Raw genomic sequence first — 72089 nt, 5'->3', positions numbered from 1 at the left:
TTTTGTGATTCGAATTGCCACCAAACAAGAAGGGAATGCTATGACAGTGTATTGGTCTAAAGAGAACTGCAATACCCTAACAACATCAAGTCCTAAAGTCACAAATTAGGAAATAAAACTTACCATAAATAGGTCAGTTAGGGTTCTTGGAGAAATCATAGCAAATTCATGGAGGGGAAACTAAAGAATGATAGATTACTAATCTAATAGAGAAATCATGGAAAGCATGTACAGAACTTCTAGAAAAAACAGATCTGAGATTGAAGAACTTTGAATCAAAATAAGAAAGAAGATGAAGACATGGTTTCCTTCAAAAGCAAGTGATGATCTTGATTAAGGTCATCCATCAAGCATTAAATCCTTAGGAAAAAGTAGAGAAATGAGTGGAGTGATGGTTGCAACAGAAATGCAACATCAACCCCATTGTTCTCAGTCAGAAAAGAAAAGAAAAATTAAAGAAAACTAAAGATGGAGAAGAGAGGAGGATGACCACATACCTTGTGATGCAAAAGCAAGAGAAATGATAAAGATCCAACAAGAAAACCACCAAGGTGCAATGGAGATGACTTGTGGAGAGCTCTGGTTCGTTCCAGAAGGTTTGGAGGCACAAAAGACAAATTAGACTCGAAGTTGGGCTTAAATAGAGCAGCCAAGACCTAATTCAGCAAAACAGATCTCATTGGTCGATTGATTGGTCTACTGGCCCAGTCGACCAATCAAGACAGCAAGGCCAAAATAGGGAATTGAAGGTCCAGATCAAATCCAAACTTAAAGGGCTTTTGCACACACACCAAGTGGCTTACCTAGTATGTAGAAATGCCTTCGAACCAAGTCAGATAATACTCCAAGTCCATCAACTAATCCCATCTTCATCAGGGTGCAGTTTCCTTTTTAGTCTTGAACAAGTTTCCATAAATGGAACACTGTCATCAACTTCCATGGATTCCAAACCAAACACCAAGTCTTCCACTGAGATGACCCATAGTTGACTTCTTCCTTTACTTCGGGTTATCGGACCTACAAACAACAGAGTTTTCGGGTCAAGGTTAGGGCTAGATTTCACAGATTAGGTATGATTTGGGAATGGAAAATGTCCTTTTGACATTTCTATCCTTGGACATTAGTGGGAATGGTATGGGACATTTCCTATGGTGCCCTTTGACGCTTTCTTGGATTATTGGTTGTCATACATAAGGCTTGTCTAGTGGTGTTTGGCTAGGATATCCCTGTTATATCAGACCCGATTCGGAAGGATATTGAGACCAAGTAACCCGTGGTAGGAATGTAGTTTGTGGGCACTCAAGACCTGTAACCAACCCGTGAGAGGACATGGATCACATTGTGGGGGCCATTCATTGGTAGGGTCGCAATTAGTAGACTTGGGCATGGGAGCTCAAGACTGGTGAGTTATATCCATGAGAGGACATGAGAGCTTCCCATCTATTAATTGTAGATGACCAATAGGGTTGATGAGTCCGTAGTCCAAGTTGGTTGTAGCCATAGGATACGATGACTCTAGGGGGAAAGGTACCAGAAATGATCGCCCGGGGCGAGGAATGGAAGTATCCAACCCTAAGTTGATATAACCAAGTAGATGACTTGCATTTGGCTAGGCTTGACCTTGACATGTGCCAATACTTGGACCAATGGTGATATGAGAGAGCGGTGACCTAAACCCCAGTCAAGGAATGTCTAGAGGGATGTAGGACCCATTACCAACCGGAGAACCCAAGATACCGGAATGGTTAAGTGAGAGTGATTTGAGACCTACCCAAAGAAGTATGGTGCTATGACTTAAAGCATGTCTACCAATAGAGACCAGCATACATATAGTTAAATTCATATATGCATTGTTTGTCTCATTTCATTTTGCATCGTGTTATGTTGTGTTATCATGTTTTCCTAAGTTGCTATGAAATAACTTGCCTTGCTGAGTTCTTTTGAACTCACTCCTTTTTGTGCAAATATCTTTGTTAGATACCTTGCAGGTACTGACAAGTACGACGGCCAGTACTACAAAGCACAAGCCGATGATGCATACTACTCTCAAGGTGCTAGCTGTTACGAAGATTACGGTGAAGATTCCTTGTGTGATCATGCTATGTACGAGGATTAGCCCTACCTTGGAGTGGATGTGGCCGTGTTTGATTTCTAAAGTCTATGTTTATGAAGAACTTCTTTATAAGTTAGAAGAGACCTTAGTTTAGTTGATAAAACAACCTTCCTCTTTCTTTTAGCTTTTGTTTCCAAATGTAATAGCTTAGTTTTGACTATCGATCTACCTTTCCGTTGTATTATGTGGAGTGATTTTCCGCACACTCTACATTTTGATTATTATATTGGTATCATTCTTTCCGCACTCTGATTATATTGTCATTCTCTTCTTCTTATCTTGATCTGTTTGTTTATTTAATATTACATCGATTATATCTTGTTCATGATTATGTTATTGTATATGTGGGAGGATGATTTCCTCGATACTTGATCTTCGGGGCTATGGATCACACACTCGAGTATGTCAGGTAGGGTACTAGCTGGGTGGATGTGACAGATGGTCTAGTGATAAATTTTTATGGAGAACAAGCAATACAAGAAAATTTATTAAATTAAAGAATCATTGATTCTTCAATAGATGACTATATGAATTTTCTATAATTCTTTACATCATATTTGATTGATTCAAGATGATCTAATTAGTTATGCGAAATAATAAAGCTATTGGAATCAATATTCTTTTGATTTACCAATGCAATTTATAATCTGTATATAATTGAAGATTGAGGTTTATGCGTAATCTTCATTTAAATGAAACAAAATACATCAAAATATATCTAGAAAATCAATGTAAAAAAAATAAAATTATATTTAAGAGAATCAAACTAATTGAAAACATAACATCAATTTTATTTTTATTTGAATCCCAATAACATAATCAATTAATTTGTTATCTTCAAACAAGTTTACAACATCTAGAAATGTAATATCTGTGAGGTCACCAAAATCATCCTCTTTTATGTGCAAAATTTATTTCAGTTCCATTATTTTATCAAACTCGTCTCCATATATTTCCCTTTCTTTTGATTGAAACTTGATAAAGCTTAACAAGATGTTGTGGAGTATGACTATCATATGCCCAATGACCTTGCATAACACATCGAAACTTACAATAGCTTTACTCCTTGAAGAGTTACATTGAGAATTCTTATTTTTTTTATTTATTTCCATTATAATAATAGTAATTATTTCGTCATTTGTCTTATCTGTGCCATAGTTATGGCCATAATTATAATTTTGCATTCTTTTATGCTTATTATGAATTGTTATATTCAATTTAGGGATGGAGAAAATCAGTATAATGAACTTCATGATTTTTTTTATTAATAATTCATTATTTTTCTCAGTCACAAGGATGCATGATATCATTTAGGATATTTCTTAAAATTCTTTTTATAATGTTGTTGTAAAAGCACATTTGAAACATGAAAAGTTGAAAAAAAAAATTTCTAATAAGTCCTCATTAATAATATTTTCTCCATATAATTTCAATTGAAAACTAATTTTAAGAACCGCAAAACTAACTATTTTATGGTTTTGAAATCTTGCAACTTCAGCTACATTCATTTATAGTGAGCTTTAAATAAGATAACCATCTTTTGATGATCATACCCTCTCTTTTTTTATATTTTATTATTATTATTATTATTATTATTATTATTATTATTATTATTATTATTATTATTATTATTATTATTATTATTATTTTAACAACTCAATTGGATATTTCACAGTTAAATATTTAACTCTAAACCCTTCATAGAGATGATGACAAAGAAAATCATGGCCTTATCTTGATTGAATGCATCATTTTTTTTTTCTTTCTTTTTTTTGATAATTATATTCTTAAAACATTTAGCATCAATTTAGATTTCAACATCAAGGACCCATGACTAGTAATTCTTGTTTGTTATATTGAGGGCGTAAATTCGAATTTCATAAGATATTAGCATGATGCAAATTAAAATAAAAGGAGAAATAGAAATTAAAATAAATTTTATTTAACACTAAGTAATATGTGCAGGTTTTATAAATAATGTATAGTCACGATATACTCTAATAATATTTAAAGTGAAATACTCTACTAGCCAACACTTTGGGTTGCTTGACCAACCTCACATGATGATTTTATTTTGGTTAAAATAAATAATGGTTTTATTTGATTTCTTAAAGAAAAAAAAAATTATGGCTTATGAGTAAATAACAGAACACAACTGTTAAGCAACCCAAAGTGTTGCATGACCATATACGCTATTATGAGTAATACAACATTATAATTTTATATAATTATGCTTATAAGTAATATAGATTACAAATCCATAAAATACTGAATTATTGTACTAGTACAATCTAATAGGAGAAAATCAACATATGATAAAACAAAGCATGAAATATAAATAATATGCCAAAACACACGCATACACAACTAATAATCTTCTTCTTTTTTTTTTTGAAGTGGAATTTCTTTAAAGTGTGATACGGAGAAATTATGATCAAACCGGGTTCATACCTGGTTCGACCCTCGACCCCGGTCAAGACAGAGGGAACCGACTCGCTCCCGAGCGAACCGGATCCAGAAGATGGCTTGCTGAGGAAGAAAACTTATTCAGCTACAAGCACGCCCTAATCCTACTTATGGGTTAGGGTAATTACCCTAATGATGGCAGACTCGAATTGACGGCTGCGGCTAATCATTATCGAAGGGATAATCATCGCATAACCTAAAGGGTTATCTTAGGAGTCCTCTACTAGTCCAAACTAGTAGAAGTCTATTGCTGAACGGATCTAACTGTTAAGATCCAACGACTACCCGAAGAAGGCTCAAGTGCATCCAACGAAGGAGATTCGAAGGTACACTCTATATAAACCTCACTACCATACGAGGTGAGGAGATCAAAAACACACAATCTGAGACTCAGTTTCAGATACACACTGATAGACTTAAACTATCAGCGGCTTACGATCTAGTTCACCTTTCCCAGTTCTTCATTCCTTAGCTCTGTGCTTCTAGCAGAGCCGTTTGTGATTAAGTTCATCAACTGACTTAGCCTTCGGAGGTGGACTCCTGACCCCCGCGGTCGGGCCACATCTAACGCTTTCGTTTTGCAGGTCATCACGAGGAGATCTAAGGGCTGAGCAGATTTTGGACGCATCATTTGGCGCCGTCTGTGAGAAATGACTTGAAAAGCCATGGTGACTAGATCAGCAGCCGCTGCACAGCGCATTTCCGGTGTTCAGATCCCTAGAGCGAATAATCCAGATATTCCCCAGGGAAGCCAAAATCCTATCGAGGTAGATGGTGGTCAGAGAGGACCTGATCCTCCTAATACATTCCAATATCAATTGGATCAGGTAAAGATTCAACTTTTGGAGGTGAGCCAAGCACTCCGCCTGCTCACCAGACCAGTGGTTTTACCACAAGAACCTGATCAACGCAATTCAGGGAGACGTGCGTTACCACGTGATCAAAGATTGGCTAAAGACCGGAATATCGGTCAGAATTTTCGTGAAGGAGACCGAGGACCTAGGAGGATTGACGATCAACCTAGGCGAGACGATCGGTTCGACAGACCGCAAGAGAGTACAACTGATTCAAATACAAGGTTGGATACAGGGGTAAGAACTCACTCACCAACTGTCAGAAGAACCGTTCGCGATGATCTAGCAGTTCGCGACGATCTAGCAGTTCGCGACGAGCGGAATGTTTGGGAAGGACAGGTTGTTCATGATGATCGGATAGCATGTGATGACCGTGTTAATCGAGGTCGTGATCATATTGTTGAAGATCACCCGACCCAGATTGGTCAGGAATTGGCCAACATCAATGAGAAATTAGGGCAATTGGCTAAGGGCAGGATAGCTGAGGATATTTACTCAGTCATTCAGAAGACCCCCTTTGCCGAGCCAATTGTGGGATATCAATTTCCCCATAACTTTCGTTTGCCTACCTTTTCTACATTCGATGGCTCCGGAGATCCAACAGCTCACATAAGCTATTACCAACAGACCATGGTAGTTTCTGGTAATTCTGATGAAATATTATGCAGGGTTTTTGGTTCATCTCTAACTGGAGCAGCACAAAAGTGGTTTTCGAACCTCCCCTCTGGAAGGATCGTAAACTTTGATGAATTGGCGCGCAAATTCATAGCGCGATTCCAAAGTGGAATACAGGTCAAGAAAACGGAAGAAACCTTGTTTACTGTCAGACAAGGAAAGAACGAATCAATCAGAGAGTTTCTGAAAAGATTCAACAAAGTAACGATGGAGATAGAAAATTTGGATGAGCAAGTAGCCAAAACTGCTCCATTCACGGGACTCACTAATCGGAAACTCCTGGAGTTATTACTACAGGATATGCCTGCAACTTATGCTGAGTTGGTACAGAGATGCCAGAAGCAGGCTGAAGTCATGGAGATTCTAGACGTGCACCAAGGAGATAATAAAGTCTCCAGTAAGGAATAGAAGGCTCCTGAGCAGAAGCAAAAGCCAAAGAAAAATGTCTGTGATCGGGTTGGAAAATCTCAGGCTTGGCGCCAAAGGTCTCCCGGTAAAAGTGAGTACACTCCATTGATTGTTCCTCGGGCTGATATTTTAAATATCATCAAAAGAAAAAATATCTTGAAGTGGCCGCCTAAAATTCTTTTGAAACCCGGAGAGCAGCAGGATCGAGAAAAGTATTGTCGATTCCACAAGGACTATGGTCATTATACAAATGACTGTCGTCATCTGAAAGCAGATATTGAGAGATTAATATCTCAGAGACATTTGTCCAGTTTTGTTAGCAGAAGGAGGGAGGAGCCACGTGAGCCACGCGCGGTTGCTCCTAAAAGGGATCGTTCGTTTAGTTCAGAACGATCAAGGGAGGCCCCGAAGTCTAAAAAGGGCAAGGAGGTGATTGAAGCTACTCGGTCACCGATCCTTACCATCTTCGGGGGACCAGAGCCCGAATCACTCCGGAGTTTGAAAACAAAATCCAAATTTGTCGGAACCGGAGAGACGCAAAAGCGAAAAAAGCTGAATGGTGAAGATTCTATCACCTTTAGCGAGGAGGATGAAAGAGACGTTTGTTTACCTCATGATGATGCCATAGTCATCAAGGTAGAGATTGCACGTCGGGAAGTGCATAGAGTTTTGGTTGATACAGGGTCTACAGCTGACCTAATTTCTTACGAAATGTATCAAAAATTGAAGGTGGATCAGGACTTGATGAAACCTTCATCCACACATCTATATGGTTTTGCAGGGTCATCTGCGGTGGCAGAAGGATCGGTCCAGTTGGACTTATCTATTGGAAGTTTTCCTAAGGAAACAACCATCCGAATCAATTTTTTGGTTCGGGAACTGCCAGCTTACAATATTATCCTCGGGCGACCATCTTTATCCAAGATAGGGGCTATTGTTTCGACAAAACACCTGAAGATAAAATTCCTGACTGATATGGGAATTGCTCAAGTCTCCTCTGACCAGAGGATCTCTCGGCAATGTTACGTTGCCTATTTAAAAGACAAGGAGGGTCCGAGGAAGGTAACTGCCCTACCTATAGAAGTTCAAGACTATCGGGAAGAAGTAGAGATGCAAAGACCCGAACCAGTGGAGAAGCTGGAACAAATCCAATTGTGTACCGAGGATGAGAAAAAGATTACTTATATCGGGTCTGAACAGCTGGAGGAATTTAAAGATGAGTTGAAGTTATTTCTTCAACAGAATAAAGAAGTATTTGCATGGTCTGCTGAAGACATGCCAGGAATCGATCGGGCTGTCGCAGAGCATAAACTCTGGATAGATCCTAAGGTGAAACCAGTGATACAGAAAAGGAGAAATTTCTCCATTGAAAAGTATGAAGCCGTTCGTAGCGAAGTTGGAAAACTCAAGAATTCTGGTTTCATAGAACCAATTGAATGCCCAACTTGGTTGGCCAACGTGGTAATGGTAAAAAAGGCGAATGGGAAGTGGAGGATGTGTACAGACTACACAGATCTTAACAAGGCTTGCCCTAAAGATTGCTATCCGTTGCCTCGGATTGACCTCTTGATAGATGCGACTGCAGGATATGAAACTCTAAGTTTCATGGATGCCTACTCAGGGTATAATTAGATCCTTATGAATAAGGAGGTTAATCTTTACAAAAAAAAAAGAAAAAGAGATAACTCCCTAAGCCTCTTCTTCATTGTTGCCTGAGGGACCCTGGTCGGGAGGACTTTTCTAAGGATCTTGAGAAGAACCTTCCTCAAGAATGACATTAACTGAGTCCTCTATAGCAGCAACTTGAGACTCGGCTTATGATTTCTCCTCTGGAAGCGCCGGCTCGTCAACCAGGTATGCCGCATATTGAGGGTTAGCTGGAAAAGGATCATTTTCTTCCCGAGCCCAGTCTGGGAGATCCATGCCAACTTTCCCGAAGACCTCTTTATGGCACACCTCACGAAAGGGAGCAGTATCGAAGGAAGGGATTGATGCGAGAATTCGCTCCCAAACGTCATTCTACCCCAAGCGATAAGGTTGAATGTTGTAGGCACCTAGCAGCTCGGAGAAAGGTACGCTATTCAGGTATTTCCAAACACACTCCTTCCGAAGCTCTGGCTTGATATGCTCGGGCTTGCTAGGGATCGCCAACTTCAGATATTCTTCGTTCTCCCTACATCGGAATTCAAACCTGTCACCGAACAACGTGGCAGCTTCCTTTTGCTTCCTGGCCTCACGCTCGGCAGCAGCGGCACAAGCCTTCGAAGCATTGAGGGCCTCCTTGAGGGAGATCACTTCTTCCTCATGCTTTTTCTGCAGCTCCTCAGCAGCTGCAGTCAGCCGGTCTATCTCAGAAATGGCCTTGGCCAAATTCTCTTCACAGGTTTGCAGCAAGGAGCTGTTGCGGCCAACCCGGCTCAATGCTTCCATGTGTTGATAGAATCTCAACACGGCATTCCTAGGAAGGCGGAAAATATCAGAAGAAGTCATAAGAAATTATGAAAAAATAAGTAAGCAAGAAGATCGGTACCTTGTGGATTGACTAACAAGGGCAACGTCATCCAGGTTTTCAAATTCCTGGCGATCAGAAGGAACAAGACTGAGGGAGCTCCACTCTGCAGCTTTCTCAGGGTCCCGAGTCACCCTGTCAGTCAACTTCAGGGTTCAATGGGGGGTGAAGACCTCCTCACAATCCGTTGAAGCTTTGGATTTTTTATGGGAGGAAGCATCAATTGTATCATGCCTCCTTTTGGTTAGGGCGGAGGAGGAGACATTGGACCTCTCCACCATTGGCTTCTTCCCTTTACCCGAAGCATCAGCCACGGGCCTGATATTCCTAATACCCCTATAAGAGGGGTCGGGAGAGGGAACAGAAGCTTCTTGATCTACGGTCAAGGCTCTAGGTGATCGTTGCTCGGCTATCGCAACGGCCCTAGCGGCCTTCACTCGCAGGTTCTCGGGGTTCATTCTTGGAGGCACTGCAAAGAAGAACAAGAGTCAGAATTAAAGACATATCACTTCAATAAAATTAAAGGATGATGGTTAGAAGCTCACAATGAGCCAAGCCCCAGTACTGAAGAATGGAGTTATACTCCACCTCAAGTCCATGTATCTCTTGATACCATGGAATGGATTTGATCTTCCTGACGGCCGCCTTGTCTTCTTTGGATAAGGGGAGGCCTCAGTTATTCTCGGAAGAAGAAGTACACCGCCTCTAGGCGGTTGGGAAGTTAAGATCCGATGGAGGCGCTCGACAGAAAAAGTATCGTTCGCGCCATCTTTTGTGGTTAGAAGGGAAAGTTCCTTTGGCAAGGATGCTGCCCCTCCAATCAGGTTCAGCCTTGTTACGTTTGGACAGAAAAACCCATCCAGGAGGATGGGAGATAGAAAGAACATGAAAATGTACAAAGAGAGAAAGAGATGGCGTAATGCCAAGTTCAAAACACAAACCCAAGAAGCCGACGATGAGACGCCATCTATTGGGAAGGAGCATTCCGGGAAAAATGTCCCAATGATTCAGAACTGCGGAGAACAAAGGATTAAGAAAGGGAAAGCGAACCCCGCTTTCCAGTGCATTTATGTACAGAGAAAATTCACCCGAAAGGGTTGAATCAACCCTCTCATCAGAAAGGGGAGCCCTAACCTGATAAGAGGAAGGAAAATCAAAATCTTGGATGGCTAAAAGAAGGGTTTCCTCATTATAAATGGAGGGAATAGAGCCAGGTCCACCATCGGACCTAGAAGCTTGAGGCTGCCTAGAAGACTCGACAATCTTGGAAGATCCAGACTCGAGGAGGGCGGAAGGAGTTTCGGTTTTTCTCTCTAAACCTTTTTAAGAAACTTCAGCAAACTCGCGCTAGAGGACAGTTAGGGTTTTGTTATCACTATCCGACTGTTCGGAAGGAGGAGAAGCAAAAGCTTCACTACTATTACCAACACTGGGTACCCGAGAAGCCCTATTATCCGCCATTACTTGTTTCAGTAAACTACAAAAAGAAAAAGACCAGTAAACTAACTGATTCAGTGAGGCAAAAGCTTGAGAGCAAGAAGGCGCGAAGCAGACAACAAAGGTTCAAATTCCAGACAGGAAAAATGAAACCTACGAAGACAACGAACCGCTTTTAAAACACCCGCACGAGTGTTCGGGAATCTGAACGATCGAGATTGATTCAAAATCGACGATCGAGATTGAAAGACGTTTTGAAAGTTTGAACTCACAAATCCAAAACAGGCGTTCGGAAACCGTCGCTTGGATTACGTGAGCCACGACAGATCTACGGCAAGGAGACACGTGGCCTTACCCTCACAACGCTTGAGGAAAAGTGACCACCGCATTAAATGTGATATGACATTTAATGGAGCACGCAGAGTCTATCGCCTGACGAAGAACCCAGTTAAAAACCAAGCCCTCGGGATCGACCGAACGCTTGGTCTCGGGGGCTCGTGATACGGAGAAATTATGATCAAACCGGGTTCATACCTGGTTCGACCCTCGACCTCGGTCGAGACAAAGGGAACCGACTCGCTCCCGAGCGAACCGGATCCAGAAGATGGCTTGCTGAGGAAGAAAACTTATTCAGCTATAAGCACGCCCTAATCCTACTTATGGATTAGGGTAATTACCCTAATGATGGCAGACTCGAATTGACGGCTGCGGCTAATCATTATCGAAGGGATAATCATCGCATAACCTAAAGGGTTATCTCAGGAGTCCTCTACTAGTCCAAACTAGTAGAAGTCTATTGCTCAACGGATCTGACTGTTAAGATCCAACGACTACCCGAAGAAGGCTCAAGTGCATCCAACGAAGGAGATTCGAAGGTACACTCTATATAAACCTCACTACCATACGAGGTGAGGAGATCAAAAATACACAATCTGAGACTCAGGTTCAGATACATACTGATAGACTTAAACTATCAGCGGCTTACGATCTAGATCACCTTTCCCAGTTCTTCATTCCTTAGCTCTGTGCTTCTAGCAGAGCCGTTTGTGATTAATTTCATCAACTGACTTAGCCTTCGGAGGTGGACTCCCGACCCCCGTGGTCGGGCCACATCTAACGCTTTCGTTTTGCAGGTCATCACGAGGAGATCTAAGGGCTGAGCAGATTTTGGACACATCAAAGTGAAACTACGATGATTCAGAGGAGTTGGTCCAATGACAAGGGTTTCCTGGTTCTTGGCGGTCCTCTGAGTTGAGGGTTTTGGGCAAGGCGGTGCTCTGAGTAAATCTCCGTGAAGGCGGTGCTCCGGATTTGAGCAAGCTTCGAGGGTTTTCCTTTTCCCCTGTGTTTCGAGGGATTTCTATAGTTTTTCTGCGGTAAACACAGCTTTGCTCTGTTTTCAATAGAAATGGTGATTGCCTTTTAGAGGCTTATCTTTATCTCTTGTCCTTTTAGACAAGGAGATTTTCTCTTTCCCGTGAGGGCCCCCTCCCCATCTCTATCCCTGCAACTCTCTCTATCCTTGTTAGTAGTTGAGAGAATTTTTTTGTTTATTTTATCCATCTACCTGCAGAAACTTCTTCTTCTTTTTTTTTTTTTCTATTATACCATGTATATTTTATCTTCTCTCTCTTATTGATAACAATATTCAAGGAAATGGCGTCTTCAAGCTCGGGACCACCAAAGTCTTTCTCCTTTGATCTAACTACTCCAAATACTTTACTAGAAGCTCATTTTAAGGAGAGAACCAAAGAACTTGACTGGGATACAGTGCTTGTCGGGAAGTTATTCTCCACCAAGCGTTTCACTGCTTCTCTAATCAGTAGCTTACTCACCAAGGCATGGAATCTGAACAGGCAACTAGCTGTTCATCAAATGGGTAGCCAACATTTCATTCTACAACTTGCAAACTCGGGAGAAGTTGTAACTGCATTAAGCTACGGCCCTTGGCTTATAAAAGAACATTTGCTAGCTCTTCAAATTTTAGATCCTGAAATTGATGCTGCTGAAACTGCTTTTGAGAATTTTGAAATAGGGGTTCACATTCTTAATGTCACACCGAATTTACAAACGGAAGAAATGGCACAATCTGTTGATGGAATGCTCGGGAATGTGAAAAGTGCCAAGTTCTTGAAATCCTTAAGGGATTTGGGACGCCCATTTTCTGTGAAAATTAAACCAGGTATGAGATTTTCTAGATTAGAAAAGAGTCCGATCTGGATTGAGTTGCCTTCAATCTGCTTCTTCTATGGTGTTATTGGCCATGAGAATATGCCATTTTAGAGCCCAGTTAAAACACAATGGAAACCCCAGATACAACCATCTCTCAGAAATCGAAGTTGAACAAATTAGTAATAGTCATTTTGGGGACTGGCTTAAGTTGGGAAACAGGGATCCTCGACCTTCAGTAAAGGAGCAAAAGCTGTTACTTGCAAAAGTTCTATTGATTGAAAATGGTGTTTTCAATCCTGTCAACCATCCAAAAGAATTTACAACTGCGCTTGAAGGACTCTTACTCTACATAGTTGACCTTCTCAAAATGGAGACTAATTCAATGGAAATCTCACGCTATGGTGGCGGCGGTGTTGCTCGTAGCTCGCAAAGATTGTAAGCCCTAAAAGATGACCGAGTCAACTCGGCAGTGTTTGGCTAGGATTACCCTATTATATCAGACCCGATTCGGGAGGGAATTGGGACCGAGTGTCTGGTGGCAGCAATGGGGATTTGTGGGAGCTCAAGACTGGTAACCAACCCTTGAGAGGACATGGATCACATTGTAGGAGTCATTCATTGGTAGGGTTGTAGTAGTAGACTTGGGTTCATGGGCGCTCAAGACTGGTAACCAACCCGTGAGAGGACATAAGAGCTTCCCGTTTACTATTTGTGGATAACCAATAGGGCTAATGAATCCGTAGTCCGTGTTGGTTGTAGCCATAGGATACAATGATTCTAGTGGGTTGGATACCGGAAATGATTGCGAGAGGCGAGGAATGGAAATATCTAACCCTGACTGCATTGGGCTAAGATTAACCCTGACATGCGCCAATACTCAGACCAATGGTGATGTGAGAGAGCGGTGACCTAAACCCTAGCCATGGAATGTCTAAGAGGGATGCATGTCCCACGTACTATCAGAGAACCCAAGATACCGAAATGGTTAAGGGAGAGTGATTTGAGACATACCCAGAGGAGTTTGATGCTATGACTTAAAGCATTTTTGCCATTAGAGACCAACATACATAGAGTTAGAAGCACATTTGCATGACTGTCTCATCTCATATCGCATCTTGTATATTTTGCTATCATGTTATATGTGTTATTGTGGAATAAATTGCCTTGTTGAGTTCTTTTGAACTCATCATATTTGGAACAACATTGTTAGATATTCCTACAGGTACTTAAGACTATGAAGGACAACTATATGAGATTACCCCAGATGACTCGTACGATTTCTAAGGTGCTAGTTGTTATGACTACGACAGTGAAGATTACCAAGGTAATTGTAGAGCATATCAGGAATAATCATATTCTGGAGCTAAAGCAGCGGTATTGGGATATTGAGACTTATACATTTAGACGTATTTTATTTAAGTTAGAAGAAACATTAGTTTAGACTAAGTTTACTTCTTTTTCTTACTTTTTGAAATCGGTTGTAATTTTCTTTTTAGGTTTTGAGCTACTTTCTGTTGCTATTGTAGAGTGATTTTCCGCTACACTCTATACCTGATTTATTCTTTTGGTATCATTTTCTATACTTTGATTGAATTGTAATCACTTTTGAGTCTTTACTTGATTATTCATTTATAATACTTAAACATTGATTTAGTCCTGTTCTTGATTGTATTATTGTGAATGTGAGAGGTTGATTTCCTCGAACTAATCTTTGGGACTGTGGATCACACACTTGAATATGTCAGATAGGATACCGGTTGGGTGGATGTGACAGCACCTAAGCCATGCATTTTTATTCACAGCCGTTAGATTAGTATATTTCTACCAAAAAAAAAAAAAGTTAGATTAGTATTCGCACACGTGACATGGTCGCAGCGACTAACTGCTGGGGCAGCAGCTGGATTTGGAAAAGGGTGCTACGTAACAGGCACGTTACACTTATGCCATGGGGACGGCCACTAGTGATGTTTAAAATGATCACTAGAGCTGGTGTACATTAATTTTACTGTCGTCGAAAAATATTCTTATTTTTGTTTCTCTCTCCACTCTCATTTTTTCGTTAATCGTTGCAGAGAAAACCCGACCGCTGACTAGAATTCTTTTCTCTGCAGCTTTGTAGAAAATCTTATAGGAACACGTTATTAGTTTTTCTCTTCTTTTTGTTCTATCAATTCTCTTTTATTTTTCTATTTTGATTAATTAGTTGTTTATTTTCAATCGACCATCTCTTCCTATGAGGTCTTCTCCGATGAGATTGGAAGTTTGAATAATTTCAGTGGGGTAAATGAGATGAGGTCAGAGATGTCAGGGGAAGAATTCAGCGATCACAGAATTCTGTTACATTCGATTTCGTCGGCGTCCGACTCCGATTTGGAAACACAGGGCACGAAGAGGAAAGGAATTAGAGATCTGTTAAAGCATCTGGATCGAGGTTTATCTGGGCGACGCCTGAATCGCAGGCATTTAGACAGGGATGTATCATCTTTATCTGTAGATCAGTCCCACGATGTTCTTGGCGATGGCGCTCCACCAGAATGGGCGTTGCTGTTAGTTGGTTGTTTTCTTGGCCTTGCTACCGGCCTCTGTGTCGTAGCCTTCAATCACGGGGTAAGTTATTCCATGACTCATGCTTTTCAATTGTTTTTATTAAATTATTACTATTATCAATCTCGCAAATTGAATTGCTTAATTTTTGTTGGCGCTTTTTTTTTTTTTTTTTTTTTTTTTGGGGTGGTGTGTTTATAGATTTTTTTTGGGTGGAAATGTTTTATAGCTAAGATTTTTCAGATGCCTATATGCATTTAACATCTACAGTTTGACTTAGCTTATGAGGGTCTCCTTAGCAGTAAGAATTTAGGAATGTAGCAGTAGGCTTCAAACAAGAGAAAAGGGAAGGATATATGGATTTAATTCTCAACAGCAAGTTCTTTCAGCCCTAGGATTTGGCGGTCAACAGTATCCCTAGACCTTAGGTGCTTAGCTTTTGCAACAAGGCTCTAGCCTTTCTTATCTCTCAAATTGGACAAGAGGTTACATACTCAAAGCAAAGATCCATTATTCAATAATTCATTGGCTTGGGTGGCTGAGTACAGCATCACATATTTATGAAGCAAATGTCTTTGGATGAATAAACAATTATATTAAAGAGAAAGAAGGAATACAAGGTCTTTAAGTAGAAGACTGGAAAGAAGAACCAAGACTCCAGTAGACAACAACAAGCCTGTTCCTTGGGGTATCATCAACAGGGGGATGTGGAATAGCCACCAATCTAGAGGAAATGTCAAAATAGATGGTATTCCAAATCTGATTTATAGAGCGAGATTTGGATGTCCATCTCCGGAGATTGCGCTCCCACCAAAGATGATGGACTAAGGCAGAGAACACTAGCTTACCAAACTGATCACAAATGGAGGAACTCGAAAAGTTTCTCAAAATCTAGGACCAATCTTGACCAAATCCAAAGAAACACCTCGAACAGGGCCATATGGAGGAGAGGGCTTTTCCCCAGATAGATCTGGAAAAAGGGCAGGAAAAGAAGAGGTGCTCAAGGTTTTCCAAAGTGGACCAGCAGAGGATGCAGTTGGGGTTAACAGGGATGTGGCGGTCAGAGAGGAATGCTTGGGTGGGGAGAGCATGGTTGAGGGCTCTCTAGACGGTAAGGGAGTGGTGGGGTATGAAGTCTTTGAACCAGACCAAAAGGGGCCAGGGAGGTTTAGGGTTATGGGGTCTAAGGAAGTTCTAGGCTGAAGAGGTGGTAAAGGATTTGGTGGGGATAGTAGCCAAATGGTGAGGTTGTGGGAGGAGTTGGAGAGAGGGGGAAGGGAACCCCAAACCTGTGTGAGCATAGGAAGGGGGTCCAAGACCCATTTGAGATGAAAACTGACAAGGGGGTGGTTTTGGTGATACGGGTGTCATAGATAGTGCGGGGACTAAAATGATTATAGAGAATGCCCATCGGATGCCACGGGTCGAGCCAAAAGGAAGTGGAAGATCCAGTATAGATGGAGATAGAGATGGTAGAGATAGCTCGGGAGCGGAGGAGGAGGATTTTCCTCCAAATCCATGAAGGATTGGAGGGCATAGGAACATTCCAGAAGGAATCTGACCGGAGAAGGTAAGAATATACCCACCTAACCCAAATAGAATCATGCTTTGAGGCAATTTTCCAGATGAGTTTGAGGAGGCAGGCCAAGTTAACATCAGAGATCCGGCGGATAACTAGGCCCCCCCAGAGGTAGGGCGACAAATGGAGGACCAACTAACAGGGTGGATGAAGTGAGAAACTCCTTGCTCTTTCCAAAGGAAGGCACAGAATAAGGATTCCATCGCATGGATGGTGGCTTTGGGGAAGGAGAAGATACCGCACCAGTAGAGATAAGTGGATTGGAGCACAGATCGGATGAGGACCACTCGGCCAGCAAAGGAAAGAAGTTTGCCCTTCCAAAGCAAATGTTTGTTCAACAAAAGTTAGAAACTCCTACATACTAAATAGATGCTAGATTTTTCTGAGTTATTTAGCTAATATACTCAGCAATAACAAAATAAAAACTTCTTGAACTGAAATTAAAAATTAAGAGAAATATTAACAACATTTTATAATTCAGCCACATGCATGGATTACTAAATAGAAACCAACTTTCATGAACTTAATAAGATCTTCATTCTTCTAAAAACTGCAGTTGAGAATTGCAAGTGGGCTCGACTAGATCATTTAGAGATATCTCAACAAATGCCAAAATCACCGGCTCTAACAATGCCGGCGTTTCTATTCAATGAACAGTGTTTTGGTCTCTTTTTGGTCCTCTAGAAGACTAGATGGGCTGATTTGACCTGGTCCAGCTCGGCCAAATTAAGCTCTTCGGTTCAGTCCAGGTTCTACATCACACTGAGCTAGGAATCTAACTACGTGGAGGGAAGCGTGTAGCACGAGCTAGCAATTGCACAATGCAAGTAAAATTGAAAATTTTGAATTGCTTTATTATGCCTACAATCTTTTTCTTTTTTGGGCCAGGGGTGGGGGGAAGGTTAAAAAGTACGAACAGCCATAGGCTAATGCTAATCCTAACTACAAGAGGAAAAACTAATTAAAAATAAAACAACACTTTACTCTTCCTTAGTAAATTGTGGAAGAGTGTGAAAAGGTCCTCGTTGCACTTTAGAAATTTACTTACCATACTTATTTTGCATCAACTTGGATCAAGACTGAACCAGAATTGAACCTTTGTTCAATTGAACTAATTAAAAAGAAGCTAAGAAAACTATGGGAAATGCTACGATACTACTATTACGACTAGTTGGGAACTTCTTTGTGGACTTCTTGCGGGTGTAGATCTACAGATCTGCATCCAGTGTCAGCTTGGTATATTCATGTTTTGAAGCCCTTGAAATGCACTTCATTAGGCTGTAAAAGGAAGCTGCAAGCTTTTTGGATCCAGTTGTTTGAGTTTTTGTCTAATTCTTGCTTGGAATGTAATGACTTGCTTCGAATATTGGTATTGCTCTACCAAGTTTTCAAGGCATCCAGGTGTCACCTTGGTTTTTGTTGCCCTCCATTGCATTGCCTCATCTCCTTGAGAACTATGGTTCTCAAGACTTCCACATAGGTGGGACTTGCATTGGGTAAGATCCCCTTTCTACGTGTTAAATATGTATTTCAGGGAGAGGGTCTACTACCATGTCCATGTGCAGTTTCATTCCTTGGATGGGGTATTGGTGGAAAATTGACACTCCATGTGCATGCCGAATGACCAGATGATGTAGAATTGAAGACATTCAATAAAGAAGAAGCACATTGGGTCAAGCCCATCAAAGGCTTAAAGCTATCACCCAAATCAGCCCATGGCTTTCATGGGCTAGAATTGTTTTAGTGGGTTAAATTTAGCCCACATATTTTGATCTCCATGGTCTAGACCTAAGCCCAAGTTTAGTCCTTGAAAAGTCAATAGAAGGGGCTGTGCTTTGAAAATAAAAGAACTCATTGTTAAAGGAGTTTTCTTTTGTCGAAAGTTAGGTAGTAGTTTTTTTTTTTTTGGGTAATGAAATTAGGTAGTAGTTGAGTTATTAATATGTAGGTGGTATTAGCTAGTGGTTGGATGTTACAATTAATGTTTATGTCTTTCTAGAATGCCATATAAAGAGACTTATGTAAGAGAGTGAGGGCACGACTCAACACTCAACTTTGAAATAAAATTGCTTGTTAGTTATTCCTCTTTGAAGAATCCTTGTGTTTGATTAAGGATGATTGGTGTTCGATCCAATCAATCCACCTTGCAGTGTGAAGCCCGGGTGTACTTTGTTATTCTTATTTTTTCTCCCAATTCTCTTATTGTTCCTTCTATGTCTTCTTCATAGTTCTGTCCCTATTTTGAAGACCTATTAAGTCCATGTTGTTAAGCTAATATCCTTGCACTGACTCCAATTTTCAGCCTACCTTCATATCTTCATTTAACCTTTTCTATTAAATCTGAAATTATTCTCGGTAAAAGATCCTATTTGGCTGCTGTTTTGATCAATCAAATATAGTACTACATTATTTGGTATCAGAGCCATGATAGGGAGTGAAACTTCTGGATCGTCCAATCCAACTGACCCTATGGCAACAATGATGGGGATGTTTCAACAATTGAGCAACCAAATCACTACAAACCATAAGCAAATTGACGAGAGTTTCTCAGAAATGGAGGCCAGAGAGTTGATGCCTCTACTCATGCTCCTCACCCTCCACTTGGTGAAGAATCCCAACCAGCTCATTCTATAGCCAAATTTTCTCCTTGGAGAAATATTGGGAGAAGATCCCAACAGATTCCAGTTGTGTAACCGACTTTCGAGGAGCACCTTCGAAGTTATTTCCCTGGAGAACAACCTACATTCAATAGGCATGTTGGTGACTCTCACAGGGTTAAGCTTGAACTCAAAGAATACTCGGGTAAGCTTGATCTTCAAGTGTTTTATGATTGGTTGGCTGCGTTGGATGATTATTTTGATTGGTATGAACTATCAGAGGTACGAAAAATGAAGTAGCACGCAACAAGCTAGTTGGAGCTGCACATGAATGGTGAAGAGCTCGTGAATGTGAGTTGGAAGATCATGGTAGAACTTCTATTACATGGGAGGAAATGAAGGAATAACTGAGAGAAAAATATTTGTCATCTACTTTTCGATTGCAATTACAAGACAAGTTAAATTCTTTTCGTTAAGGAAACTTGTCAGTTGTAAAATATATGGAACAATTTGACTCTCTTCTCAAATATGAATTCGAGAGAGGAGGATCCAAATCTTGTCACGTTTTAGATTGGGTTTACGGCTTGAAATCAAAAGGGCCATTGGCGTTGTGGATGTAGATTATGTGTGGGATTGTTTTGAAAAAGCCTTACGTGCAGAAGAATTATTGGCATCCAACAACAAAAGGTTTGGATACCAAGCCGGGGAGGTTAAGTGAAATTTTGTAGCACCAAAGCCTACAACAACAACCCCTACTCAACCCACATTTCCTACCCAACGAGATTTGGGCAAGGCTCCTATGACTAGTGGCAGCCAAACACAATGTTTTCATTGTCAAGAGGTTGGACATTATGCTAAATATTGCCTACATCATCAAAAGATTAATGCTGTTGCTAAGATTGAAAAGTAAGCAGATGAAGAAGATCCTATCTATTCCCATACCCACTCGATGATGGCGGCTATGACAGAGCTGCATATGATGAGATGATGCTAATAGAGGTGATGCTTATGACATTCATATAGTAAGCCGCATCTTGGTGGCTGAAACCAAAGGAGAGGACTCAATTGTATCTTCTACAGCCGTATGAAGTCTGGAGATAATACCGCTTTGGTGATAGTTGATAGTAGGAGCTGCGTCAACGTTACTTCAGACACCTTTGTAAAGAAAGCAAACTTGAAGGTGGAGAAGCACCCTCAACCATATTGGGTATTCTTGCTGAATGGGGATACTTTGGAGGTATATCAACGGTGTTCCGTACCGCTAAAGCTCCATTGATATGAGGAAGAGGTATGGTATGATGTAATCCCTATGCATCTTACTGATGAACTATTTGGTTGACCATGGATGTATGATAATGATGTTATGGTCGGGGGGAAGAAAAACAAGTGTGTATTCAAGTTCAAAGGACTTCACATTGTCCTCCACCCAATCAATGTCCCAGTTGAAATGTGTCAGCGGATGTCCTTGAGGACCAACCAAAAGGGGACCAATGAAGCACAAAAGTTGCTGTCCAACCGCCAAAGAAGTTGTTGGTTGTTCCTCACAAGGAGTTCATTCACACTAGTCATGATATAGGGTTGGTATTGCCTCTTGTAACAAGGGAAGTTACGCCTCCACCTGAGGTGACATCCCTCCACCCGTCAAAGAGTTACTTTCAGATTTTTCTGATGTGGTGATGAGTTGCCTTTTGAGCTACCTCCTATGCGCGATATTCAACATGCCATTGATTTGGTACTAGGTTTGGTGTTACCAAACCTACCGGCTTATTGCCTCAGCCCAACAGAGCACAACAAACTCAAACGACGGGTGAATGAGTTGCTTTATAAAGGATTTATTCATGAGAGTTTAAGTCCATATGCTGTACCAGCATTACTTACTCCAAAGAAGGATGGCTTATGGAGTGTGTGTGTGGATAGTGGAGCAATCAACAAGATTACAGTCAAGTATAGGTTTCCTATACCACGGCTTGATGACATGTTAGACATGCTATCCAAGGCTAAGATCTTTTGTAAATTGAATCTTAGAAGTGGCTATCATCAGATTCGTATTCGGCCTGAAGATGAGTGGAAGACTGCCTTCAAGACCAAGGATGGACTATTTGAATGGAAAGTCATGCCTTTTGGTTTGTCGAATGCACCTAGCACATTCATGAGGGTTATGACATAAGTACTCCCTCCTTTTATTGGTCGATTTTTGGTCGTATACTTTGATGATATATTGATTTACAACAAGCATCCAGACAATCACATCGATCATCTATGGCAAGTCTTGAGAGTGCTTCGCCATAAGAAGCTATATATCAATCTCAAGAAATGCTCCTTTATGCTGCTAAAGGTTGTGTTCCTTTGTTTTATTGTCTCATCAAAGGGGGTTGAAGCTTATCTAGAGAAGATAAAAAGTATAACAGATTGGCCTACACCGAAGACAATCACTAGGTTCATAGTTTTCATGGACTTGCATCGTTTTACAGGAGATTCATTCGAAACTTTAGTGCAGTCATTGCACCTATTACCGAGTGTTTGAAGCAAGGCAAAGGCAGGTTCAAGTGGATAGCAATGGCAACCAAAGCTTTCATCTTATCAAGCAAAAGATGACAGAGGCTCTAATACTTCACCTACCCAAGGTTGTCAAGGGGGCAAGGCGACCAAAGTGGTTGGTGCTCCGACTAGGCGATTAGGCGACAAAGCGGCGCTTAGGCGGCAATAGGGCAACCAAAGGGGTTAGGTCAAATTTTTTTAATACGACTACTTTTTTGTTGATAAATTTCTATTATAAGCTAATCAAACATTTAAAAATCACATTCATCTTAAAAAAACAAGCATTCAAAAATCATAATTATGAAAGATTATTAAAAAAAGAACACAAACATGAGTTCATCTCATCAAACATAACATATGACTATAAACTATATCAAATCATAAGTATGAACATGAAAGTAGTAATTTTACATTTTTACTTCCCTCTATGATAGTGTGATTGCCAAGTAAGTGCTTTATACATTTAATGATTCATTGATTCCCACTTCCAAAATGACTAAATATTAAGTCCGTACACGGCTTTGTAGAATAAAAAAAAATATTATCATATACAAAATGTAAAAAAGTGACCGTTTTGGCGCCTAGGCGGCAAAAAGGCACACAAGGCAATAAAGTGGTAGCATGTAGGTGAAAAAGTGGGAAAAGCGCATGTTAACAAAGCGGCTCAAAACAAGGCGGTTGAAAACCACCTTGCCGCCTAGGCGGACGCTTTGACATCCATGCGCCTGCTAGATTTTGACTGTATATTTGAGGTAGCAACTGATGCCTCACATATTAGCCTAGGAGGTGTATTGATGCAAGGAGGGCACCTCATCGGTTTTTATAGCGAGAAACTCAATGATGTCAAGCGATACTATTCGACATATGATCTGGAGCTCTATACTGTCGTCCAGGTGTTACACCATTGGAGACATTATCTCATCGGCAAAGAGTTCATTCTCTATACTGATTATGAGGCCCTTAAGTATCTACATTCACATAAGTCAATTAGCAACATGCATGCTAAATGGGTTGCTTATCTACAAGAGTTTGCATTCGCAATGAAGTACAAAGCTGGAAAGGATAATACAGTGGCTGATGCATTAAGCCGAAAAGTACTTACTCTTAGCACATTCTCAGCACATGCAATTAGCATTTTATTAGATATGTGATGAGTATGCAGTTGACTTAGATTTCAACATGCCATGCAAGGAGTTACAGCAAGGCATGCAACATCATAAATACTCACTTCACGATGGAGATTTGTTTTTGGGAACTTGGTTGTGCATTCCAAATTCTTCCCTTTAACGTTACATCATAGAGGAGTTGCATGGCGGAGGTAAGGAGGTCATTTCGGTAGGGATAAGACTATTATACAAGTTACCAATTGGTATTATTGGCCTCATATTGCAAAGGATGTTGATTATGTCATCAAGAGATGCAGAGTCTGTTAGCTAGCCAAGGGAACCAAGCAAAATTCCGGTCTGTACTCATCATTACTAGTTCCTCATGCACCTTGGATTGATATTAGTAATCAGTATAGATTTCGTACTTGGGCTACCCTCAACAAAAGAGCCATACGACTCCATCATGGTTGTGGTTGACTGATTCTCAAAGATGGTCACTTTATACCATGTCGCAAGACCTTTGATGCATCTCACTTTGCAAAGATATTCTTTAAGGAGGTTGTATGACTATATGGGCTACCAAGTAGCATTTTCTTAGATCTTGATGTCAAGTTCATGAGCTACTTTTGGAAGACATTGTGGCTGAAAACTAACACAAAGTTACAGTTTTCAACCGCATTCCATCCACAAACTGATGGGCAGACAAAGGTGGTGAATCGAAGCTTGGGAAACTTACTGAGGTGTTTGGTTCGTGATTATGAGAAGACATGGCCGTCCATACTCAACATAGATGAGTTTGCTTACGACAGCTCAGTTAATCGTACAATAGGTCGTACTCCATTTGAGATTCTACTTGGAGTTTAACCCCGACAACTTATAGACCTCGTTCCATTTCCACCACAAGCACACGTGAGTATTGAGGTTGACGAGTTTCTACGCCATATCACAGAGGTACATGCTGATGTTTGCCGAAGAATAGCTCTCAGCAATGATGTCTACAAGGCTACAGTAGATCGTCATCGACGATATGTGGAGTTTCAACCGGGAGACATGGTTATGGTTTGTGTCAAACCAGAAAGGTTCCAACACGAGGTCAACAACAGATTCCATCCAAAGAAGATGAGTCCATACAAGGTGCTGAAACACACTGGACCAAATAATTATGTACTCGAGCTACCAGAAGAAATGAACATAAGCAATGTCTTCAATGTGTCTGACTGCATCTTTATGTAGGACACCACTTTGATGATGGAGACACTGAACAAATGTTGAGGCTGCCCCAACTCAAGCCACCAATCACTCACATCATTGAGGAGGTTTTGGATGACTCTTACAAAACCGCTTGTCATGGCACTAGAAACCATGCTTTCCTCGTTAATGGAAAGAGTCGTCCACTACATGACAGTACTTGGATTCATGCTAACGATTTCAAGAAACTCAATCCCGATTTGTTTAAACTTCATATGTCATTCATTCATTCATCAGAGACGAATGTTTTCAAGCCGGGGAGAGTTGATGCAGAATTGAAGACATATTTAAGAAAGAAGAAGCCCATTGGGTCAGACCCATCAAAGGCCTAAAGCCATCACCCAAATCAACCCATGGCTTCTATGGGCTAGGACTGTTTTGGTGGGTTAAATCTAGTCCAAATATTTTGATCTCCATGGTCTAACCTAAGCCCAAGTCTAGTTTTTAAAAGGTCAATAAAATGGGTTGTGCTTTGAAAATAAAAGAACTCATTGTCAAAGGAGTTTTTCTTTGTCAAGAGTTAGGTAGTAGTTGAGTTATTAATAGGTAGATTGTGTTAACTAGTGGTTGGATGTTACAATTAATGTTTATGTCTCTTTAGAATGCTATATAAAGAGACTTATGTAAGAAGGTGAGGGCACAACTCAACACTCAACTTTGAAATCAAATTGCTTGTTAGCTATTTCCTCTTTGAAGAATCCTTGTGTTTGATCAAGGAAGATTGGTGTTCAATCCAACTGATCGACCTTGCGGTGTGAAGCCCGAGTGTACTTTGTTGTTCTTATTTTTTCTCCCAATTCTCTTGTATTGTTCCTTCCATGTCTTCTTTATAGTTTTGCCCCTATTTTGAAGACCTATTCAGTCCATGTTGTTAAGCTAATATCCTTGACCTACCACTCTGGTTTCCAGCCTACCTTTATATCTGAATTCTGTTTATCTTAAGTCTATTAAATCTGAAATCATTCCTGGTGAAAGATCCTATTTGGCTACTGTTTTGATCAATCAAATATAGTACTACATTACTAGAAATGTTGATAATATCATGGAACTTAGCCCTTGTTGTATGATCAGTAAAATTAGAAAGTTACACTCCATGTGCATTCCAAATGACCAGAGTGTTGATAATATCATGGAACATGGCTGTCGTTGTATGATCAGTAAAATTAGAAAGTTAACTGCTTTGTTTTGTTGTATTTTTTTCCCCAACATTTGCTTCTGCGTAGTGTCTTTTAGCATGAAGATGCTTGCTTGCTTTTTAACCCTTATTTTTATGCTGTTTTATTGTTCATTCTCGTATGCTGTTATTTGGCATGCCCTGCTTGTGTGCTTACACTTGTGCGTTCCTCATTTAGGTGCATGTAATACATGAATGGGCCTGGGCTGGTACTCCAAATGAGGGTGCAGCTTGGCTCCGCTTACAAAGACTAGCTGACACATGGCATCGGATATTATTGATTCCAGTAACAGGAGGAGTTGTGGTGGGGATGATGCATGGATTACTTGAAATTTTTGACCAAATTAATCTGTCCAGATCTTCTCAGAGGCAAGGCATTGACTTTGTAGCTGCTGTATTCCCTACAATAAAGGCTATACAGGCTGCTGTAACATTAGGTACTGGTTGTTCTTTAGGGCCTGAGGGTCCAAGTGTGGATATAGGAAAATCATGTGCTAATGGGTGCTCTGAAATGATGGAGAACAACAGAGAAAGAAGGATAGCTCTTGTTGCAGCTGGGGCAGCTGCTGGAATTGCTTCAGGTATCAATATTCTTGGGTTTGCCCTATCTAAAATTTGATCGTATGATCCTTCTTTGGATAATCTTCATTTGGACCCTTTGAGATTTGACTCAAGTCATTTTTATCCCAAAACATATGGCATATTGCATTTGCTTCCCTGTGGTATTCAAAAAATCAACCAAGGACAACTCATCATTTTTAGGACCAAAATACCCTTATATCCTTTCGACTATTAGGATTACGTCATGTAGGAGAACTTTAATCCCACGGTTCTAATAAAAAAGACATTATGTACTTATAATCAAGGAAAAAATTTCGATCGATATGGTAATTTCGACCGAAACTGGATACTTTTAATCTGACTCTTGAAAAGTCAATTTCGAGCCTCAAATGCACTCAAATTGATTTGGATTTTTGCATACTACCTATTCCAAGCATAATAAACACTATAGAACTACTAGTTTACTAAAAAACTACTGAAAATGTAACATCCAAGTATATGGTACATGAATCAGAGAAGAAGCGGGGATGTTATTACTTACAAGTCTATTCTATTCAAGCCTCAAGGTCTCCCTCTTCCGTCTGCACCCCATACAATTGACAATACAACTCCCATGATGTTTGCCCCATATAGTTTTGGACATAGTCAACAACTGCATCTCTGTATGTGGCCTCATCCACATGTATAAGATTTCCTGACGGTGGGAAGTTGTGAATCTCCAAAGGAACTAGTGGTGGTGGGCCTTGTGGCAGTGGAATAGTGTGGAAGATCTGCTTAACAAATGGAAGAGCACCCTGGCTCTCAGGACTAGGAGAAGGATAAGGATACTGATAAGGTCCTAGTGGCTGACTCCGATAATCGACAGTGGGAGGGACACCATAAATAGTAGGAAGAATCAAAAAATGATTTTGACACTACAAATTCATAGATCAACACTCTAAAGTATACATACATAAATTTGGAAGCAATCTAACATGATTTAAGGCACAAATGAAACAAAAATAAAAAAATGAGGAAGTTGGTTACTCACCTTGCAAGATTTGAGAAGATGCACAAATGGAGGAGCAAATCAAGTGTTTGAAGGAAATGGAATACTATAAATTAGGTGTAGAAGGGGATGAAAGCAATAGAAATCAGCAAAAATTTCCAAAGGAGGTCGAAATGCAGAGGGCGATATAGCTCGATAGGTCGAAAAGTGGCTCGGTTTGGACACTTTATAAGCTGTGCAGGTAACATTTTGGCTCGATATGGTATCGGGCCGATATTTCGGCTTGTATCGACCGATATATCGGTTGATATGAAACGATATGGATACTTTCTGTTCCTACTACTACATTTCTTTTCGAATTCAAAAAATGTAGACATATCGATCGATTTTTGTTCCATGCTTATAATTATGACTTCTTTTATTTTATTCAGGGCCTTTAAAATTTAAATTTACAAAATTGAACCCTAGGTGGAAACTCGATTGAAAGGAAAGAGTTAAAAAAAGAAAGAAAAGAAAAGAAAGGAAAAACTCAAAAACAACTCTATCAATTAAGATGTAAATGAAGTTCAAAACTAAAAAATAAGGGAGACATGGTTGACGGCGGAGAAGATGAACTTGCAAATTCAAGATGTCATTTTTTTGGGGGTTAAAATGACTCGAGTCAAACCTCAGAGGGTCCAAATGAAAATTACCCCTTTTCTTTTAAATGATTTTCACATTCTTATGGCAAAAATACCAGGGGGTGCTAAATGAAAGTAAATAAACAATAAATTCAATACAGGATGGTGAAAACCAAAAGGAATTATAGATACCAAGTCTTAGTAATGGAAAAAAATTTCTATGGCTTAACAATATTTTAAATTTGTGATGTAGTTAATGTTTAGGCCAAAATTTTATTGACTAATAATTAGTTTAGCAGACCAGCTGCCTATTATTTTCTGAAAAATTGTTATACCTTAGAAGTTGTTTAAGGTGGCATGGCCATGTTCAATGGAGGCCTTTAAATGGCCCTATACGGAAAAACGATTTAATTCAGATTGAGGGCATTAGAAACACTAGGGCAGACTTAACTTAATCTTAGAAGTGGTGAGAAAGGATATGCATAGCTTAGGCCTTTATCTAGTATGGCCTCAAACAGAGCTGATTGGAAGGCAAGAATCCATGTAGCTGACTCCATTTAGTTGGGACGAGGCTTCTTGTTGTTGTGTCTCTACTCAGTTTGTCATACCATTAATGTCTCCTTCCTGATTTCTGCCTTGTCTCTTTTGTTCCATCTTCCAAGTCAGTATTTGAAGATGCTTTTGGGGCATTTATGTAGTTAGGTTTAGATATTCAAGCTAACAAAGATCCTAATGATCTGTATTTGTTTAGATATTTGATCAAACAATCTAATGCTGCATATGAATTTGGATAGTTGTCTGTGTGTGGGTTCATGTATTCTAGAAGTTCTAGGGATTTTTTGTGTTGTTCAAATCCATTGTACCTGCTAATAATTTTTTTCCTGACAGTTCTTGTGAGTTCCTTTAAATTACAGGGTTTAATGCGGCAGTTGCTGGTTGTTTCTTTGCGATTGAAACTGTTTTGAGGCCTCTACGTGCAGAAAACTCGCCTCCGTTCACAACTGCCATGATTATACTGGCATCTGTTATATCATCAACTGTGTCAAATGTCTTACTCGGAGAGAGGCCGGCTTTTACAGTGCCCACGTATGAACTGAAATCTGCTGCTGGTATTTTATCTCATTCTAGCTCTGCTGCATTTTATAGTGGAGGAAACGAGTTTATCTACTGTATATACACCTTATATATACAATTAAAGTTTAATTCTTCTGCTTTGTGTGGTGTCTTTTCTATACAATAGTTCCTGGATATATTCTTTCAGGTTGCTTGCAATTATGTAATGCTCTTTTTTTTTTTTTTTTATAATCAAAGTGCCTTTTTGCACTCATTATCTGGTTTACTCTTCTGGTATTTGTGGTTTGTTAAGTAGCAATTGTTAGCTGACAAACATGGTAGAGATATAGAATAAATAATACAGTGGACAAAGAGGTAAAGCAGGAATAATAGGAAATCCTGGTATGAACCTAGTGTCTTCTTTGCATAAGATCTAATCACAATAAGTATTGCTGATTGGAGTGAAAAAGTGCTTTTTATCCATTGTGAATGTGAGACGTTCGAAAAATTCAGTATTGCATCACCCTGTTTGATATTCAGGCTTTATACTGTTTTCCTGTAATTAATGCAAACCTTGGTAGTTCAGCCTATCTCTGACCAACCTAAGCCTATTTATCCCATTGCCTATTAAGTATTAACTGGCTAATCCACATACACCACCTGTAGGAGCCTAGGCTTTTCTAGTTTCTCCTGCTTTCATTCCATGAGTTGAAAATTGGGCCTTGAGCATTGATAGGGCCCCAAGATTGTGACATGTGGAAGAGAGAGAGAATTAGGGTGAGGGCGTTATAATAGGGGTAAGATGTGAGGAGAAGTTACAGAATATTTTATGAGAGTGGTTTTGGGAAGCCATAGGCTGAGGGCAGTAGTGTGCTGTGGGGGTGACTGGCACCATCGTAACTAGTTTATCTTTGTTAATTGTTCTTGCATATTATCTTAGTAACTCAGTGTTAGTATTTTTGGTAGTTGATCATTGAGTTCTTATCAAATTGGTATCAGAGCAGTTCTTATATGCGGGAAGAGATGGAGACCGGATTGTCCATATTTTCCGGCGAAGGTGACGCAGAGGAATGGCTTACAAAGGTCTTATTTTCTGTTTGGAATGTGAGATTCCATACGAGCATCGACTGGGAGTTCCACTCCAGCATTTGGAGGGAGACACATTAGATGATGTCTACAAAAGGGATTGGCCGGAATTCAGTTGGTCGTGCTTCCAAGAAGCTTTGAAATTTGATTTTGTTGAATGGAAGAACATTGGAAGGGTTACCGGATTCTTGGAATCAGAAGAGATTAATGCGCAAGAATCTCTTGGAACACCTGCAAGCTGAATCTCTGGAGTTGATGATTGAAGATGGGATATCCTCTTTTATTCAATTCGGTATTAGGGTTCCACGCAGAGTTGTAGACCAGGAGAAATTTTGCGGCGAAAGTCTTTAATGAGTTGTCCATAGAGGAAGAAGAGAAGGACGAGAAGAATGGTGAGTCGTAGATGTATCGTCAGAAGGGAAAGAGTTGCTGGATTACGCGAATTCCAGTGAAGTCTCCATGGTTAAGGGCGGAGGCAGCAGTGGAAGTAGCACTCTTGTTGCAGATCCAACGATGCGGAAGTCGTGGGTGACACGGGTGCGGTCACGGGGTACATTCCTAATTTAATTTTCCCTAGGAAAAGATCTTCAAGATTTGGTTACCCAATTGAATTTGATGGAGAAATCTTTTGAGTATTTTGTGGGATTATCTACAACTCAAAAGAGGAAGGAAGAATCAGAATCAGCGGCAAAAGAAGAAAGAAACTGTTGGGTTTTGATTGCAGGAAAAGTGAAGAAGAAGAAAGGGATTGAACTAGCAGTTCAGGTTCAATTATGGTTCAGGTTTATTAAACTCCTGGGTCGGTTGTGGCATTTGGTCTAAGGTTTAATGATAAATGGGCCTTAAGGCTGGTAGCATAAAGGTCCAACCAATGAATGCTCTTTTATTTCCCCCTTCTTCTCAATAGGGGAATCGATGAGAGATGCGAACAAAGGCTGCGTAGGCGCGAGTATCAGGTTTATTAAACTCCTAGGTCAGTTGTGGTATTTGGTCCAAGGTTTAATAATAAGGAAATGGGCTTTAAGCTAGCCAACTAAAACCCACTCGATAGGGACCCATAACTGGGTTCTAATGGGTGAGCCTAGGCCCAGCCCAGCAGTTGCTTTAGTGACCAAGCAAACAAGGGCCCAGAAACAAAATAGCCTAATTGTTAAATCTAAAGAACAGGGATATTTCTGGAAATTCACTGTTCAATCTTCTTCTTCATTCAACCCTGCACCCTATACAACGAACCAGCACCGCCAACAGTTCCTCTCCGCCTTGAGGAAGGTTGTAGTGACTCCAGCGGCAGCGGGGCTGCCTCCCTTGGTCTACAGTGACTTCAGAGCCTGATCTTCCGTCGGCTATTTTGTTGAGGTCTGCATACTTAGGCGGGCAGGTGTATTGGAGAAGAACCACAAGCCTTCTTCAGCCATAGAACAAACGGAGGATGAGGGTCTTACCGGCAAATGCAAGCGCTGGAATGACGATATTTGTTGCGGGTTCCAACAAGATGCTACCATTTGTGTACTAGAAGGCAACTGACACATGCCTCTTTCCAAGCATACTGAACCCTTATGCAATGTTGGAATCTGGGAGTGAATTTTTCTCCACTTCTTTGCATGAACAATATGTAGGGGAATGTGTAGAATTGGCTGCATTTGATCACTTCCTTTGCACATTTGAAGAAGATAGCAGCAGCATTTTTAGTTTCTTAAGGGACCTGGTTGACACTGCCCATATGGGAATCCATGGTGCCTATCTGCTGAAAGCCCTTCATACATATATTGATGCACAACTGAGTGCAGTAGGTGCTGTTTCCTATAGGGGACCTGTCATTTGTGTTTTTCAGAGATTTCAGTTCCAATGGCTATTCCTGGTGTATTCTTTAAATCAGCTGAAGTTTCAAAGGTTTTCTTGGGTTGCTTGGAGTTTTGTGGGTGTAGAATCAGTTGGTTTTCAGGTAAGTTTGTTCTTGAAGACACCGAACTAACATGGTTATGCGGCACACATGTAAAGACCAAGTTTCTAATTTTCCTTCACCATAAGGACAAGGTGAATTTCGAGGGGTCAGTAGTTGATAGGGCCCCAGGATTGTGACATGTGGAAGAAAGAGAAAATTAGGGCTGATTAGGGGGTTATAAATATGGGTAAGATGTGAGGAAAAGTTATGGAATATTTTATGAGAGTGGTTTGGGCAGCCGTTGGCTGAGGGCAGTAGTGTGCTGTGGGGGTGACTGGCACCATTGGTAACCAGTTTATCTTTGCTAATTGTTCTTGCATATTATCTTAGTAATCCAATATTAGTATTTCTGGTATTCGATTATCGGGTTCTTAAGCATAAAAGGCAAACAGGGGATGTGTATAAATGGCGCATGGCTAGCAAGCTCTCCACCTTTCCCAATATGCTTTTCCACTTCACTATAAATCAAAGTTTCATCTTCTTCTTGTTCTTTTTAAATGGATAAGCCATCATTACCAAAAATCCAGAGTGGATAGAGAACGTACAAAGGAGGCAGGCACAACTTTTTAGCCAGAAGTTTGTAAAGTAGAAGCTAAGCCCCGGGTAATGACAATGAACATATTCATTGGGTGTATTGGGGGATGGGGAAGCAATTGGAGCTTAAAAGAAACACCTAAGCATATGGCTTTCTAAATTGAGTCCAATGATCTGGAGTTGGAGGTCCATCTCCTAAGGTTTCTCTCCCACTATAAGTAGTAAATTGTAGCACCAAACACCACCTTTCCAGTGATGTTGCTATGGAAGAATCTCAAAAAGGCTGGTAGTCCTAGGCAAACCCATTAGAGCATTTAAAGTGGGGCCAAATGGTGGGCAAGCCTTTTCCCCAAGGGGATTGGGAAAAGGGATAGGAGAAGAAAAGGTGATCCACGTCTTCAGTACCATTCCAACAAAGGATGCAGTTTTTGTTAAGGACATGGTGATGGAGAGGAAGTCCTATATGTGAAGGCAGAGGTTGAGGGATCTCTGAAGGGTGAAGGAGTGGTGGGAGATGTGACCTTTGAACCAAACCAAAGGGGCCTGTGGGACAATTTGGCTAGGGTAGTGGGAAAGGTTCTAGGATATGGAGGTGGAGCAGGTGCTTGATGAGGATGGGAGCTACATGGTCCTGTCATGAGGAATGGAGTGAGGAGGAGGGGGGAAGGGGCAGATCAGGTTCTACTAGAGATGAAGGTGGAGACAATGATAGATTTGAGGATGGGGGAATATAGACATTACAGGGGCCTAAGTGGTTGTAAAGAATTCCTGGAGGGTGCCAATGGTCAACCAAGAAGGAGATTAAGGAGCCAAGTTTCTTCTTTAACTTAGTTGAAAATTACACTCTCTTTTTCCAGAGGATGAAGTCTTGATTATACATCTTCATTGTGCCCCTATGTGCTTCATAAATGCAGACAAATGCTTTGATGTGGTCAATGAAAGAAATATACTATAGGTTCAATGGTTGATGTCTGATTATGTCAAGGTTTGGCTAGTTGGCTTATCTGCTGATGCTATCTGATACGATACCTTAGAAAAGGTATCTACTGTCTAGGGCCTTTAGGTGACCTGGTCCGATTGCATTTTCCTGCACGAATAGGTATGATTAATACTTAGTGATAAACTTAATACATCTCTTATAAACTATAATTAGATTAATACTTCAAAAAGCACTTACCAATACAGCTATTGTAAAGCATTGTAATTGATTTTGGTTTGATAAGATCAGCTTGATTCATTGTTTCTACTGATAAAATCGGTTCTAGTACTCTTGATTTCATAATAATTTGATAATTGAACAACTTTGAATCAAGAATTGGAACCAGATTTGCATGATAATAATTTTCCATCAGAATGTCGATTTGTGTGAATATTATTTTTGGAGTTAATTTTTGCAGTGGATCACTAGGTTGGTGAAAAATGACAAATGATTACATCAAACTAGGTTCCTCCCACCAGCCCCCCCCTCCCCCAGTGAAAAGAAAAGGTATGCATCTGAACCTAATCTTCCCCTGATGTGAAGACAGATTGACCCCCCCTTCTGAACCCCAGAGTGGGCCCCAAGGCCCACCTGAGCATGCTGGCCGAAGCTTAGTTAGGGGTATTTTGGGCATTCTAGGTCATTTTTCACTGCTGGAATCTAATTCCAGAATTTTAGTTGAGTCCCAGTCCATTTTAATGTCCTTTATTTCAGCTGTGTTTGAGTTGGTTTCCATTAGATAAGTTATGGATAAGATAAGGTTGTTTTACAAAAAGGGTTCCTATGATTTAGGAGTTTGCTTTTGATTGGAATTTGTCTTTAATTAGTAGTTAGTTGAGTGTCCTAAGGAGCTCTTTTTCAAGTGAACTTTCTTACATAGAGTTTTAAGTTATCTAATCTTTTATTTGCAGCATGTGTCTTTTAGGTATTTAGATTCTTTATTTCAAGGGTCAAGATTATGTGTTGGGATCCTAATCTATAAAGAAATCCCACTTAGAGTCTAGTTCTTTTAGTGGGCTAAGTAGCCTATTGTTTCTTTGTATTCTTCAAGTTTGATTATTGAATGAAAAATTATTGAGTCGAGGACTGGGTTTCCTGTTTGAGGGGGCCTTAGCGAATTTTTAGAAAGTTCTTCAATATTCAGCATCCTTTTTCATGCTACTTCAAGTCTTCCAATTCTCTACAGCCTTCACAAATTCCAATTTCCAACAACCATTAATAGCAACAGCAGTCAAGAATCAAGTAAGTACAGCTACCCACCCCTTCCCTCACCTCCCTACCCCATCACAGCCCTAGGCAGCCCCTCCCCCTCTAATGTAGTACTGTATTTGATTGATCAAAACAGTAGCCAAATAGGACATTTCACAGGGAATCAAGTTCAGATTTGATAGACTTAAGATGAACCAGAATTTAGATGTGAAAGAGGGCTGAAACTAGAGTAGTTTTATAAGGATAATAGCATAACAATACGAGCTGAATAGATCTTCAAAATAGGGGCAGAACTATGATGAAGATTGAAGGGACAATATGAGAGAATTGAGAATAACAATGTAACACCCGAGCTTTACACCCGGGCTTTACACCACAAGGTGGAGCGATTGGATCGAACACCAACCTACCTTAATCAAACACAAGGAGTCTCCATAGAGAAGGAATGCTAACAAAGCAATTTGATTTCAATTGATGAGTTGTGTTCCCCTCTTACATAAGTCTTTTTATATAGCATTCTAAAGAGACATAAACATTAATGGTAACATCTAACCATTAGCTAACACCACCTACCTATTAATAACTCAACTATTACCTAACTCTTGACAAAGGAAAACTCCTTTGACAATGGGTTCTTTTATTTTCAAAGTACAACCCATTTTATTGACTTTTCAAGAATTAGACTTGGGCTTAGGTCTAGACTATGAAGAGCAAAATATGTGGGCTAACTTTAACCCACTAAAACAGTCCTAGCCCATGAAAGCCTTGGGCTGATTTGGGTGATAACTTTAGGCCTTTGATGGGCCTGATCCAATGGGCTTCTTCTTTCTTAAATATGTTTTCAATTCTGCATCAACTCTCCTTGGCTTGGAAACATTTGTCTCTGATGAATGGATGAATGATATGTAATGCTCATACCAATCGGGATCAAGTTTCTCGAGATTTTCAGCATGAATCCAAGTGCTATCATGCTGTGGACGATTCTTTCATTTGAACTCACACTTGCCTTGCTTTAAACATTCGGTAATAGGTGCCATGATTGCACTGAAGTTCCGAATGACTCTCTTGTAAGACGATGCAAGTCGATGAAAATTACGAACTTCAGTGATTGTCCTTGGGTTAGGCCAGTTGATGATGCTTTTTATCTTCTTTGGATCAACTTCAACCCCCTGTGTCATAACCCTCATGAAGGCGCTAGGTGCATTCGTCAGACCAAAAAGCATGACTTTTCATTTAAGTAGTTCATCCTTGGTTTTGAAGACAGTCTTCCATTCATCTTTAGGCCTAATATGGATTTGATTGTAACCACTTCTGAGGCCCAAATTAGAAAAGACTTTGCCCCGGATAGCATGTCTAACATGTCATCAAGCCGTGGTGTAGGAAACCTATACTTGATTGTAATCTTGTTGATTGCTCTACTGTCCACACACATGCGCCATGAGCCATTCTTCTTTGGAGTTAGTAATGCTGGTACAACATATGGACTTAAGCTCTCTTGAATGAATCCTTCATGTAGCAACTCATTCACCTGTATTTTGAGTTCATTGTGCTCTGTTGGGCTAAGGCGATAAGCCAGGAGATTTGGTAACATCGAACCCGGTACCAAATCAATAGCATGTTGAATATCGCGCATAAGAGGTAGCTTATTAGGCAACTCATCAGGAACCACATCAGAAAAATCAGAAAGTAACTCTTTGATGGGTGGAGGGAATGTCACCTTAGGTTGAGGAGTAACTTCTCTTGTAACAAGAGCCAATACCAGCCCTGTGTTTTGGCTAGTGGGAATGAATTCCTGGTGTTCAAGCTTTGCCTTTTGAGAGTCACCAACATGTTTATTGAATGTAGGTTGTTCTCTAGTGAAATAACTTCGTATGTGCTCTTCAAGGGTTGGTAGCACAACTGGAATCCTTTGGGGCCTTCTCCCTGTATTCATTCGGGTAGGAAAGTTGGCAATTGAGTGAATTGGTTGGGATTCTTCACCAAGTGGATGGTGTGGAGCATGAGTAGAGGCAACAACTCTAGCCTCCATTGCTGAGAACCTTTCTTCCACTTGCTTATGACTTGCAGTGATTTGGTTGCTCAATTGTTGCAACATTCCCATCATTGCTGCCATAAGGTCAAGTATCCAATCCGAAGTTTAGCTCCCTGTCATGGCTCTGATACAAAATAATGTAGTATTGTATTTGATTGATCAAAATAGTAGCCAAATAGGACCTTTCACAGGGAATCAAGTTCAGATTTGATAGAATTAAGATGACCTAGAATTTAGATGTGAAAGAGGGTTGAAACTAGAGTAGTTTTATAAAGATAAAGCATAACAATACGGGCTGAATATATTTTCAAAACAGGGGCAGAACTATGATGAAGAAATTGAAGGGACAATATGAGACAATTGAGAATAACAATGTAATTCCCGGGCTTTACACCGCAAGGTGGAGCGATTGGATCGAACACCAACCTACCTTAATCAAACACAAGGAGTCTCCATAGAGAAGGAATGTTAACAAAGCAATTTGATTTCAATTGATGAGTTGTGTTCACCTCTTACATAAGTCTTTATATAACATTCTAAAGAGACATAAACATTAATGGTAACATCCAACCATTAGCTAACACCACCTACTTATTAATAACTCAACTACTACCTAACTCTTGATGAAGGAAAACTCCTTTGACAATGAGTTCTTTGATTTTCAAAGCACAGCCCATTTGATTGACTTTTCAAGAACTAGACTTGGGCTTAGGTAGTTAGGTCTAGATCATGAAGAGCAAAATATGTGGGCTAACTTTAACCCACTAGAACAGTCCTAGCCCATGAAAGCCTTGGGCTGATTTGAGTGATAGCTTTAGGCCTTTGATGGGCCTGATCCAATGGGCTTCTTCTTTCTTAAATATGTTTTCAATTTTGCATCACCCTCACACCACAACAACCCTAACCACTCCCCTGCCCCTCCCCTGTTTTGCACACCAATTCAGCCCCCTCTGCCTTACTGCCGCAACACAGCAGCAGCTTCCCCCACCCGTCCTCTCTCTCTTGGACTCTCTCTCCCTCCCCTCTCTGCCTTGTGGCAGATCTGAAACAGAAAAAGAAAAGGCAGAATAGAAAAGAAGAAAAAGGAAAGAAAGAAAGGTTTTCAAAGATCCATGCCATATTGATCATTCCCTATCCCTTGTTCCAAACATCCCATATTTAGACCTTCATCTTTATTACCCTTTCCCCATTATCTTATTACATCCCAGAAAGATTGAATTTCCAATTCTCCCTACCCATTTATAGTTTGGGTTAAAACTTAAAACCCTAAAAGATCTCATCTTGTTTCCTAATCTTTCCCTCCAATTTCCATCTATCCATAGGACCTCATAAGATTTTTGGAACTATTCACTGGAAGATTCTGGGGAATCCTAAACTTGAGGGAATCTTTCCAGGAAAAGAGCATATTTTTTGCTATCAAAACTAGTAAGAAACTTCATCCTTTATGCTTAATTAATTGCGTGAACTTGTCTCGTCATATTTTATTCTCTTTATACATGTTATATTTTACATATTACTTATTTATAGTGTTTTGCGCTTCAAAACTATATCTGCATGTATCTTAAACATTTTCGTTTTTATTTTTTATGTATCTTGTGTCTTTCTGATGCTCACTGTCACTCTTGGATACGCTACCTGATATTGATACTAAACCTTGGATCATGTGTTTGATTTGGTCCGAAATGCCTTCTCATGATAGTGGAATTCTTATCTACATGGTTTAACAGATATGATTGTTGATTTGTGTTGACGAATGGGTATTGTCTATGTTCCTGAACTACTATATTTTTCTCACAGAGCTACCACTGTACTTGATACTGGGTATGTTATGTGGAGTAATAAGTGTAGCTTTCACTCGCTTGGTGGCATGGTTCACTAAGGCTTTTGAGTTTATCAAGGACAAATTTGCCCTTCCTGCTGTTGTGTGCCCTGCTTTAGGTGGTTTAGGAGCTGGAATAATAGCTCTGAAGTATCCTGGTACACTGTACTGGGGTTTCACAAATGTGGAAGAAATTCTACACACAGGAAAGAGTGCTTCGGCACCTGGAATCTGGCTGCTAACTCAACTAGTTGGGGCCAAGGTTTTGGCCACTGCTCTATGCAAGGGCTCAGGACTTGTTGGTGGTCTTTATGCCCCGAGCTTGATGATTGGTGCTGCTGCTGGTGCTGTTTTTGGTGGTTCAGCTGCAGAACTCATCAATTCAGCTATTCCTGGAAATGCTGCTGTAGCCCAGCCACAAGCCTATGCACTAGTAAGTTTTACTGCAACACATCCAATTTTTTTTGTAGCACCAATTTTTTTGTAATAACTTTGTCAACATGGATTCGATCAGTGTTGGTTGATTTAAGATTTTGACATATGCAGGTTGGCATGGCAGCTACATTAGCTTCAGTTTGCTCTGTGCCTCTAACTTCGGTACTACTTTTGTTTGAGCTGACAAAAGATTACAGAATCTTGCTTCCACTCATGGTAGTTTCTCATTCTCATGTACTCTTTAAGTTTCACTGTCATTGGAGTTACTGCATCAAGTCAACAAACAATCATGATTGCTGGTATCTGTTTGTGACTCCTCAGAATTAGAGTAGCTCATTGTAACATAGCCATTTAGCCTTCAGTGCAGTTACTTTCCTCCAAATGAAATATTCGTCCAGTGCTTTTGATAGAAATATGCCATTGCATCAAATTGTTCACTACCTATTCACCTAAAAGCTCAAACTTGTAGGAATGGGTATCATAAATGTATACGTTAACAAGCCCCCGTATGTGCATGCCTTCTTGGTCCTTACACGTGACACTTACGTGTACGAACACATGACACCGGTTTAGCACTGCCCAGGAGTTGAATACTCAACCTCCCTCCTTCTGTATCATGTTTTCGCTATCGATTTACCTAAAAGTTCGAACTTGTAGGGAAGGGCGGTGTAAATGTGTGCTTGAACTGGAGTAGCTTGACTTAAATTTCCTGGTGCATGGAAATGGCTTTGTTAATGAAATATTGCAAGGGGCATGACCCTTCTCTACCATGGGGTTTCACACAGGTCATGCACATACTCATTGTTCCATATATTAGTTTCTTTCTATTTTAAGTTTGTTTCCCTTTTTGTCTTGTTTCTTGGATGTCAAGCAAGTCTAGTTTAGGATTGCAATATATGTTTTCTCGTTTAGTACTTATAATCAGATTGAAAGATATTCGAAGATCTTTCTGGTATGCAAATATCTGAAGATCTTTTCTGGTTCGGAAACTTTTGGCTAATATGTTACTGAGGGGGAGACTTGAATCTTGGCGCATCTCTCCCTTCTCCATCTCTTCTTCTTCTCCACCACTTGTCTTTTCTGCTCTTGTTGTTCTATCAGAGTATTGACTACAGATACCTGTTCTGTAATTTGAAGTTGCCAGTTTGAGAGTCGTCTCTGAAGGTATTGGGATTCTACCAGTACTGCCTATCTACTGCTATAGTGCTATGTGCTTTGTTATTTGTGTTTAAGCATGAACTAGACCTTATTCTAGACAAGGTTATGAAGGTTTGAAGATTCTAAAGTCTGATTACACAAAGAACATGTATGTGGTTCAAACTAAGTATCTTGCTCGCAATCTGTTATCTGGGCAACAATCTCCAGAATGTCTTTAAACTTTACTCTTTATCTTGTTGATCCAACTGATGTTCCTCATATCTTGAGGGTTTATTGTCTGCTGAACCAGGTTGAAGACATTGTTAGTTGTTGTTAGGAAGGGCAAAATTGGAATAAAATAGAACCATTGTGAGGTAGCGATAGGCGCTAACTCATGGTGGGAAAAGGAGCAAATTTGAGTCCTAGATTGAATTAAACTAGGAGCTTTATTTCTACTTAAATTTCTATGTTGATATCTATTAGGAATACTATTGTAAATAGCTTATAAATAAGAGTTTTGTTAAGAGGAGTGCTCACAATTTCATAAGAGCCTCCATGGCAAAATCAACTTCTCTTCTTCTTCTTCTCCTTCGTTCCTCTACTCACTTTCTTCTCAAAATTACATGGTATCAGAGCTGTAGGTGTTCTTTTACTTTTTGATTCTGAGAATCACTGGCACAAAGAACTGTTTCTAGAGTAAGGGAAGGTACTGCACCTGGTAGGAGGGTTGAATTCCAGACATTAAGGGTGGGCAGCAGCACCTTACGCTGCACACTCGTTGATGTTTTAGTTGAAAATTTGAAGCAGCAACTCATGCTGCGACTTCATTGGAAATTCTGGTTGAATATTTGATGCAAATAGACCTCTGAGTTCGATTGTTGTTGAAGAGGGGCAACTCCTGACAAGTTCTCGATAGATATTAGTACCCATTTTCGTGTTCTTCTTCAGGTGGAGAAGTGTTCGATTGCCTTTTGCCTTGTTGCCGGAGTAATGCCGGAGTTTCTTCCATTTTCTGGTGGAGAGCTCCCTGCGATTTGGTGAAGGGAGGGTTTTAGGGTTCGGTGTTCGATCACTATATTTGGTTCAGTTTGGTGGTTTAAGCCTGCCGATACAGTCTATTTTGGTTTGATTGGCTCAATCCAGTGTAATCTGCGGGTTCATATTTCTGGGTTTAATTCTGATTCTGATTCTTTTATTTCTAGGATTGTTCTAATTCTGATTGTTCTAATTCTGATTCTTCATATTTCTGGTTCCGATTCTAAATCTTTTTCTTGGGAAAAGGGGAATTATTTTAATTCCTGTCTGTCAGTACTTTGTTCTTTTGATTTACTTGGGTATGGGAGAAACCTCATCAAGTAAGGGTGATAATGAAAATTCGATGACTGAATCACTGAAATAATTTTTTCATCATCATATCAATTGATTGGAATAAAATTGGAAGGTGTATCAAACTTCCACCAGTGGAGGGCTATGGTTAAAGTTGTTCTCACCGGACGAGGACAAATAGATCACTTGACTAAAACACCACCTAAATACTGATTCCCACATTACTTGGCCAAATGTTTTACTTCTTGGTAGACAATACTGTTGATCTGGTTACTCACTTCCAAAATGTGAAGGACTTATGGGAGTATCTGAATATGTTGTATTTTGGACAGAATAATATGGCTAGGAGACATGAATTATTCAGGACTTTTATCCAGTAGATAGGAAAGGTAGCGCTATTACTCAATGTTTTGCAGATTTTGAAAGAATATATGAAGAACTAAACACTATCCTACCTATCTCCTCTGGTGTAAAAACCATGTAAAATCAAAGAGAACAATTAGCTGTCATGAGTTTCCTAGGAGGTCTTGCAAAGGAGTATAAGGTAGTTAGAGCACAAATTCTTGGTGGTAATCATGTCCTGACTTTAGCTGACACATTTCCTAGAGTTCTTCGTGTTGCAAGAGAGTGTCCAAATAATACTACTGAAAATTCAGCCTTGGCAACTGTTTATGGTGACACTTTTAGGGGACCATTGGCGGACAATGTATAGGATGAAATCGAGGGAATAATGCTGGAAGAAACTTAGGTTAACACAACTCTTTTGATAGAGCAGGACAAGTCAAGACTTGTAATCATTGTGGTCGTTCATGACATATTCGATAGTTTTGTTGGAAACTTCATGGAAAGCCCCCACACATTGCTAATGTATACACCACCTTTGAACCAATCTCTACAACCATTAAAGTTGAACTTGAGGGTAAGACTGTAAAGATGCCCGAGGTAGACTATATTCGTTTTGCGTAGTTCTAGGTCACTTGACCACAATCCACCATTGCCACCTTGGTTTAGACAGGTAATGCTACCACTTGCCTTTTAACTGCATCTCGCCTTTGGATCATTAACTTAAGCGCTTCTGATCAGATGACTGGGGCTACAAGTTTCTCTTCCTCCTTTGTTTCATCCTCCTCTTTGGTTACACTTGCTGACGGGTCTCATAACAATGTTAAATGAATGGGCACTCTTTGACTTACTACATCTATAACCCTACCTTCAGTTCTCTATAAACCTAATCTGCCTTTCAGCTTATTGTTTGACCATAAATTCACTTCCACTAATATTTTTTCTATGATATTCTTTCCTGGCTTTTGTTTATTTTAGGATCTTACTACAAAGAATATGCTTGGTAGAGGCCGTATGTTAGGGGGTTTCTATCTGTTCAACGAGACATCCTCTACTGCTTGTTCTAGTATTTCCATCCCCTATCAAATACACTGCCGGTTGGGCATCACTCTTTAGAAAATTTATAATTGTTCGATAAATGTTTTCATTCTCTTTCTAGTTTGGACTGTGAATCTTGTCAGTGTGGAAACTTCATTGTATGAACTTCCCCCCCTCATACAAATAAAAGATTAGATCAACCTTTCTCTTTGGTTTGTTTTGATGTGTGGAGACCTTATCTAGTTACTTATGTTTTAGGTTATAAATACTTCACTACATTTATTGATGATTTTTTCAAGAGTCACTTGGCTTTATTTGATGAAAAATCGTTTAGAATTATTTGACATATTTCGCAATTTTGTTATTGAAATTCATACTCAATTTGCTGTTTCTATCCGCACTTTTCGTAGTGATACTAAACAACATTTCTCTAATCGCTTATGTAAATATATGGCTTTTAATGGGATTCTTCATTAATCCTCTTGTGTTGATACTCCTAAAAAAAGGGGGTTGCACAAAGAAAAAATAGACACTTACTGGAGGTCAGCCGTTCTCTCTTATTTGAGATGAAGGTTCCCATATCCTTTTGGGTTGATGCTATTTTGACTGCATGCTATCTTATTAACAAGATATCCTCTTCTATGTTACAAGGTGGTATTCCTTATTCACCCCTATTTCCTTCATCCCCCTTATTTGCTTTCTCTCCTTGCATATTTAGTAGTGTTTGTTTCATTCGTGATCATTGCCTTGGAAAATCCAAACTTAATCCTCATGCTCTTAAGTGTATGTTTGTTGGGTACCCTTGAACTAAAAAGGGATATCGTTGTTATTCTTTTGACTTACGGAAATATTTTGCTGCCGCAGATGTATCATTTTTTGAGTCCACTTGTTTTTCTATGAATTTGTTGGCTTAACTGACCTTAATGATGATCTCTCTATTCAGCTATTGAAAGTGTTTTTCCGCAAGGAACAATTCTTCCACCTCCACCTCCTCCAGCTATCACCGAAGTGTATGTGCCCCAGCCAAGACCACCTTCCCCTCCTCTATTCACTTGTGGTTTCTACTTCTCTGTGACTTCATCTGCTGATCCTAAGGACATTCCTATCATAGTTGATCTTAATGTTCCCATGGCCCTCCAAAATGGTACTTGTAGTTGTATTCAATATCCAATCTCTAACTTGTTTCTTATTCTGCTTTATCTCTAGGTTTTCTACTGCTTAATCTACTATTGAGACTTATCCTGTTCCTAAGAATGTTCTTGAAGCCTTATCTGATCCTGGGTGGGTTGGTGCATTGAAAGAAGAATACAGGCCTTCGAAGACAAACAGACTTGGGACTTTGTGCCTATGCCCTTAGGAATGACTGCTATTGGTTGTTAATGGATATTCATTGTGAAATCTAATTTTGATGGTTCTTTAGCTCGTTTGAAAGTCCATCTTGTGACAAATAGATATGCTTAAATTTATGAACTAGACTATGTAGATACTTTTTTCGCTAGTTACCAAGCTTACATCTATTCCCTTTTTATTTATTTATTAATTTTTTATCTCTTTTGCCCCCACCTATTAGTGGTCCTTGTTTTAGTTGGATGTGAAGAATGGATTCCTTCACGGGGATTTGCTTGAGGAAATGTATATGGCAACCACTTGTATTTGTTGGTTAGGGGGAGAAGGGTATGCTCGGTCGCCTCTGCAAATCATTATACAGTCTCAAACATTTACCTCGAGCATGGTTTGGATGATTCACTTTTGTTGTTATAGAGTTTGGGATGACACGGTGTGAGACTAGTCATTCTATTTTATTTAGACACTCTAATGTAGGCATAATCTCTCTTGTGGTTTATGTTGATGGTATTGTCATTATAGGAGATGACACTTAAGGAATCGATAGATTAAAGACCTATTTACAATAGAAATTTTTGACCAATGACTTGAGCAAACTAAAATATTTTCTAGGAGTTGAAGTTGCCCAATTCATAAAGGGCATCTTCTTGTCTCAATGGAAGTATATACTTGATTTACTTTTCAAAACAAGAATGATGAAATCAAAACACCTAAACACTCTCATGGAAACCAATTTAAAGTTAATGCCAGAAGATGGAACCAGTCTTCATGATTCGGAGAAGTACAAAAGACTTGTAGGGAAGTTGATTTATCTGACTGTGATGCAACTTGACATTGCCTTTCCTGTTAGTTTTGTGAGTTATTTTTTGTCTGCCCCACGAACAACACATTGGGATGCAATTATTTTGAATTATGAGGTATCTTAAGAAAGCACCAGAACATTGACTTCTTTACATTAATCATGGTCATAGGGATGTTGAAGGATTCTCTGATGTTGACTGGGCTAGATCACATATTGATAGAAGATCAATCACAGTCTATTGTACATTTGTGGAAGAGTAAGAACAAACTGTTGTAGCAAGATCAAGCATAGAGTTTGAGTATCGTGTTATGCCACATGCCACATGTGAGATGGTATGGATAAAACAATAGCTTCAAGAGTTAGGATTTGTTGATGACTTACCAATAAAGTTGTGGTCCAACAACCAAACTGTTTTTCATATAGCATCCAATCCAATCTTTTATGAACGTACCGAGCATATTGATGTTGATTGTCACTTTTTTGTGAGAAGTTACAAGCATAGAAAAAATTTAAGGGAAACTTAAATTTCAACTAGGTGAAAATGGGAAACTTAGGTGGAAACATGGGAAGTTTTGAGGAAACTTGGGACTTTTTCGTGCAAGTTTCGACGGTTTTAGGGTGTATTTTGAGGTGAGACTTTGCATTTAAGCTAATTATAGTACAAAGAACACATTGGCATATGCATTTTGCTAAAAAAGTTAATGTAGATATGTTATTCAAAGTAAATAACATCAATGTAGAGTTGACCGAGTAGTACACAATAAACTTAACTACGGAAGTACATAACATTCAATATATAACTTCTAGGTTTAATTCAAAACATCAAATAAATTTGAAACATCAAATACAATATAACTAAAAAAAGAAGAGGGAAGTACAACTCACTAACTTAGTGCCAAGAGGAGTGCCTAGGTGGATCCATCCTGTGACTTGAGTAATACTATGCCTGTAACATCCTCTCCGCTGACCAACGGATATAGAAATCCCATGACATGTGATGTCTACGGTTATTGAGGTAATTGACAACTGCAGCTCTATAGGTCTGGTCATCAACATTCATAAGATGTCCAGTTTAAGGGAATACATAGTTTGGATAGGGAAGTCCTGATGGTGGGGGTATTGGTGGTGGTTCCATGCCGAAGATTTGCTCCACAAATGTCTGTGCCCCAGAGTTAGTATCCACATAAGTTACACCCCTGTGCACATATATCATCCTCCCGTCAGACACTTGATAATACATCTTAGTTTGTACCACAAGTGTTTGTCCCCCATAATCCTGAGGAAACCCATGACCATAAGGTGCATGACTGTATGCCCCAGAAGAAGATGCAACACTCTCCATACATTCTCGTATGATTGGGGATTTGCAACTGCCGGTATCCAATGTTCGACCGTGGAGCCTCTCGACTCATCTAGACTCATAGATCCCATAGAGCCTACCAAGCTATTTACATATGTGGGATGGTAAGACCTGTACGATGAGGTGTCATCCTCATACCCATATCTATGCTGCTTCACTTCCCTTTTGGCTGTAGGTGGAAGTATGACCTCGAGATGCTGGTCCACTATGATAGGCATCCTAGCATGGCTGAACTGAGTCTCCCTTGTGAACCTCAGTGGTCCTTCCTATCCTTGACTCTCAAATGGGGTCGCTATTAGCTCTGGTGGTGGTGGTCTCCCTAGGATCAGTTGAATCTTGATCACCAAGTCCATCATCATCATCCTCATCACTCCCACTGTCATCCCCACTACCAGGTCCATCATCATCATCATCGTCATCATTACCCTGTGCCTGAGTAACATCATCATCATGGTCTGACCACACAATATTATCCTTATTGACACTGGATGCACTGAGGTGTGGTACAAAGGGATGGCTAGGCTCGGTGTGCACTCTCCCATCTGTGGCCAATAACTCATCCACATTAGCTCCCATCTCTCGTGCAATTAGATTGCTGGGTTGACTTCCCGCCTTGTCCAACAGTGGCTCTCTGAGCCCCTTAAATAGGGGGTCATCATCATCAATGGCAAAGATGTCAACCAACTCAATCTTGTCCCCATTACCTCCATCCTGACCTAGTTTAATGTGCTCCTTTCTCAACCTCATATTTTAGTGAACATATATAAGATCCTCTAGCCACTTCACCCTCAGTCGGTTTCACCTCTTAGAATGTATCAAATTGAATGTGCTATAGTTATGCTCTTAGTCAGTGGCAGAAGATGTTTGGGAGAGCACTTTAACTGCAATATTAATCAAGTACTCTGAGTTTAACCCATATTGCAACCACTACTTAGTTGCAAAAAACATAACCAACCCAATTAATAAGGCTAAAAATTAATTGTATAAAAAACTAATATTGGGTATCTAAGACTTAGATTAAGTGACTAACCAGGAGTGGTGTTTTCCCAAGTTTGAATAGCCATTGAGTGACCGAAGCTACCAACATCATCTCTAAAAGCCTTCGACTACAATAGATAATTACAATCTTAGTATAAAAAACAAGTAATTATCGTAAGTACTAGACTACTAGTCATTTCAGAAGTCACAATCTTACCTTGTTATTAATTAATGCTTATTTCGCCGGATCCGGTTCCAACCTTTCCACTATTTGCTGAACTGCTCGGATCAAGCCTGTCCTCATCCTAAGTTCTTTAATATAGTGGTACTTGGGATTCAAAGAATAGGCTATCAAACAAACCAACAAATGAAATGGTAAGAAACTACACAACAACATAATAAGTATTAAGTAATAATTTGAAAGTTTTAATAATTTTCAACTCACCAACCAAATGCAGTGGATGTTACAACTGTCTCTCCCATCTCTCCTGGATGATATCAAGGAATTTCTGATTGCCCTTAGGATATACCTTCCCAACCATCTCCTTTATCATCTCCACTGCAGCCCATATATGTGGTAAAGTTGGTTTCCTTTGTTGATCTACCAACTTCAAGACTGTCACCACAGGGTCTAGAAGCTTCACAACAACTTTTAGATTTGCGCCGAAGCTATCACTGGATATGGTGGCCCATGTTGCTCTCCTTACCGGTGAATCTGATTGAGGCCAATCAAACCACTATTGTGATGCAAACATCGCATGTAATTGGTTTTTCTTCTTCTCAAAACTCTTCAAGGCAATCTAATTTATATCAAATCTTGTGACCCTAGGCCTCGCCAAGTCACCACCATACATCCTTCTCAACATATCCAATGCATATCCTTGGTTATATATGAATGTGGTCACATGTTGAGCCAGTTGACACCCTTCTTCACAAATTTGATTTGCCCCATGTCTTTCAGCATCAAATCAATACAATTTTCTGCACAAGGAGTCCAGAAGAGCCTATACTTGGGATTCTCCATCAACTTCATCCCAACCTTTGTGAAATTGGAGCCATTATTAGTCATAATCCACACCACGTGCTCGACTCCAAATTCTTTCACCAAACTCTTCAGCAACTCATATATGTATTCACATCCTTCTTGTAACTGGATGCATAAATAGACTTGAGGAACATTGTCCTCCCATCACGATTCAGCATAAAATTGATGACAGACTGTCTAATGGGACTAGTCCAACCATGACACATCTTTGTCACCCCATAGTGCCTCCCCATTGGCTTAAGACCATCAATGTAGGTCTTCAATTCTTCCTTATGTCGTGGGAGATATGCGTTATATGTCTCATATGGGGTTTGCCCAACCACCTTATGTCCAACACCATTAATCTCATCCACCATTGCTTTACAATAAGGCCCTCGTGCAGCATTTGCAGGAATACTGTGATACAATGCCTACTTAGAGATGGCCATCCCCACCTTCTCCTTTACATTACCCCACATTTTACATTACCCCACATATGCTATAATTTCTTTTGTTTTGTCTGTGGCCACCCAAACAAGTCAGTTTGTAGTATCTGCACATCAGGATCTATGGCACTGGGTTTAGGTGCAGCAGATGTGGCATTGGGTCTAGGTGTAGTAGATGTGGCACCTAGGTCGGGGCCATGGGGCCCGTGGTAAGGGAGTTGACTCTTTGATACTCTGGCTCCTCCTCATACTAAAGTTGCCTCTCCCTGCCCTCTCAAAATTTAGATCTCTAGATGACCCTGCACCCATGGCCCTCTGTGTCCTCTTGATCTCATCGAGTCTATGAGACTCTCTACTCATCTTAAGTATTCTCTCCATCGCTGGCTCTGGGGATGATGCATCATCCACATACTGCTCTCCCACCTCCTCTAAGCATGCTGCGTGGAACTCATCCCTCTTTGCCCTCTTCTCTTACCCTCCTCTCATAGATTTTGCCTTTGCCACTTCGACTTCATAAGGGGCATCCAACCACATTGCGGCCCCCTCCCACTAGATGGATATTGAGTGGCCCCACTTGATCCAATCTTTTTCAAACAATATCTACACTCTGACTTCTTTTTGTCATCCGTCAAAGGCCTACCATGCTGCCAAGCTAAGTTTGACATGGTGTTTCTAACTCAAAAGTTTGTGCCTGCTACAAACATAAATAATAATCACAGTTAAAACACAAACCCACACTTTAATTTTACCCTAAAGACCCTAAACACACATCACTTGTAAACTAAGGTATTCACAAACATTTGGAAAATTTTTCCTAATTAAAAATAATTTTTTATAATTAAAATAAATTTTATAATAATTATTAAATACAAGAAAAATCAGAGAACGTAGTAGAACACTTCAAAAATTAGATTCAATCAATTACATATGTAAATCTACCTATTAGAGATACGCATAATAATTTCAACTTAATCCAACATCGTTTGAGCATGAAACAAATAAAAAAAATGTAAATTTCTTGGTATTTTTTAAAATCAGAAAAATAAAAAAAATAGTAGAACACTTCAAAAATCAGATTCAATTGATTACATTTGGAAGTCTACCTATTAGAGACAACACATAAAAAATTCAACTCAATCAAACATCGTTTGAGCATCAAACAAAGGAAAAAATGTTAATTTTTAGGGTTTTTTTTTAAGATCAGAAAAATAGAAAAATAGTAGTAACACTTCAAAGATCAAATCCAACAACAACCACTTGTAAATCTATCTATTAGAGACCATGCAAAAATTTTCAAAACAATCCAACACCATTTGACCATGAAAGAAAGGAAAAAAAAAAAAAAAAAAAAATTGGAGAAACATAGGTTACCTTGCAACAAAGCTTGGAAACAGTTGAAATAATCCACCAAGAAGGGCCAAAATCAACAAAGGAGTCCTTAAAAGTGCTTGAAATGATCCAAAAACATGCAAAGAATGTCGAAAAATGGGGGAAAATGAGTTTGAAATCTGCTGCTTCCACCCTAGTATCATGCTCGAAACTCTGCACTTTGCAGAGTTTCATGTGATAAAAGGAATTTTATAAAGATGAACCGACTGGTCCAGCCGGTTCAGTTCAACTTTCGACCCAACCTTGAAATTTGGAGGTTTCGATCGAAACATGGGACTTTTTTTTTTCTTCTGTCCCCCATGGCTTTGTTTTGAGGTTCCAAAAGTGCAAAATGTCGGTAAAAAATTTGATGGTTTTGATCAAATTTTGTATGATGACAACAAGGCATAGTATTCCCTAGACACATGCGTACTAGAGAGTAACTTGCTGATTTGTTCACTAAAGCTTTAGGGAGTGCAATGGGTTGACTATATCTATAACTAGTAGGGCATGAGTAATATATTTGCTCCAGCTTGTTGGAACAAAATAGAACTATCGTGAGTGCTATCACTAACTCACAATGGGAAGAGGAGCAAATTTGAGAGTCCTAGATTGAATTAAACTAGGAATAGTATTTCTACTTAAATTTCTATGTTGATTCTTATTATGGACACTACTGTAAATAGCTTATAAATAAGAGTTCTGTTAAGAGGAGTGCTCACAAATTCACAATTTCAGAAGAGCCTCCACAGCAAAATCAACTTCTCTTCCTCTTCTCTCCGTTGTTCCCCTCCTTACTTTCTTCTCAAATTTACGGTTGTTACATTTGTTCGAATCTGCTACTAAAAGAGGATCATCTCTATTATGATTGGGATAGCTTCTGATTTGTTATCTGAAACCAGAACTCATGCTCGATTTTACTATTTGGTTTCTTCATTAGTTGTTGAATATTGAACTGTTCTACTGGTCTTGAAATTTAAAGAAGAAATCGGAAGAGAGAAGGAGAGGAGAAGAAGAAGAGTAGGTATTGCTCTGGAGGCTCAGGGAGAATCATGAGCCCTCAAAATAAATCTATTGGATATAAGCTCTTTACACTTCGAATTTGTATAGGAAACAATATAGAATTCAAATAGGGAACTCTCAGTTTCCACTGGTCCTTGACTCCTAATTGCTGCCCCTGATTCCCATCTAGAGTTAGCGCCAGCTGTTAAGTGTTAATAATACTATTCTTTTTCCAAAATGCCCTTCTTGACACTCCCCAGCAAGCTGGAGCATATATATTACTCATGCCCAGCTTGTTATAGATATAGTCAACCCTTGCATTTTCTAAAGCTGTGGTGAACAAATCTGCAGGTTTCTCTCCAGTACACACATGGCTAGGGAATATTATGTCTTGTTGTAACTTCTCACGAACAAAGTGGTAATCAATTTCAATATGCTTGGTACGTCCATAAAAGACTAGACTGGATGCTATATGAACAACAACTTGGTTATCACACCACAAAATCATTAGTGAGTCATCAACAAATCCTAACTCTTAAAGTATTTGTTTTATCCATACCATCTCACATGTAACATATGCTATAGCATGATACTCAGATTGTGTGCTTGACCACCACACTTTGTGTCTTCCAACAATTGTACAATAAGCTGTAATTGATCTTCTATCAATAGGTGATGCAGCTTAGTTGGCATTAGAGAATCCTTCAACATCCCTATGACTATGAATCCATGATTAGTGTAAAGAATCCACTTCCTGGTGCTTTCTTAAGCTATCTCATAATTCAAATAATTGCATCCCAGTGTGTTTTCCATGGGGTAGTAAAAAACTAACTCACAATACTGATAGAAAAGGCAATGTCAGGTTGAGTTAGAGTCAGATAATTTAACTTCCCTACAAGTCTTTAGTACTTCATTGGGTTGTCAAGAATGGTCTCATCTTCTAGCATTAACTTTAAGTTGGTTTCTATGGGACTGTCCAAGGATTTCGATCCTAGCATTCCTATTTCAAAAAGTAAATTGATTACATACTTTCATTGAAATAAGAAGATGCCTTTTGTTAATTAGACGACTAAAAATCCTAAAAAGTATTTTAGTTTGCCCAAGTTTTTGGTTTTAAATTTCTCCTCTAAATAGGTCTTCAGCTTGTCAATTTTTGAAGTGTCATCTCCTGTGATGACAATATTATCAACATAAAGCCACAAGAAAGATTCTTCCAGCATCAGAGTGTCTAAAAAACACACAGTGATCACTCTCACACCATGTCATCCCAAATTCTAATACAACGGAAGCGAATCGTTTATACTATGCTAGACTTGACTATTTGAGGCCACATAATGATTTGCAGACATGACAGACCATACCCTTCTCCCTTGGGCAACAAACCTAGGTGGTTACTCCATATACACTTCCTCATGCAAATCCCTATGAAGGTAGTTGTTCTTCATGTCGAATGAAAATAGGGACCACTTGTAGGTGGTGGCAAGAGGGATCAAGATACAAATAGGCGTAAGTTTGGCAACCGGCAGAAGAGTATTTAAATAATCTACTCTAAACACTTGATCATGTCCCTTTCCCACAAGATGGGCTTTCAGGTAAGCTGAAGAACCATTAGGATTGACTTTCATAGTGAATATCCACGGACACCAAATAAGTGTCTTCCTTGAGGGAAGAGGCATAAGATCCCAAGTCAGATTGTCTTCTATGGCTTGTAATTCGTCTTTCGTTGCACTAGCCCACCCAGATTAGACAAGGCTTTAAGAATAGTCTTGGATGATAGGTATCAATAGAAAATAGGGCAATAGAAAAGCAAGAGGATAAAGCAGAATAAGAAACAAAGTTAGAGATAGGATATTGAACATAACTGTGAGTTCCTTTACGAAAAGCAATAGGAATATCAAGATCAGATGTAGAAGGGACGACCTTAGGATTGGTAAATGAAGTTGGCAGAGAGATAGAAACCGTAGATGCTTCTCAGGATGTAAACCATGGTGATACCCGGCGGAGCTGGTGGTGCAAAGGGGGGGGGGAGCATATATTCAGATTTTTCAAGACGATGTTCACAAATGACACAAACACTACCAAACACACCAGGAAGCAAAGCAAATAAGGGAGATGAAGGGAATAAGGGATGTCACCTTGTAACATAGAAGGGGGGGGGGGGCGCATCCTATTAATAAGATAATAGATAGTTAGAGGATTTGGGTACCTTCATCTTAAATAAGAGAGAATGGGTGACCTCCAGTAAGTGTCTAATTTTTTTCTTTCTGTATACCCATTTTGTTGACGAGTGTTAGCACATGAAGATTGATGAAGAATTCCATTAGAAGCCATAAATTTACAAATGGGATAGAAAAATATTCTTTAGCATTATCACTGTGAAACGTGTGGATAGAGACACTGAACTAAGTATGGATTTTAGTTACATCATTACGAAATATGTCAAATAATTCTGCATGATTTTTCATCAAATAAAGCCAAGTAACTCTTGAAAAGTCATCCACAACTGTAAAAAAGTATTGATAACCTAAAACAGAATGAACAGGATAAGGACCCCACACATCAAAGTGAACCAAAGAAAAAGGTTGGTTAGATCTGTTATTTGTATTTTTTTTTTTTTTGGGGGGGGGGGAAGCTCACATGGCGAAGCTTTCCAAACTAACAAACTCACAATTTAAACTAGTAAGGGAACAAAAACATTTATCTAATAATTTTAAGCTTTCTAAGAGGGATGTCCCAGTTGGTAGTGTATCTGGAGGGGGAATGGAGAGGATGTGTCGTTGAACAAATATAGCTCCCCTAGCATATGGCCTCTACTAAGTGTCTTCTTCGTCGTAAGATCCTAAAATAAACAAAGGCTAGGAAAAAAGTCATGGAGCAATTATGAGTCGAAGTAAATTTATAAACATATAGTAAGTTAAAACACAAATTAAGTGTGTAAAGAGATGAGGGTAGGGTTATGGATGGAGTGAGTTGAACAGTACCATTCCTTTAACATTGGTATGGGGACCATCAACAAGTGTGACCAAAGAGGATATGGTACAAAAGAGGAAAAGATACTTGTAGCCCTAGTCATATGATCATAATCGCCTGAGTCAATGATCCAAGGGCAAAATGTGGTCAGAAGGCAAGTGGTAGCATTATTTGTCTGAACAAGGGTGGCAGTGGCAGATTGTGGTTGAGTGGTGTAGAATTGAATAAAATGAATGTAGTCTTCCTTAGTCGTCTTTACTCTCTTACCCTTAGGTTGAACTTTAGTGGTTGTAGAGGTTTGTTCATAAGCAGTGGTTGCATTTAGCAATGTGTGGTATCCAAAAATCAGTAAGGCCACACCATCACTTTTATGATCAAAATACCCTTACATCCTTTCTAGCTGTGCCACTATTAAGATTGGGCCATGTATACAACACAAGATCCAATGATGGTGAATGAATGGGGTTTAAGTGTAAATAGTGAATTTTTAATTTACATCATGAGTGTTTTTTATTTTTCAAATTTACATTGTTAAATCCACACAACTCTTCTCTTCTCTTCCCTTCTCTTCACCTCTCCATGGAGATTTGTAGAAATTAAGATTTGCAAACAATCCATTTTCAAATTGTTTGGTATGATTAACCTTTTATTAAAGTAGGGTTTTTGATTTGATGACTTGGATCTTAAAGATTGAGAGTTCTTTTAGATAAATTTGAAAAATCAAAAGTAGGGCAAGAGTTAAAAAAAAAAAAAAAAAATTACAAATACCTGTAAAAATTGTAAGAACAAATTCTGCAGGTCACTCATCCAATTTCCTAGTTGTTCCACATAGCGTTTGTACTCTGTAATCAGCTGAGGTAGCTCCTGTTTATACTTCAAACAATGTTTTCCAAGAATCTATCTTCATTACTGTTCATGAAGAAATCCAATATGATAAGTACTTCCTCTGAGCATCTCAAACAACAGCGTTGTTTTCTAAATATAAAGAGAATCTCATCCTCAGGCCACCAAAAACTCCTAAAAATCCTCCCGTTTTGCTTCCAACATGGGCTTATTCATCTGTGATAGTGTGCAGATGGTACTTGTAAACATCAACCTTGAGGGGTCGAACCCCATTTCCCTCACTTGTAGGATGAAGATGAGATGGTTTCCAAGTAAGTGATTAAGGGCGTCAAAAGATTAGTTTTGAAATTCCAGATCCCATCACCCCTTGACTTCGCAAGATTTCAATATTAGGTTCCATTATTCCTAGCATCCCCTTAATCCACCTCAATCGAGTGAAGGCTGCAATAACACTCTTATCATCATGAAGGAATCTCTTAAGGATCTCCATTGAAGTACTGATCTGATTTTCCAAATCAGTACACGATAGTAGGGCTGGATCCTTCATAAAGATTTTTTGAAGGTTGGTGCCTGAAAACCCCCTACTAGAGAGAATTTCAATCCTAGCGAAGGTTTTCTTAGGATCCGTAGGGACTACCCTAGGGTTATTCTTGATCATCTTTGAGATACAGATTTTGATTTTCCAAATTTATCTTGAAGAACTCTCAATCTTTAGGACCCAAATCATTGAATAAAAAACCCTACTTTAAGAAAAGGTTAATGTTACCAAACAATTGAAAATGGATTGTTTGTCATGGTTGTCAAGGCGGTAAGGTGACCAAAGAGGTTGGGGATCTGCCTAGGCGATTAGGCGATAAAGTGGCTCTTAGGAGGCAATAAGACGACCAAAGTGGTTGGGTCAAATTTTTTCAATACAACTATTTTTAAACTACTTTTCAATACAACTACTTTTTATATTAAGTTAAACAAACATTTAATAATCACATTCATCCAAAAAAATCAATCTTATTATTCTGATTTTCAAGTCATTGTCCATTTAATGATTCATTGATTCTCAATGTTGAGTATGGCTCATGCTTGATATTCTATTTCCGACGGACACGGAGGTCCTTCTCCCTAGTGAGCTGGTGGGGTTCCAGGGAGGCTGTCCCTGCGGGGGTTTGGGGGGCAGCGCCCTTGGAGCCTAGAGAGGTCCAATGTCACTTTGGGCCTCGATCCTGAAATGACTAACTATTAAATTTATATACAGCTTTGTAGAATAAATTTTGATTTCAAAAATAAAATGTTATGTACAAATTGTCAAGAAAGCAGCTGCTTCAGTGTTTAGGCAGCAACAAGGCGCACAAGGCGACAAACCAGTAGCACATAGGCATAAAGCAGGAAAAAATAGCACGTCAATTAAGCGGTATAAAACAAGGTGGTTGAAAAACTGCCTTTCTGCCTAGGCAGACACTTTGACAACCATGTTGTTTACAGACCTTGATCTCTGCAAATCTCCATGCAGAGGTGAAGAGAGGAGAAGAGAGGAGAAGAGAGGAGAAGAGAAGAGAAGAGAAGAGAAGAGAAGAAAAGAGAAGAGAAGAGAAGAGAAGAGCTATATGAATTTAAAAATGTCAATTTGAAAAATTCAAAGTTTACACTTAAACCTCACACATTCAATCACCATGGTTGGGTCTTCTGTTGTAGATGTCGCCCAATCTTAACGCTGGCATGGCTGGAAAGGATGTAAGGGGGGGGGGGTTGGTTGTAAGAGTGATGGTGTGTCCTTAGTGTTTTTGGATACCACAAGGGGAGGCATGGGAGGCAAACGCAAAAGGACCTTTTTTTTTTACTAAAAATGACTTGGATCAAACCTCAGGGGGTCCAAATGAAAATTATCCTTCTTTTAATATCTGCAAAATATTGAGTAATATCTCTACCCTTCATATCTACTTATAAAATTCTTGGGATAATTCATAGATTCTAGCTAGATTATTATGACCAGAATACAACACATTCAGATATTCCCACAAGTCCATAATCTGCAAATGAGTAACCAGATCAACAATATTGTCCAACTATGTGGGCATGAGTAATTGTCCAATTAATATGATTGTTAGGTGTAGTTCTAGTCAAATGATCTATCTGTCCTTGTCTAGTGTGAACTACTCGAACTATAGCCCTCCAAGTTTTATATGCCCTCCAATTTCTTTTCAGTTAATTGATGAGAGGGTGAAGAAATAATTTCAGTCATGGTATTTTTATTGTCACCCTTACTAGATGAGGTTTCTGCCTTCAAACAAAATTATTCCAAAATCACTGAAAATAATAGACCTTAATCACAAATTGTGACCACTAAGAATCAGATTCAGAATATCAAAGTAAATATACTTTAGTGTACCAATCACTGACTCAAAGCATGCCCAAAATCCTTCAAAATTTGCAAAAAGCAATAGAACCTGCACAGGAGGAATTGAACCCGAAATATTAACCAGATCAAACAAGTTAATTAGAACTGAGCCAACCCAGAAATATGAACCAGCTCGAACGAGTCAATCAGAATAGAACCAACCCAGAAATATGAGCCAGATTGAACCAACAGATCAAAACAGAACTAACCCAAAGCAATCAAACCAGAAATATGAACCAGCTATCTTCAAAATAAAGTCGTAACACCAAAAAGAGAAGACACAGAACCTCACCAGAAAAGGGCACTACTCTGGCACAACTCCTTGATCAAACACAACAATGATCTAGGCAGAGTTATCACATAACTCTCCCCGTACAAGGACTTCTGAAACACAAACTGGGTTGTGTCTTCAACAACTATCAAAGTTAGAAAACTTCTTTACTGCATTGATCTTCAATCAGGAACCAAGAAGGTTGCAGCATAGGGTGCTGCATCAATCTTCAACTGCAACAATGGTGCAGCATAAGGTGTTCCCCCCCCTCTCTAATTTCTGGAATCCAACCCTTACACCAGTGCAATCTCTTTCCTTTCTATGGAAGTAACTTTTTGTATCAATAATGCTTAGATTCAAAAGGGAAAAGAAGACCTACAACTCTGATACCATGAAATTTAGAGAAGAAATAGGAAGTGAGGAGGAGGAGAAAAGAAGAAGAGTAGGTAAGAAATTGCTGTGGAGGCTTAGGGAGAATCGTAAGCCCTTCTCAAAATACTATATATAGGAAACAATATAGAACCCAAATAGGAGAAGAACCCCCAAGTTCAACTGCACATAGACTCCTAATTGCTGTCCCCTTTTCCCATCGGATGTAGCGCTAACTCTCGATGGTACTTTTCTTTTCCCAAATTGCCCTTCCTAACAGATCTCAATTTTGTTTTCTGATTGAACTTATCATTGTCTCTGCTGCCATCACAAGTTCTGATTTATTGTTAAGCATTGAAGTGGTAACCTATTCTTGAGATCCAGCCTTATTTATATCTCTGTTGCCTGAAATCCTTGTTGCAAGTTGGAGTTCTCTGTTGGTTATAGGTGAGTTTAATGGTTGAAGATCAGTCCTCAATCATGATTAACCCTTCCTTTTAATGTGAACCAGGGTGACCACCCCGGGCTGAAACCCTTGTTTGGGCCCCAAGGCCCCACCAAGGTGGTTCATCTAGGGCTGGCCAAACCCTCAAACGGGTAATTTGGTTAATTTCAGCTCTAATTATCTGCTGAAATTTGATTTCGGAATTTTGGATTTAATTTTCAGAGTCCAGTCTATCTAAAGGTCTTAGTTAATTTGTTAGTCGAGTTCTTGAGTCCTTAGGAGTCTTTCTTTAAAGTAGGATTCTTATAGGTAAGTTAGTCTTTTATTTCAAGAAGAGTTTCTTTAGTATGTGAGGTTATTATTTAGTTGTAAACATGGTACCACAAAGTGGTGACTCAAGGCGAATAAAGGCAAAGAGGATAAGTACCCCAAAGGTTGACCGTACGAAACCGGACAAAGAACAGGGAAGCCTTTTGGGAGTTTGGAAACTTACGGAGAGCACATCTCACTGAAACCGAACCCAATCCTCTCATCTGAACTCAGACAAGATTTAACTCGAGTTCAAGCTTTCGTCACTTAGTCAGAAGGGATCACCTGGGTACCCTAGTTAAGTTGGTCTCTAAGTCTTAGTTGAGTCAAAATAGAGTTTCCTAGTTTGAGTTAAGTTCTTTCGTTTGATGTAAGGCTATAAATAAGCTAGTCTATGGTCGTAAATTTCAGTCTTTGCCTTGAATAAGAATCGAATATTGTTTGTGGAAACAGCTCGTGTTTCTCTTTGGGATGGCCACGGCGGATTTTCGAATCTTTAGATTCAATAGCAGCATTCCATCCTCAAGTTCCAGCAGCCAATCAACAACTCCAGCAGCAGAATTGAATCCCAGTAAGTACAACAGCCAAGAAACCCCTTCCCCTTCCATCGCAGGCACCAAGAATCCCCTCCTACCCCCTGTTGATCCTCTCTAAATCCTTCCCCCAACCCTATGATACCCATTGGCAGCAACCCCACCCTTCCCTACACCTTGCGGCACCCCTCCCCCTTCTCTCTCTTGGCCCCTCTCTCTCCCTTCTCTGACCTGCAGCAGAATTACAAGAAAGAAACAACAGAAAATAAAAGAGAAGAAAAGAAAGACAAGGAGAGAATGAATGAACAGAAAGAAGAAAAAGAATTAAGAAAGACTGCTAATAATTCTTCAAGAATCCAAGAAACCTTTCCATCTCTTATCTGTCCCTTTCTCATCATCCCTAAACCTTCCCATAGCTAACTGCTGGTCCCAACTTCCCTTTAGGTTCCATATCCATTACATCATCATCCATTTTCGGTTTAAAACCCTAAAGTTCTCCAAGCAATCCTTCAAATTTCTGTTACCCAAATTCCACAGCCCAAACCATCCCAAGATCATCACACCCAACATAGGTTTCGTAGGAAGTTTTGATACTTCCCAATTCTCTTGTTACATCCCAGATATCCTATCATTAAATAAACCTTTCCATCTTGGGTTTTGTTAAAACTGTAACCCTTTCCATCTTGGGTTTTGTTAAAACCATAACGCTTCCCATATTTTTGTGTTAACCAAATTCTTCAACCCAAAATTTCGTATCCATTTGCTGGAAGATTCTGGGCAAACCCTAATTTTAGGGAATCATCAAAGAAACCCTAACCCTAAAATTGGGTTTTACATCAGTGGTATCAGAGCTGCAATTTCCAGCAATTCCTAGTACCCCTATCAAAGCAATAGATTCAAAGTTAAAGATGAAGCTGTAGCAGCCAAAGCATGGAGGAATCAACTAGAGACTACTTCTAGTTTCACCATTGTATGCACAGAAGGGTAAGGCAACCACATTGACCTCTAGAGATGTATGAGCTGGGAACATACGATAGTGTCAATGACCTGCGGTTATTATATGAGTGGCTCTATGGTCTCGATTGCTATTTTGATGGCATTATTATTCAGAGAATGGCAAGATGGGGTTTCCGTATAATCAGCTGGTTGGATATGCTCGAGAACAGTGGAACTACAAGGGATATGAATGAGGTATGGATGTAATGAGCCTAACACTTGGGAAGAGATGTCAAAAGCTTTAAGCACCCTATTCTTCCCACTAGAGCACCAGACTAGGCAATACCAACAACCTCCTTATCTCCACCAAAAGTTTGCAAAATCTAATGGATGAAACCATTAACCAGGAGAGTTGGTACAGAGGTAAAAGAAATAGGGGTAATTACATCAGCAAACTCAGGTATTAGAAGTTGAGAACCCTTTTGTTTGAAGATATTGAGAGGTCCCATCATCACTCCCAAGCCACTTTGGAAGAGCTCATTAGGTCTTACTATTTCCGTGACTATGACCAAGGTTTACACTACCACTAGAGTACTGTCCATAGGAGGGATCCACCATCCAGCAGTACCTCCACACTTTTTCCACTCCCTCCTAGGACAGACCACAAGGGAACATGCTACCCCGACAGCAAACAACCCAAGCTACTATGACAAGGATCACCTAGCCAACAAGTGTCCTCAAAGAAGGGGAGATACAATCTCCCAAATCCACCAACCAGAATCACTCTAGAAGAAGTACAATGCCCATTCATAGAAGCAGCCCTTGAAGAACTCTTTGATGAAGAATGACACTCAGACAGCCACAAAGATCTTGATGAGATAGCAGAGAGTACAATGATGCTGCCCATGCCTTCTAGAGTAATGACAGAGGAGACCCTAGTCCTTGAAGACAAGGCCATACTAGGTGCAAAGAATGCCTCCATGAAGTATAGGGACATGGCCAGAGTAACAACACCAGCTGAAGACATGCCTAGGAAAGCAATTCTCTACTTGAAGATCAGTATGCCCTTGACATTGAATTTAAAGAGTTGCTGCCCATGAGTTTCAGAGAAGCACGAACCTCTATTCCATGCTTCACTAGACCTACCCTTGACCTCAAAGGATATCTTAGAGGAACCACATCAGTAGTATGCAGCGTAAGTGTGGTGGACCAAAAGAACTATAGGGGCATCGCCGATGACTCTAACCTTGGACTTCCTGTCTTCATCATACCCCTTTGGTACTTTGGAATGAATGCTTGTATCGCTCTCTCACTTTCCTAGAGTTTTATCTTGGAGTAGTACTAGTAGCAACATGTCTACTACTGCTTCCCCACTGCAAGATGTGAGGACGAGTCCACATTAGAGATTCTAGAGAATCAAAACAGGGGCATTCAATTTGCACATTCATCAGGAGTTGAATGCTTTCGAGAAGGGGAGAATTGATGTGGGCCCCAAGGCCCCACCAAGGTGGTGCATCTAGGGCTAGCTGAATCCTAAAAGGGGGTCATTTGGTCAAGTTCAGCCTTAATTATCTGTTGGAATTTAATTTCAGAATTTTGAATTTAATTTTCAGAATTTTGGATTTAATTCTCAGAGTCCAGTTGTATCAAAAAGTCTTAGTAAATTGGTTGGTTGAGTTCTTGAGTCCTTAGGAGTCTTTCTTTAAAGTAGGACGCTTATAGATTGGTTAGTCTTTTTTTTCAAGAAGAGTTCCTTTAGTTTGTCTGGTTATTATTTAGTAGTAAACATGGTATCCTAAGCTATAAAGGAAACCCTAGTTAAGTTGGTCTCTAAGTCGTAGTTGAGTCAAGATAGAGTCTCCGAGTTTGAGTTAAGTACTTTCTTTTGATGTAAGGCTATAAAGAAGCCAGTCTATAGTTGTAAATTTCACTCTGCATCGAATAAGAATGAAATATTGTTTGTGGGAAACAGGTCGTGGTTCTCTTCGGGAGGGCCACGGCAGATTTTGAGATCTTTAGATTCAGTTGTAGCATTTCGTCCACAAGTTCCAGCAGCCAATCAACAACTCCAGGAGCAGAATTGAATCCAAATAACCCTGCGATCCTCTCTTAACCCTTCCCCCACCCCTGCGATACCCACAGGCAGCACCCCACCCTCCCCTACACCTTGCGGCACCCCTCTCCCTTCTTTTTCTTTGTCTCATCCCCTCTCTCTCCCTTCTCTGACCTGCAGTAGAATTACAAGGAAGAAACCACCAGAAAAGTAAAGAAAAGAAAAGAAGAAAAAAGAAAGAAAAGAAAAGAAAGAAAGAAAAGAAAGAAGGAAAAGAACTAAGAAAGACTACTAATAATTCTTCAAGAATCCAAGAAACCTTCCCATCTATCTGTCCCTTTCTCATCATCCCTAAAACTTCCCATACCTAACCACTAGGTTCCCAATTTCCCTTTAGGTCACAGATCCAGCGCATCATTGTCCAATTTGCGTTTGTTGAAACCCTGAAGTTCTCCAAACAATCCTTTAACTTCCTGTTACCCAAATCCACAACCCAAACCATCCCAAGATCATCCCTAAAACTTTCCGACACCCAACCATAGGTTTCCTAGGAAGTTTTGATACATCCCAAATCTCTTTGTTACATCCCACATATCCTATTATCAAATAAACCATCCCATCTTGGGTTTTGTTAAAACCCAAACCTTCCCATATTTTTGTGTTAACCAAATTCTTCAACCCAAATTTGAGCTGCACTTTTATACACTTTAGTGGACATTGGAGCTACTCTTTTTATCTTTTCTTGTGGAGATTCTTGGCTACTACGTGTCCCTTATGATGTCATTATTGGAGATTCCACACTTTTGAGACAATTGCTACTTACTATAATTTGGATAGTGCCTGTGATATTATTGTTGTTGCTATGCTTTTGGGTGTGGTTCCACTACTGTCTATTGTTCCTAATGTTGAATGGTTCATTTGAGTTGATGATTATTATTGAAGTTGTCATGGATTATCTCTTGGGTGAAGTTCTCTTAGTGTGTATCGGTGTCTACTATTGCTACTTGTGCTCAAGATTGAGGAAGTTCTTTATCATACTTTCTTGTTATTCCAAGCAGGAGCCTTTGATATGTATACTCCAATTTGAGGGGAAGTGTTAACGGTAAGTATTGTAACGGGCACCCTTGTGTACCGTAGGGGTGCGCATGCATCATGCACATGCTCATTGTTCCCTTTATTAACTTCTTTTTATTTTTAGTTTGTTTCCTTTTTGTCTTGTTGCTTGGATGTCAAGCAAGCCTATTTTTGGATTCCTATATTTGTTTCTTGTTCCAGCACTTGTAATAAGAGTGGAAGATATTTGAAGATTTTTTCTGTCTGGAAACTTTCAGCTATATAACATACTACTAAGGGGGAGTGCTGAATCTTGCACAACTCTCCATTCCCTCCTCCATCTCTTATACTTCTCTCTTGTCTGCTGTTGCTATTCTCAAAGTCGACTTTGTTACAAGCTTAAGTTTCGTGGTGCACCATGTGCATGATGCTTTTTCTACTGTTGTTCGTATTAGGTTGTAGCTCCATGGTTTGACTTCCAAAAAATTGTTTTTATGATTTAGAATTGGAAAATTTTGAAGAGTTACTCTCTCTCTCTCTCTCTCTCTCTCTCTTTGTGTGAATGTCTCTGCCTCAATTACCCAGGTGAGTACCCATAAAGGATAGTAACATGGATACTGTGTACATATATGGGATAATTGAATGGCTTTCTGCTAACTGATATAAATGGATAGTAAATGATGATGTTTGATTGGATTTTATTTTTTTCTGTTTCTACAATCAGGGAGCTGTTGGACTAGCAATATGGGTTCCCTCCGTAGCAAACCAACCGAAGGAAACAGAGGTATCTGATGCAAGGAACCAATCACGAGGTTATAATTCTCTTTCAAATGTTGAAGACAAGAATCAGGCTCTTTGGAGGAGAACTGATGATGGGAACGATTTAGAGCTTTCTGTTGTCAGAAATACTGTGGATCATGGAACAATGTCTGAAGACATACTTTTGGATGATTTGAAGGTTAATCTTTACACACTTCTATGATTGGTTATTTATCTTTGAAATTGATTGCATGTCTCTTGTACATTAATTTAATTGTAAATGTCAATGTTGAATCTGAAGAAAATAAATTTCAGGGTGTAACAATTTATTCACAGCCCCAATGTGGTTTATATGGAGTTACAATCTGAGGGAAAACAAAACAGAACCGATTTAGGAAAGAACTCAAAGAAGAGGTTGAAACCAAATAGGATTCAACCTAAAAGGAGAAAAAAGGAGAAAAAAGGTGGGAAAATGCCCGTTTTGAGTCTTGCGCTAACGCTAACTAGTGTAATCCCAAGAGGGATTTCTATCCCCAAAATACCCCTGAAAACATTCTCCCTCAAGGTGGTCTAGATATTGCACATTGCCCAACTTGGCCAAAATATGATGAAATACATGTCCAGCTAATCCCTTAGTGAAGACAACAGCTAGTTGGTCTTATACTTCACAAATGGCATACAAATTACTCCATTTCTCCAACTTTTCCTTGATGAAGTGCTTATCAATCTCCCCATGTTTCATCCTATCATGCTGTACTAGATTCAACCACATTTTGCTTCTTGTTGGGTTAATGATGTAAATCCAATTTTACGGTTAGGGTTTGTTGGATAAATTCCTTAAAATTAAGGGTTTGCCCAAGATAATCTTCATTCGAACCAGCAAATAAGACTATCAATGGAAACGAATGGGGATTTAGGGAGGGTTATTAAGAATGATTAATGATTAATATTGATGTGATCTAAGGCTCCAATGGGTGTAATTGAGATACCCAAATATCTAAGGGTGAACTTAGTGATTACTGGGTAGCTGGAATTGGGAGGGTCCTGGGAAGGGTTAGGGTTCTTAACAAAATTATCTGGGAAGTGGTGGGGTGATCTGGTTTTACCTTAAAATTAACTAGAAAGGGAGAGAATTCAGCGGTTGGGTATGGGAAGGTTTTGGATATATCTTTTGGGTGAAACAATTGATAAAGAGAAATTTAGGGTTTTGGAAATGGGGTTTGAAGATCTTCAGCAATCTTGCAAATCCTTCTTTCCTTTTTCTTTCCTTTCTTTTCTTTTCTCTTTCTTTCTTTCTTCTCTTTTTTCCTTTTTTCTTCTTTCTTTTCTGTTTCTGTTTTGCTGCAAGTCTGAGAAGAAGGAGAGAGGGAGCCGAGAGGGAAAAGAGGGGGGAAGGGGGTGCCACAGGTAGAAGGGAGGTGGGGGAGGGGTTCAGACGTGTCACAGGAGATAGGGGATGGGTTCTAGGGTGCTGGCAGGGGTGGGGAAGGGGGAATTAGGGGCTGCAATTGAGGGGGTTGGGCTTTCCTAGCTAGCGCAAGAGAGAGAAATGGAAGGCGGTGGGCTGTGATAGGTTTGGCAAGAAGGGGAAGGGGCTGGGGGTGTATGTACTTGTAGGCTGCTGGAAGTAGAAGAAAGCTGCTGGTTCTTTAATTAAGATGCTACAATTGAAGGCAAGAATAGTTGAAAATCCACCGTGGCCCTCCCAAGAAGCCCATGACCCAATTTCCCATAAGAGATCTCAATTCTTTATTCAATGCAGGCTAATGTTTACAATGATATAACGGCTTATTTATAGCCTTACATCAAGAGATAAAGAATCTAACTCTAATTGGGTGACTCAACTTAGACTCAACTAGGAATTCTAGAAATTGACTCAACTAGGGTTTCCTTCTAAAGTTAGGATACCCTTTACACTTAAATAACCACCACATAAGATAAAGAACTATTCTTGAAATCAAAGACCTAATTATCTATGGAGTCCTACTTAAAAGAAAGACTACCTAAAGAGTTCAGACGATATCTCATCCACATACTCAAATTAAGACTTCAAAACATAATTGAATCAAAAAATAAAATCTAAAATTCTGAAATTAAATTCAACAGCTAAGTAGGGCTGAAGTTGACCAAATTACCCCTTTTTTAGGATTCGGAAAGCCCTAGGTGTGCCACCTTGGTGGTGCCTTGGGGCCCACTGCAGGGTTTCAGCCTGGGGTGGAACCTTGTCCACATCAGTTGAGTGACTAGATTTCCACAATTAAAAGTTTAATACTCTGAGGTGGACTTCCAATCATATGAGCCTCCCCAATCAGCATCTGTGAAGGGCTAAACTGAGATGACCATGTGGTGATAAGAAGACTCCCTTATTAGGGGTAGACTTCAAGTAATGAAAAATACGAACAACAGCAGCTACATGAGTGGTGTGTGGATCATGCATAAATTGACTGACCATACTAACAGGAGCAGTAAAAGACAAGTAAATTAATTTCCCAACAAGTCTCGGATAGCTACCCTTATCAGTAGTTCTCCATCTTTCTCTTTTGAGTCAAGCAGTAGCTTCCAGAGCGTATCATAGGGACAACAACCTTGTAAATCCTGTTTCAGATAAATTGTCTATGACATACTTCCTCTGAGACAGGATTATACCCTTAGCAGAATGAGAAACTTCAATAGCAAGGAAGTAGTGTAGCTTCTCAAGATCTTCTATATCAAACTCGCAACCTTTGGAATTTCTTTATCTGTATTTTTCTCACCGCCATCTTTTCTTGTAACAACAACTATATCATCAACATGGACAATTAACATGACTATCTTAGCACCCGTTCTTTTGATGAAGAGGGTATGGTCAACATTGTTTTTTCTGTACCCACCAAAAACCATAGCTTTATAAATCTGAGGTAGCCAAATAAATCTGAGGCACTGGTGAATACTTAGATCTAGAGGGGGTAGCTTACTGTCGAGCAAATAGAGACCATCTTAGATATTGTCATGTTCAATTGTTATCTCTGTCATCAGATCTCATACAATACAGTGAGAAGCAAAAAGTTGATGTTGTAATTCAATTTCCTAGTAAGCCTGCTAATAGAAAGTAGGTTAGTAGAAAAGGAGGGAACATGTAAAACTGAAGTTGTAAGGGTAGGAGGGTAACGAATAGACTGTTTTCCACAAATAGAAGAGACAGATCTTCTGGCTACACAAACCGTATCTTTCCCAAGAAGAGGGGTATATTGGTAGAACTGATTGGAGGAGTCTGTCATGTGATCTAGGCCTTGAGTCTATAATCTATGAATTGGATATAACAGACATAGAAACCCGGGTTAGAATTGTAGAAATACCTGAATGAACCTGATGATGACCAGAGGTAGTAGAAGTTGATGACAAATGGATTAGAACTTAGAAGTGGGGGCAGCCTGTAGTAATGTTGGATTGCTTGTATTCCTCCATAGAGAACCCTGAGACTGTCGTTTTAAGATGAATGTTGAGCAGCTTCAGCTTGATTGGCTTGGGTCTTTCCTTGATTCTTTCCATAGCCAACTTCCTTTTGGCCTCAACGTTTGCAAGCTTCACATGTAATTTCCAACATGTAGCTTAAGTATACCAAGGTTCTCACAGTGTTCACACTTAACAATGTCTCAAGTCATTGTAGAAGCTTCTGCACTGGACCTAGTCTAATTTTGAAGAACTGATCTGTCAGGTCTAGAAGGAAGGAGCATAGATGTTTGGCAACAATTTATGCACCGAGGCATATGATTCCTCAAGAGTTGGAAGGGGGTCTCAACTGAGAACTTGAATCCTATTGGAATCATATCCAACACTAAGTCCAACAGAAAGTCATACACCTAGATCTCAATTTGGTGTTTGTGATAGGCAGTAATGTCATCAATTGTAGTCGGTTGAAAGGTGCTGTAGTGATCAATCTTCTGCAACTGAAGGTGTTGTAATATTGAGAGTTGAACATCTCCTGTTTTTGGTTTTGTGAACTTGCTTGCGAAGCTTATATATCTGAGCCCTGTTTCCATTCTTACCATAAGTCTCTCTGTCAGCAATCCAAATACTAATAGCAATGTCCAATAATAAAAATGTTTGATGTTGTTATTCATGGAATGAATTAGGAAGGCCATCATTAGAGAGTCATGTGCAAGTCATTGATCCTGAAGTATACCAGGTGTAAGCGGCTTCGTTGTTGTGCCCGTCATATGGCCTAAAAGCCATGGCCGGTGATGTTAATATAGGCTGATCTAGACCACATTTGTGAATTTGTTCCATCCAGGATTGTAAGTGGAGAAGAAAGGGGTGGGTAGTCATTCAGGATTTCGGATAGAGTGGTTGAGATCCTGTTGTTGTATCTGAAGCAACTGTAATGTTGACCAGATTTAGAAGTCAATCAGAATTTGTAGTTTAGCTTGGTAGCAGAATCAGATTTATCATGCAGGCGAGAATACAATCTTACAAGCTGCAACGGATTGTAGGAGGTCTGGCTGAACTATACTATTATGCAGGTCAGGATACAATCTTAAGAGCTGAACAGATCGTAAAAGATATCTGACTATACTTGTCTTTCTCTGATAAATTCAAGCTATCAAAGCTATGTATTTTAAGTGTAGGCGAGGGACAGTACACAGATCTGCCGCAGAAGTTCTCCAAAGAGGAAGATGGATCCTTCAATTTTTGAGTTGCTTCTTCATGTATTGTGGAGAGCAATAACAGGGCAGAATCTGATCTTGATTATTCAAGTTGTTAAGTCATGAATTGGGGAAGAAGAAGGGCATCAACTAATCTATCGGTTACTGATTAGTGCTCCCTTTAATTTGGAAGAGAAAAACAAAGGAGAAGAATGCTGCGATGGTTTGCTTCTGTAATGTTGCAATGGAAAGCAGGATGCTGTGGATTTGGATAAGAAGAGCCAAACCTCTGATACCATATTGAATCTGAAGAAAATAAATCTCAGAATGCAATTATTCACAGCCCCTACAGGATTTATATAGAGTTACAGTCTGATGGAAACAAAATAGAATCAAAGTAGGCGAGAAGAGGTATGAAAGGAATTAAGAATCAACCAAAAAAAGGAGGGGAAAAAGAGGGAAAATATCCCTCTGGAGCTAGCGAAATCCTTAGAGGGATTTCTATCTCCAAAATAGTCAAATACAATTGTTAATAGGTCAACTCTGACAAATGATTTTTCTGCTATTGAAGCATTATTTTTTATTTTTTATTTTTTTGTGTGGTTGCAGTTCTTTGGTCTTAATTTTGTGATTATTCTCAGGTCTCTCAAGCTATGTCAAAAAACTATTTGAAGGTTTCACCAACATTGACTTTGGTTGAGACGATAAAACTTATGCACGATTCGCAGCAGAATGCCGTGATTGTGGTTGATGCTGGAGATCTTCTTGAGGGAATACTTACACTTGGGGACATCCGGAGGCATCTGTCAAGGACGTCTAGTGATGTACCAGATGGTGAAACAACTGTTTTGGATGTATGTAGTTTTGGAAGCACAAACCTTCAATTATTTTCTGCAGAAATACTGTCAAATTGAACTGTAATCCCAAGTTATTGTCTCTCCACTCTAATATAAATCTTAAGATTTCCATTGGTGAGAATGGAAGGTTAAATAGCCCCAGATGCCCCAGGGGGCAAATGGTAACCGAAATTAGTGCTGCAGCTCTTCTTTTTTCTTTTTTTCTCCTCCTTATCCTGCTTTGCTTTTCGACTTCTTAGGTAATGATTACTCATATATTATCATTCCCACAAAATAACCATTTTCTTGTGGAAATCCGTATAGGTGAATACCTGTCTTGTTTCATCTATCTGTACACGAGGATTTCATTACCGCAGGCATGAGCGTGGACTTTTAACTTGTTACCCAGACACAGATCTGGGAATTGCCAAATCACTAATGGAGGCCAAAGGAATTAACCAGTTGCCTGTTGTTAGGCATGGTGGAGACCTGAGAAAAGAACAGAAGCGGAGAGTCGTTGGTCTTCTTCATTATGATTCTATCTGGTGCTGCCTCAGGTTAACATCAATGTATTCTAAATCATATCATGCATAGCTTCTTGTTGTATTTTATTTAAGTAGATCTGAATTATATCTGGATCCTTCACTGTTGCAGGGATTAGTTGGTAAGAGATCAACCTTCAATCTGTTTTTTTCTTAATGAAGAATGCATGTTTTTAGATTTTTTTCTTCACTGCCTACTGGCTAGTGAGATGAAATCACAGTCTTGTGCATCATTTTTTGTTTGGCAATCTAAATATGAGATCATACTCGGTATTTATGTGATTGGTTTTGGTTTAGTCAGATGTCTTTTTCTTGATTATGGCTAATTGATAAGATACCCATAATTGTTAAAATCTGTCTGTGAACAATGAAATATAAAAAGCTAAATAACTGTGGCCAAGTAAAATTTTTTGGGGTTGTGGTGTTTTTTCTTTTTTGGTTGGGTTCTAGATAACTGGCTGATGCAGATGTGGTTTCATCAATCTGATTCTTTGGGTGCTTTTGTTCCTCTTCCAGCTACCCTAGAATTCCTTTTTCCTCCATTATTTCTTGACTTATGTCCAACATCAACATTGTCCTCCTCCGAGATGGTACCAATAGCTAGCCGTCTTAAGTACTACAATCATAGCTTTATGTACTTGCCATGGTAGATCAGAATATCCAAAAAAAAATCCCCATGAGCACCTTGTGAACTTTTAAATAGAGACCGTGATTGAAAATGCTGGTAAACCTTCAAAATTTTGACAATGGAGAATCAAGAAGAGGGATGTTGTTAGTTTTAGAGCTTATTTATGAAATTGCTGCTCCATTATCTCTTGAATTTTTTGTTACCTTAATCATGGAATTTCACCCTGATTGTGCTAGCAAGCCTAACAATTCTGAGGTTTTTTTATTTTTTATTCTTATATATACTGTTTGCCTGAATTTTTAATTACCAAACTGGTAGTACTACTTTCTCTGTTTCATCCTCTTAACTGGCTGCAATATAACTTCCTATTTGGATTGACCTTTCTCTTTTAACACCCCCCCCCCTGGATCAAGTAGAATGATGTCAATGGTAAGTAAGTTTCTACTCAAGACAGAGAACAAAATCTTTTTATATTTTGGGTGAATATAGAATGCCTTGAACTACTAATATTCTTGAGTTTTTATATGAATATGTAGCCATTGTTGGACCATGTTTATATTGGAAAAAGCTTGAAACTTGTGTTGGACATTTTTAATTTTTTTTGCTGTTTCTTTTTTTTGTAGCCGGCGAGTTTATATTAGGGGGAAAGGGGGATATTAATAATATAGGTGCCTCCAGATGGGTGCGAACCCAAGACCTCCCCGTGGGATTTGGGCTTTTAACCACTCAACTAACCCACCATTGGCTGGACATTTTAATTGCATGCATGACATTTGTTATTCTATTAATCGTTTTGCTCTAAGATGATTTCCTTGTATCTGTGCACAGAGAAGAAATGGAGCGCCATAAATTACACTACCCACAGGTGCAAGAAGAAGTTCTTGGGGATATCGCTGTAAATGGTCACTAAATGCAGTTGTGGAAGCAAATTTGATGCATTCTGGTCTTTAATTGGCTGCCCCAATTGAAGCTTAAGAGTTGACGCCGGGTCAGGGCCACTGAATGTATTGTTGTTAGTCTCAATTTGGACATGAAATGCAGCAGCCAAGCATCTATCTCCGTTGGGTTTCATTACACACTAGATTGTTATTCGACATTCTCCAGGCTTATGTGTGATTTAGCACTAGTACTTCTGTGTAATTCAGCGCTAGTTAAGTACATGGTCCATGTAAAGCTTGTATCACAACTAAATAACTACAACAAATCAGAGAGATTAAGGGGGGAAGGGGGAGAGGTTGAAATTAGATTCAGATGACTTATTTTTTTGTCAATTTCAGGATCTTCCAATGTAGCTATTGATTCATCAATTATTTATTCTTTTGATGAGCAAGCTTATGATCGTATTAATTTGCTGCGAAGACTTCTTTTGTTTTCTTCTGAGAAAGAACTGACTAATATACATTCCGAAGGGTCATTGCTTGGTCAAGTGATCCTTACCATATGTTTTGATCACTCACGTAAGGCCCATCAGAGGTCGAGGATCTCGAATGATCTGTAGCTCATAATCTTACATGGGTTATAAACTACTGCAGATGACGACCCACTTTCAATTCCATCTTGATTTTGGAGGTTTGCATCGACTGAAGATCCTCTTAAGTTCCTAGAAGCTCAATTACTCTGTTATGGAGCCGCTTCTACTCCGACCTCAAGCTTCATTGCATTGGTTGCAAAACAAGAGAAACCCAA

General features: G+C 39.5%; 1 protein-coding gene across 1 annotated transcript; it reads left to right on the top strand.

Moving 5' to 3' along the window:
• The first annotated feature begins 14653 nt into the window (after positions 1-14653).
• CLC-F (chloride channel F) lies at positions 14654-71784 on the top strand. The gene is made up of 9 exons (XM_089167899.1): positions 14654-15241; positions 25599-26001; positions 28504-28698; positions 38222-38676; positions 38790-38894; positions 63741-63974; positions 69039-69251; positions 69558-69790; positions 71232-71784. The coding sequence occupies exons 1-9, from the start codon at positions 14924-14926 to the stop codon at positions 71311-71313; spliced, it is 2238 nt and encodes a 745-aa protein (XP_089024025.1). The 5' UTR covers positions 14654-14923; the 3' UTR covers positions 71314-71784.
• Positions 71785-72089: the final 305 nt, after the last annotated feature.

Source organism: Hakea prostrata, chromosome 9, assembly GCF_041222555.1.
Source record: "Hakea prostrata isolate BN-2017 chromosome 9, UWA_Hpros_2, whole genome shotgun sequence".
NCBI lineage: Eukaryota > Viridiplantae > Streptophyta > Magnoliopsida > Proteales > Proteaceae > Hakea > Hakea prostrata.
The sequence above is the reverse complement of the archived record's forward strand: the minus strand, read 5'-3'. Positions and strand labels throughout refer to the sequence as shown.

Excerpts from the sequence above, each read along its gene's own strand:
- CLC-F (XM_089167899.1), top strand. The coding sequence starts at position 14,924 with ATGAGGTCAGAGATGTCAGGGGAAGAATTCAGCGATCACAGAATTCTG. Across the intron at positions 63,975-69,038 it reads TACTTTTGGATGATTTGAAG|GTCTCTCAAGCTATGTCAAA; the intron begins GTTAATCTTTAC and ends GATTATTCTCAG. Across the intron at positions 69,791-71,231 it reads TCTATCTGGTGCTGCCTCAG|AGAAGAAATGGAGCGCCATA; the intron begins GTTAACATCAAT and ends ATCTGTGCACAG.